Here is a 72,089-nt window from a genome sequence, read left to right on the forward strand (position 1 = left end):
GATCCTCCACCTCTGGCACAACATCAGCCAATCCTCCAAATGTGCCTAGCCCTGTGCCTAGTCCAGAGGCCACAACATCTGCCTCTGGACAGGCCAGCCCGATGGCATCCCGGACCCGGTCTGGTGCCCACCCTCACCCAGCCAAACGGGCGAGAAAACGGTGACAGCAATGGCGACTTTTCCCACACTCCTTCTGTGCTTGGCTCATATTCCTTTCTGGTCAAAACTTCCCTCTCCTTTCTTGTGAAATTTTTTAAATTTGGTATTTACGTTTATGTTACCAGTTATGGCTTTTTTTTTTTTAACAAATATCTTTGCCACAAAAAAAAGGTAACAAAATATTAGGCCAATTTGTTTGTGTTTAAACAATAAATTTAAAACAAAAAACTGACATTGTATTGTGACATTATTGTACAAATGGGTTACATTTAATCCTGGCCCTAAAGGCAAAAACTGACCCTCTTAAAAAAAAAAAAAGGCCTCTTTAAGGAACGTTTTAAAAATCACATAGCGATGCAAATTCCACAGTAAACCAAAAAAAAGGGGAGCTAATTAAAACATGATGACATTATTGTTACAATAGGCCATAACCAACAAATTGTGGCCAAAATAAAACACCAAAAATGTACGCTAATTGATTGTGTAATCATGACATTAGCAGCTCTGATTTCCACCTGCGTACGCTTTTGTGCTATCCCAATAAACTGCTTTCCAAACACATACCAAGCCGGTTTTCAATCCAACACTAATTACTTTACTGACCAGCCGCGATTAATCGCAGCACCATCCTTGAGTCCCGGGACGGAGGAGAAGGCCATCGCCAATGTGGTCGAGTAATCCTGACCCTAAGCTGTGCAAGCATTTTGAAGGGAAAGCGGATGTTCCAGTGACGTATGAGACGGTCCGAACACATTTGACGTTCGCATCTGCTAATGTATGTACGCCCCAAAAACGCCTCACCACGCCTGCGTTTTTTCATCTCCACCCCCGTCAACACCCAAAAACGCCCTGTTCTGTCAATCACATTTGACATGTCACTTCCTGTACGCTATTTTAGGAACGAGAGAAAAAAAACTCGCAATCTGCCGTACGCACATGCGCAGTGTAACACCGACGCATGCGCGGTTAGTCAACATCGGAACGCAACGAGCGTACTGTTGTTAACGTGCGGCTCTGAATGAGGGCCATTGATCCTAAGACATAGACACGGGATATTTACTCAAGTGCAAGTTTTTAGACATGCCCAACCAGATTCTAGCTATTATCTTCTAGAAGGTGCTAAGATAAATGATAAGTAGAATCTGATTGGTTGCTGTGGGCAACAACACTTCTAAAAACTCTCACTTTAGTAAATATAACCCTAAAGGTGCATGCACACACAACGATTTTTTGAATGATTATCGTTAAACGATATCGTTTAACGATAATCGTTTGAAAAAATCGTTCACTTTCTGAGTCAAACGATGAACGATTATTGTTCATGCGCGTTCACGTTTGTAGTTTGTAGTTCAGTCAGACTTGTCAACTCAACGATTTTCATTAAGTTAATATGCAAAAGTTGTTTGTAGTTCATAAAAATCGTTCATTACATATAGTAAATGAACAACTTTAGTAAACGATTTTAGTTAATTTTTTCAAGGGAAAAAATCGTTTACTAAAATCGTTCATTAACTAAATCGTTGTGTGTGTATGCAGCTTAATTGTTCAACTCAATCGCTCAGAGGCCTGCATATCCATGATTGCTTAGGCTCACAATGTAAACTGCTCGGGATCAAGGCTGGTAATAAAGATTTTCCAAACACACTTTTGCACACTTTATTTCCTCTGTGCTCTTTCAAATTCTGGAGGCTGATGGGATGGCGAAGTGCCAGTGAAATTCAGATCCTCCAAGTTGTGGGGCCTCAAGCTTGCATCCACTACAGTCTTGGCAGCTAGTTGTAAGAGAGTTTGTTGCACAAACTGGTATTTTTTCTTTTTATTTAAAAGGAGATCCGATCGATTTATCGAGTTTGCATAATTCTTAGCATTCTCCAGTAAGTGCTCGGGATAGCCCCTTCTTCTAAAGTGGGTGATCATTTCTTCCATTTGCACTTGGAAGTCTTCATCTATAGGGGGAGCTGGGGCTGTTTGGCAGCTGGGTTTAAAAGCACCAAGTGTTAAAGGCACAAGGTGAGTGTGATAACATAACAGTTAATCAAACAGTTATCCTGCATGAATATGGACTGATCATCTATTTAATTTCATCCCTCAGGTATGTGATATTTCCTCTCTCATCCTGCCTACTGCATATATACTCTGCATAGACCTTCATGCAATCATGTGCAGTTTTAAATGTATGTGATGTTTCCTCTCTCATCCTGCCTACTGCATATATACTCTGCATAGACCTTCATGCAATTGTGCAGATTTAAATGTTTGTGATATTTCATCTCTTGCACAGATTTGTTTTTACATGAATAGTCTATATTGTTCAGTGAAGCATAGTTTATGGTATATATCTGGCCTGGTTTTTGCTCCAACTCAGAGCAAGTTATCTCCTTTGATCAGCAGACCAATTGAGTCAGATGTAGCCTGTCTTAATCAAGGATACCACTCCTTTATTTTCAGTATAGGGGAAGCTGGGGCTGTTTGGCAGCTGGGTTTAAAAGCACCAAGTGTTAAAGGCACACAGTGTAATAACATAACAGTTGATCAAACAGTTGAACAAACATTGACCAACATCTAAGGTAATTTCAGATTAAAAAACTGATTTCCTTAAAATTTGTCTAGAAGTAACAAACCTAATACCCACCATGTACTAGACATTTCTTTTCAGCAAAACTATTCTTTATATTTTCTCTAAGGATATAACATCCTTGACTCTCCCTCTATCTCACCTCTCTGTGCTCATTGCAGCCGTATTGCTTCACTCCCCTCCTCTTAAAACTTGTGCTTTCTTTTCATCATACATTGACTATTACAACCTCATTGTGTCACTATAAAAAACTTTTACACACTTCCTACAACTATATCTACTTCTCTATCCTTCTGCTTTTATTATCTGGTGACATATCACTAAATCCAGCCCCCCCCCACACACACAGCGGTTTTACTATGGAATAAATATCCTGCAAACCCCACGTGTCCCCCATTACCCTTCAAATCAATAAATGTGCCTTATGGAATTCACACTCTATCACAACTTATCATTATCTTACATCTGAACATCACTTTACAACAACTACTTTCACCAATTTCTACATTTACCTGAGACTGCTGGTTCAGACCTTAACCATAAAGTCACAACCATGGCTTTCCACAGACACCTACAGTTACAACCATGGCTTTCCACAGACACCTACAGTCACAACCATGGCTTTCCACAGACACCTACAGTCACAACCATGGCTTTCCACAGACACCTACAGTAACAACCATGGCTTTCCACAGACACCTACAGTAACAACCATGGCTTTCCACAGACACCTACAGTAACAACCATGGTTTTCCACAGACACCTACAGTAACAACCGTGGCTTTCCACAGACACCTACAGTCACAACCGTGGCTTTCCACAGACACCTACAGTAACAACCATGGCTTTCCACAGACACCAACAGTAACAACCATGGCTTTCCACAGACACCTACAGTAACAACCGTGGCTTTCCACAGACACCTACAGTCACAACCATGGCTTTCCACAGACACCTACAGTCACAACCATGGTTTTCCACAGACACCTACAGTCACAACCATGGTTTTCCACAGACACCTACAGTAACAACCGTGGCTTTCCACAGACACCTACAGTAACAACCATAGCTTTCCACAGACATCTACAAAAACTGTCATGTAAAGTAGAATGTCAGAGGTGTAAATCTTACTCCATCTTACTTGCTCACATAATGTAAAACAGGAATCCACCCATCTATCATCCTAACCCTCTGTCCCATGCTCATTGTCTACCCCTTCTGTGTCACCCCTGTCTGTCTGCCCTTCCCCTTTAGAATGTAAGCTCTCATGAGCAGGGCCCTCTTCCCTCATGTGCTTTTCCTTCCTTTACTTGTATTGTTATCTACTCTATACTCCTTATAACAGCACCTAACCCTTGACTTTTGCCATCGTGCTACTGTTGCAGCAATGTTTATATACCATGTACTTGTCCTGCAATGTCTTATACTGTATGTCAGTGTTTTGTTGTTCTGTTCACCTGTTTATGTATTGTTTCTGTACTTGTTAGGCGCTGCGGAACCCTTGTGGTGCCATATAATTAAAGGATAATAATAATAATAATAATAATAATAATAATAATAATAATCTTTCGCACAATTGCACCTCAACCTAACAATTTGATTTTTAGGGATGTTATTCAACCAAGGCTTATAGTGTCCACTTGAGTAGTGTAAATAATTATTAACTCCCACAGGTTTAACATAATTTGAAGAAATGATGAGCTCCTTGTACTGAAAATGCAATATCCAATAAATTAACCACATAACTAAAAGTGTAAGTGAAAGAAAGGTTATACGTGTTCATGTTTAAATAATTAACAAATCCTGTGCTAGTGATAAACCCCCATTTCAAATAATAAATAAATCATCAATAAAATGGCCATAGAGGATCAGGTTGTCTCTATATGGGCCCTTCCATATAAGTTGTTCCTCCAAACGACCCATATAGAGATTCGTAAAACTTGGTGCAAACCTGGTCCCCATGGCTGTCCCCAGTGCTTGTAAATAGTACTTACCCTCAAATAAAAAATGATTGTGAGTGAGAATAAACATAATTGCCTTCAGAACAAACTGGTGTCCATGTCCAAGTAATATTTCACCGCATCTACTCCTGCATGGAATATTCGTATAGAGTGCTTGGACATCAAGGGTGATAAAACCAGATCCTTTTGTCCAGCATGTCTCAGAAGTCTTTTGTAATATATAGTGTATATAGGAAAGATTCCTGGACTGCACACCCTGAATATATATAAATGGGAGGTGCTACCTGATGAGACTAATTGCAGGCACAGAAACAGACAAATCTCAGGTGCACAACTCCAAATTACTGTTAATATATAAATGCAATAAAATTTTGCAATCAATATAGGTTTTTAGCATAATCATGGCCAAGGTTATGGAAATAAGTGCTTTATTGCACACCTGAGGGAAAGGAGATGCCTTCAGTCTTGATTAGCACCCGTTCCTTATTGGTTTAAAAGCATGGAGTCTTGTAATGTATATGCACACTAGTATTAGGCACATATATTTATAGAAGTTATATACTGTAGTGCAACTTTGGTTCAATTTTGGGGTGTGGGTCCCCCTGGATTGCTTTGGTTGATCTGTTTCAGGGCACCACATTATAACACATTTTTCTTTTATAACACATTTTATTTTTAACCCTTCACTGTTTGTTTATTATACATGTACTTCACTTTTTTATTTTCATTCTTTATATGCAGCTGTGGCTGCTCTTAACTATCTCTTTACACTGCACTTTTCTTACTATGGCGGTGCCCTGGGGCGGCTTAGCTGGGCCAGTTTGGGGGTGTCCTGCGCTCTGGATTTGAACCCTAGTATGTTAGGGACCTACCCTAAAGAGGTTACCTGGATATGGTGGGTAGGCCCATAAACTTGGCCATGATTATGCTAAAAACCTCTATTGATTGCAAAATTTTATTGCATTTATATATTAACAGTAATTTGGAGATGTGCACCTGACATTTGTCTTTTGTAATATATGTTTAGTATCTTTAACATGCAATTTTAAGTTTGCGACGTGACCTTGTAAATGTGCATCTATAAACTGTGATAAACTAGAAGTGAGAGTTATATTTTATTGCGGTCCTGAAATAGATGCTTATTGAAAATCAAGTTGTCTATTGCATCAAAATAGTTTATTTTTATGTGGCTTTGATTCATGTTATAAATAATTACAATTAGAAACAATTGTTTCACTTTTACTACCTTTGAAATGTCATTTGTTTATTGAAACATATGTCTCTTTTAAAAGTGCTAATTTTTTACTTAAATAAACCAGATTAATGATTTGTTAAACAAGCCTCGTGTGTTCCTATTAGGGAGCAGACCTATTTACAAAACAATTGTGTTTACAATTGTATATATTTCAAAACTCAGCGCAGTAATCATTATATATGTAATTTGTGTTTTCACCAGAGTCATTCTCTGTGGTCCTAACCCAACCGCCATTACTTGCAGCTGATTTTGATTATTAATATATCTATTAACCGCGCCAGGAATTGTAGCAGTTTTTTATGCTCAAAGTATTTAGTATGGCATAGTGTTAATAGTTTATTTTTATCAATAAACAAAATGCAAAGTGAATGAAAAGAAGAGAAGTCTAAATCAAATCAATATTTGGTGTGACCACCCTTTGTCTTCAAAACAGCATCAATTCTTCTAGGTACACTTGCACACAGTCAGGGATTTTGTAGGATTTTAGTCTGGTGTATGATTAACCAATCATACCAAACAGGTGATAATGATCATCATATTCATATGTAGGTCGAAACACTGGCCATTAACTGAAACAGAAACAGCTGTGTAGGAGGCATAAAACTGGGTGAGGAACAGCCAAACTCTACTTGAAAGGTGAGGTTGTGGAAGACATTTTCATGTCACAGGTCATACACCATGGCAAGATTGAGCACAGCAACAAGACACAAGGCAGTTATACTGCATCAGCAAGGTCTCTCCCAGGCAAATATTTCAAAGAAGATTGGGGTTTTCAATATGTGATGTTCAAGCTTTTTTGAAGAAGCACAAAGAAACGGGCAACGTTGAGGATCATAGGTGCAGTGGTGGCCAAGGAAACTTAGTGCATCCGATGAAAGACACATCATGCTTAATTCCCTTCGAAATTGGAAGATGTCCAGCAGTGCCATCACATCAGAACTGGCAGAAGCCAGTGGGACCCAGGTACACCCACCCATTTACTGCTTGGAGAAGTCTGACATGAAAAGGTTTTCATGGAAGAATTGCGGCCAAAAAGCCATACCTTCGACGTTCACCTCTCACATCAATGGCACGTGGTGATCCGCAGTTTCCACGTCGGTTGTTCACAATGGTGCCATTTGTCCAGTCACGATACACCTTCACCACAGCAGCACGCGAACAGTTCACAAACTGCACTGTTTCAGAAATACTGACACCCTTGGCCCGAAAACCAATAATCATCCCTTTTTGCAACTCAGATAACTTGCCCCTTTTACCCATGACAGCAACGAGTGATATGTGTACAGACGGCCTATCGCACACCTTATATACCCACCAGGCCAGCTCACGGCACGTGACGTACTTCATGGGCTACGCGCTGGTGATGTCAAATGTAGGAGGTGGTCATAATAATGTGACTTGACTGTGTGTGTGTGTGTGTGTGTATATATATATATATATATATATATGGGTTGGGTATGAGATCCCGACAGTCAGAATCCTGACACCCCTAAGGAAATAAGGTAAGATTAACCCTCACCCCTGCCCCTAACCCTTCCGCCCGGTGCATAACCCTAACCTCCCCCTCTCCACATCCTAAACCTAACCCTCCCCTCCTAGTCCTAAACCTAACCCTCCCCCCCTAGTGCCTAACCCTAACCCTCCCCCTAGTATCTAACCCTCCCCTTAACGCCTGATACTTACCTTCAGGATGCCGGCGGTCGGGATTCTGGTGCGTTTTGCCTGCATTTTCATCATGACGACATTTCATCAGTGTCAACCTGATAAATGTCAACGTGATCTATGTCAGCATGCCAACCATGCGGCAAAAGCAGCCCTTATAGATTTCTATAGGTGCTAATAAATTGTCATATATACCCAGCTCCAGATTGAGAAGCACTTAGCCATGATGATATGGCGTTAGCCACTGTAGTGTATGGGCTACTCATCGCAATGTTTTCCAGGAGAGGGATCCTCGGTAATCCCCTCTAGCACATGCACAGTAGCACCGCCGGAATCCGCACCTGGAAGTAAAGCAATCGCTTTACTTCTTACACATCGCAGGGACGTGTTCCATCGGAGCCCCTGTTCTGTCATGTGAATATTGGGAAATTCCAGTGAAACATCATTTCTTACAGCCACGATAATAAACGATAACTATCGGGACAATTCCTGATAAATGGTATATATGCATACGAATTACATTCCTAAAGGCTCGCCAACTCCAATACCACTGTAATAACACACAACTCTATATGCTGAGGTGTCCTAAACTCTGATATCTACAAAACACATTCAACTGAGCGATATTGTCTTTGTTCCCTTCTTGTACAAATATTTGCTTGTGTCATACTGGGAAATATATGTAGCTTGTCACACTGGCCATCTGCAGAGCTGAACTGGCCAACACCCAGTTCTGTCGGAGACGGATACTGGGATAGATCCTGTTCCGCCAGTTCAATCACTTATTTTTTTTTTGTCCACCGAGCTTGATGAGACAGATGAGGAATTCATACTGTAATTGACCAAGTTATTAGTCTGCACGACAATGACCTGTGTGCACTGAGGTAACCAAAATATACATAGAGTCAAGGGACATCGGGATTAGTATTACACGTGGCACCTTTTACATGTGACAGTGGGAACATGCATGTGACAGCTAAGCACGCCTCTTTAGATGCCTCCTATTTTAAGTTACACGTATCTTTAGCTCTACTCTATGTTGCATGTACTGTATGCACCTCAAAATACAGATATAAACACACGGGTGTTGTAAGTTAGGTTGCTATTTATCATGTTAACATGCATTATATCTACACGGAAGGTAAGTCGTCATGATACGATGTTGAACTAATGTCCCTGGTGGCCCAGTGGTCACTTACCTGGTCCCGTCACCTGCAGTGGCTCCCAGCATCTCCTTCTGGGTCCTAACGGTCATGTGAGCAGCAGACCCAGTGCAGACGTCTGACGAGAAATGGTTCTGGTATCATTCCCCCTATACCTGATCACTATCCCTAATCCCCCCACCCAAGTCTAAACCTAACTTCCCCCCGCCCCGCAGTCTAACCCTATCCCTCTGCATTCTGAGAATGTCGACATTCCACATGGTGACATTTCATAGTTCAACACTGACATTCTGAGGATGTCGACACAATGCTGGTCGACAAATTGAACCAGGTCATGATTCTAATATCGACATTATATCAACACGGTCACTGAGGACCATGGGACCAGATCCTAAACCCCCATAAAATTATATTTCTAAAATTAATTTAATCCCTCCACCCTCATGAAGTGCTGATGGCGAAACGTGTTGTGGGTGGGGCTTGGCGTGAGTTCTGCAGTGCCCTCCTGTAATTTGTTACACGGCACCGTGGCTTTGGACAGCACTGTCAGATGAACATTGTACAGGTCATGCTGTGCAGATAGCGCTGCTTCCATCTATTCCTGGTAGGTTTTAGCTGGAATGTGTGTCAGCATAATAAGGTGAATGTTACTGCACCAGGGAAGAGCCCACTTCTGTGTTTTATTTTAGAACTTTAAATAGTTCCAGGTGTCCCAGAACTACTCACACTTGATAAGTCACTAGACCTTGTTTTGATGGAGCATTAACCTAAAGCAACACCTTATCCCATCTAGCGCTGTGTCTTTACCATTATTTGGTTGTCCCCAGTACTTAACCTTTAGTAGTAACTTATCAAGTGCTGTTTCAGATAAAAGTGGAAGACTGATATTACTGCAGCAGGGCATGTGCAGGATGCAATTCCAATGATATGCACCAAATAATGTGCAGACAGCAAGTAGGGTCAGCCAGGTAACAAAGCAGGGGTCAGTCCAGGTGGCAATGAAAGAGTGGAGTGGAGGTACACAGACAGCAGATAGTCCAGGCAGCAGGCAATAAGCAGAGTCAGCATAGACAGGCAGTGGTCAGTCAAAGCAGCAGGCAATAAGCAGAGTCCGGGGACACAAGCAGCAATCAGTCCAGGCACCGACAAGAAGTATGGTCGGAGTACACAGGTAGTGGTCAGTCCAAGCAGCAGGCAGTGAGTGGGGTAGGGGTGCACAGGCAGTGGTAAGTCCAGAGGCAGGCAATAAGTAGAGTCGGGGTACACTGGCAGCACGCGGTCCAAACAGCAGGAAATAAGCTGAGTCGGGGAACACTGGCAGTGGTCGGTCCAAGCAGCAGGCAATAAGCGGCATTTGAGTACATTGGCAGGGGTCAGTCCAAGTAGCAGGCAACAAGTAGAGTCAGGGTACACTGACAGTGGTTGGTCCAAACAGCAGGCAATTAGCGGAGTTGGGGTACACCAGCAGTGGTTGGACCAAGCAGCAGGCAATTAGCGGAGTTGGGGTACACTGGCAGTGGTTGGACCAAGCAGCAGGCAATTAGCGGAGTTGGGGTACACTGGCAGTGGTTGGACCAAGCAGTAAGCAATTAGTGGAGTTGGGGTACACTGGCAGTGGTTGGACCAAGCAGCAGACAATAAGCAGAGTTGGGGTACACTGGCTGTGGTTGGTCCAAGCAGCAGGCAACTCACTGTAACTCTCCCCTCACTACACTAAGCTTTAGTGTCCATTGATTCTCCTACCTGCATCAGTGGTTCTTCTGTTGCTGCTGCTGACAGCTCCGATCTCTAAACACTGCAGTGCACTTCCTGATCACATGACACTCTCCTACATGCATCACTGTGTCTAGCTCCGATCTCTAAACACTGCACATTTCCTGGTCACATTTCACATCCAATATGTCCATCAGTGCTCAAGGCACGCCCCCATACTCAGAGGCATGCCTCTATTAGCTCTTTCTGTGCAGCTTACTGACCGTGGTGTGGCCCCTCCCCCAGCTCTGCAAGCAGTGACTGACTATACAGAAGCGAGGCTGAGCTGTTGCTGTGGAGGGGAGAGCATACAAAAACATGTGAGTCAAGAGAAGCCACACACTGCACACCAAGGCCCTCATTCAGAGCCGTACGCTCTGAGCAGAGCGCATGCTCTGAATGAGGGCCGCCCTCCATAATTATGGAGCGTCCTCCTGGACGCTCATATAGCTGTGGGTCATCACCCACAGCCTATACGAGCGTGTAGTTTGATGGCCGCGATGGTCTTGACCATCGCCACTGCGAGCCGGAGCCTGCGGTTGAGTTTTTCAACCGCAAGGCCCGGAGTGATTTTGGCTCTATCAGAGCCAAAATCACTCCCACTGACATCACTAGTGATGTCAGTGGGCCGGCTTCTGATGGTAGGCGTTCCCTTGGGAATGCCCCCATCAGGGAGGCACGCCCCCGGCACGCCCACCAAAGGGGGCGTGCTGTCAATCAACATCGACAGCACGCCCCCTTTGATCAGACACAACGAGCGAAGGAAAGTCCTTCACTCGTCGCGTCTGGCGCATGCGCACGACGGAGCTCCCGCCGTCGTGCGCATGCGCAGTGCACAACATCGACCCACTTGCGAGCAGACAGCCGCTTGCGAGTGGGTCTGAATCAGGCCCCAAGCCCTCATTGACTTTACTTACATTGTGGCTGCCAGCCATCAGAAGAAAGCATCAGAAAAATGCCAGCTGCGCCCTTTACACAGACATATTGTGCATATGCAGTAGACTCTGGCACAGTCTTATGGCAATGCGTCAGCAAATCCTCTTCTAGAGACGAGGCCACCATGGAGATTGCGCATAGGCCCCATCCCTGTATCAAACTAAGGATGACCATCAATGGTTTGATGATGATGTTAGATGCTTTTACCATTTATGGGGGACCACTGAAGATGCACATTGCTGGCTGTGGTTCAATGGGGTTTGCAGGGTCTCTGTGTGTTCATAGCTGGCTGTGAACCAACGCTGGTTCAATCATCAATGGTTTCCCTTGATGGTCAGAAACTATTGATGGACAAACCTACTGCAGATACTTTGGTTTTGCACCCGTGTGTCTGTCCAGTAAGCAGGAAGGTGCCTGTCCACTCTATATCTCGTAAAACAAATCTGTAAGCTAGACATGCGCTTAGGCATTTGTACAGGAATGCTGGACGATCTGTGGCGCATGTGTGATGGTTACATCAGAGTCTGAGGTCCGACCACTCTAGAACCCCCCTTTCATTCAATAAACAAATGTATCTTTCTTCCAAAATATGCCAGTGGTTGCCTCATGTATGGCTCAATCAGGAGAGTGAGCGGACATCCACGGACGCTGAGAAAGGGAGCGGGTTTGGATGACCTGGGCCCCGGTCTCTGTATGGGCTTGGGAATGCAGAGGAGACTTAACCAAACACCTTCCCCAGCAATACCACAACCAAACCCGGTGCACACACTGCCCCTTCCCCAGCACCCAGGCTTCAATTTGTGGTGGCACTAGGGACATCAGGACTGTTTTAAATTACCAGTGACACTTAATGTAAACCTTTTTATAGTCTTTGGTGTGCACCTAGAAATGTACTGAGGTTCCTCTAAAACAGGGATGGGGAACCTCAGGCCCGGGGGCTGTATAAGGCCCTTGGAATAATTTGGTCTGACCCTCTGAGCTTTTTTTCTGCTAGCCTCATCTGGCTAGCAGGGTGCCTAGAATGTTACCCTGCAGCCAGAATCTATGCAGCAGTGCCGCCTGAAGTGTCCTTAGGATGCTTCAAATGGTCACACCGCTGCCCTTACAGCTCCCCGGAGCATCCTCAGGATGCTACGGGCATTGCAGTAATCACCGGCGATTGTGGCCCTGCCCCTGTGTGACATCACACAGAGGGGACATGGCCTGCACCAGGCCCGCAAATAATATTATATATATCAAAATGGCCCTCGGCAGAAAAACGTTCCCCACCCCTGCTCTAAAAGTATAGGATAAAGCCCAAAGACTATCAGCTCTGAGCTGGTGTAAAATTCGAGTCATTCTGCAGAAAGTAAATGGTCTATCGTCCCCCCCCATATAAATATGCTCCCCCCATCCCTTTCTATCATATGGGTAAGTTTCATTTCTGCAATGCTCCACGCGGCTCTGCAAGACTAGGAGCATCAGTGCCTCTATTCCACATCTTGGTCAGAAAAATCTTCGCTCCTCGCCTCGGAATGTGTGACCCTCTGCTTCTCCGCCAATGCCGCCATCTTGCTTTACAACTTATGTGCTGTAGCGGAAATAAAGACGCACTTTTGCAAATCGTGGGTACAGCGCAGCCAAAGTTGCTTTTAAACTGTGCATCAGAATGTTCTGCACGTTGTAAATAACTGCTGTCATGTTTTTTGGACTATGTTTATCACCTTTTTTTTTCTAAGCATGTCATGATGGTAATAGCGGTGTACATACATTAGTGTATAAAAGCATAGTAAATACAGAGAATAAATGTACACAAAAACATATAGTCATTTTCTAGAAGATTGTTTTATAGTAATGCATGAGAATATAACATTGATTGAATGAACTTTTCCTAATTTGTTCAGGTTTTTTTTCCACTTATTTCCAGAGGGCACAGTGCAGAGAGGGAACGCTGGCACCAATGCAGGGAATCCTGGGAAATATTGCCACAAAGTCACCGGTGGTTAGCTATATGTTGGATATTCATTTTATAAGGACTGGAGTGAAAAGTCATATTAAAAAATAAAATAAAATATAAGGCTGGTGATGATGGAGCCCTCTGTCTTCAGGTCCCATCTTTGCTGCAATCTGGATAGTGCTGTAGATCAGAGCTCTGTTTGAACCAGATGCAAAGCTTTCTTCATGTTTTCTAGCACTGCATAAAAATATACATTCACCAATCATATTAGGCACCACTGTGCAGAGTATATGTCGTTATTCACAAACATTCCCTTCCCCACACTCTAAATTCCATGCTGTATACACAGACACGCACGCATGCACGCACACACGCACAATAAATCCATGAGTTCTTATTGCCTAAGGGGAATTAACCAACTGATTCAGAGGCACACGCTAACTGCAAGTAATGCTGATTGATGCAGTTGGACGATGTTGGAGGCACTGCGTATGCGTCCGAGTCGTACTCTGCACGTGCCACGAATTTGGACGCAGAGATAGGCAGTTTTGGTGGGAGTTTCAGGGTGTTAACAGGGGGGTGGCTAGCCAAATACGAACGTGTTGCGGGCGTGTGGCAGCCAGCGTCTAAAGCGCAGTTGCGCTATTACAGGGGGCCATGTTCAGGCAGATATTCTGCGCCTCCAGAGGGCTGCTGCAACCTCTAAAAGTGCGTCTTAATATGCACAGAGGCAGACTAGCGCCGCAGTTGGTGGGTGTTTCAGTAGAGACTCCACGGGATTTGGATACAGATGCAGTCACGGCGGTGTAAAAAGACGGAGCAGCGGCTGCAACTGCGTCCCCCTGTGATCAGGCCATGAATGTTTAGGAGAAAACCACAGCACCCAGGGAAAACCCACACGAAAACACGGGGAGAACAGGCAAACTTCACAATTTGGACAAGTTTTGTTTTATAACCAAGTTCTAGGCAGAGATGGCCCTTCCGGGAGGGGGCAGCCAGAGCGTCAAAATCGGGGGGCGTGGACGGCGGTTGTGCGCAGAACAGGGGGCGTGGCCACGCGTCATTTTGGCCCCTCCCCCGCTAAACAATGCCGATAATCCCGGCATTGTGAAGCAGGGTGCGGGGCGAAAATGATGCGATGTGGCGTGAATCGCGTCACAGGTCCTCCCCCTGCTGCCGGGGATTCTCATGTAATCGCCGGGTGGTGGCAGGAGGGGTCAGCAGCTGCCGGGAGGATTGCCTGCCTTCAAGGGAGGCCTGGAGCGGCACTTGATTTTCGGGAGGGTAGGCAAGTATGGTTCTAGGGCTGGATGTAAGAAGGGTAAAATGTGGTCAAAACTCAGAAAACTGGCATTATTGGAGGCTTGCCACAATACTCATATGTATTAAGCTCTGGAAAGGGAAAGATTCCAAAGCTTGACCCCGATAGGCAACACCATTAATAGATAGCATTGCCTATAAAAGCCCCGGGGCGTCTTTACATAGAATTCCACTGAGAGGGAACTAGAAGACAACGGTTATCAGAAGAGCTGTGATTTGCATTTATAATCGCAAGTATTCATGCATACAGCGTTTTTATATGCCATTATGCATTAGAAAAGCGCGTGTGTGTGTGTGTGTGTGGGGGGGATGTATTGCATGCAATATTTAATGTATGATACATCCAGCCCCTAGTGTTTTGGGGTGACACCTATCCTTTACATGCAGTCTTTAAGTCGGGGTCCCCCTGATCCCTCACATATTATTATCCTTAATTTATATGGTACCACCAGGTGTAATGCAGCTCTGTACAAAGAACATAAACAGAGATAGTGGAAAGAAAATAGATGCAGAGCATGGTATATAATCTATATAACCATTGCTGCACATGCAGTCATAATACCCATAAAAGCAGCGCTGACAGAACCCAAAGATTTTATGTCATTTTTGGCAGTGGGGCTGAGATGATGGTATTAGTGAGGAAGGGAAGAGGGCCCTGCTCGTGAGAGCTTACAGTCACACAGAGGGGAGAGACAGCGAGTGAGGAACATTGAGCGGTGTGACATGATGAGAGCTGGAAAGCCTTAATAAATACTGTAAGTGGGTTCTGAGAGCCCAATTGAATCTTTGAAAAGAGGTGGAGAGTGTGATGGGGAGAGGGAGAGAGTTCCAGTGGTGAGGCACAGCATGGGTGAAGTTTTCCAGGAGTGGAGGAGGTAATCAGTTGGTAGGACTTGTGGAAGTCATTTGCGGAGCTAAAATGCGTGGACGGGGACTGTATATTTGCATACGACAACTGTTCTGTATCATGTCACAGCAAACAGAGAAGAGCATTGTCTGATGCCACAGACTAAAGCTGGGCACACACTATACGATATGTGTACCCAGCAATATTACGGGCGACTCCCTCGCCGGCGGCCCGACATTAGATGATCCGGTGCCCGACCCCGCGATACGTCGGCCCCTGCAGCATCCCGCTGCATGGAGTCATCAGTCCAAACAGGAACGTGCAACAGCTGACATAGTGGGTACACATTACATGATTTTGGCGATGTCATTCCCATCCGTCAGAATCGGGCTTGTCAGCCGAGAAATCGTATAGTGTGTACCAGGCTTAAGACTGCCCTAACTATTCCTGCAGCTATGTGGCTGCGTAGTGTATGCATCAACAGATTGTATGTATATTTGCTAAATACAGTACATATATACAGTAAATAAGGAAGTTTTAATCTCTTGCCCAGTCACGTTACCAGCCATCTCCGCTACATGCTGGCTGTGGGGTTCAACCAAGTGCAAATGCAGTTAATGGCGGTGCCTGCAGAGTGGATACATGGGGGTAAAAACAGCTAAATGAGCTTTGTTGTTGTAATACACAGAATGGAAGTTTTAGTGTAATGTACTATGTTTATGCACCTAGAAATAGCAATAATTATTTTTATAGTCATTGAGTGTTTTAAGGAAACCTTTAATACCCTAAAGGTGTCCACAGTTTTATCGTGAAGTTGAGGAGTTGAGTGTTAGGTATGTGAGAGGATGTGGAAAAGTAGCATCAAACGCGTTTCGCCATCAGTATGTGGTTTCGGCAAGTGTTTTTTTATTTGTAAGAATAAATTGCAGCGTATAATCAATATTTATAACCGCTGACTGTTTTTGTTACAAAGTACTACTTTCTGATGGGTTAGTTAGGGCTAATGACTTGTGCTTGTGTATCACTTATCTGTGTCAGATGATATTTAGTTTACATTCAATCATTTTGGTGTTTGGTTTAGATACAAGGAGTAAGTGGTGTAAATAGTGACGCTGTACTTCTTAGAGTTAGAAGATTTCAAGGAGATTGAAAAGGGAAGCACCCTTCATGCCATGATGTACCAGAAGAGGAGGCCGGGAGCAGAAAGCTGGGGGTCAGGAGCGATCTATGGATGCACCCAGCTTCTAGCCATGCAGCATAGTGCTTCACTAGGCACCCCAGGTGCCGACAGGGAAGCAACCATGCTACCCCCTCTGACTTTTGGACATAAATAGTAATGTGTAAAGGACTATAATGTGGGTAAATTAATATTATGGTTTTAATATTCTGATATTAGGCACAATTGTCTTGTAGATGAACTGCTACTGCGAGTTGCAAAAGTGGGAATAATGATTACTATGAGGGTGTTTGCAACTGCGACTTTTACGAAGCAGGGTATGCGAAAATATGCAAATGTCACAGCTACGGGAGATGTATTGAGGCGCTCACCTGCGGCTTAGCAAATCCAAGTATCTGCGTATAAAGTTAGTGCCTCTGCATACAAAGACGGACATTGGGGTGCATGCAGAGGCATTGGGTTGCATGCGCCGTGCAATTTAGATGCATACGCTGTAATAAAAATATCAGTCAACTGTGTAAATATCGGCACAGCGTACTATTCTGAATCAGGCACTATAATCATAGAGGTTGGTACTGCTGGGAGTGTGACAACTCAATTGTGTCATTGTACCCCCCTCCACTCTATTCAATGCTGAAATTTTGAATGCGAATCGTGTCATCGGCCGCCTGTGCCCCATCCCCTGGGAGACTTGTCCACCTTTCCAGGTGTCTGAGAGTGCTACCCGATTTTCGGGAGCCATACGGACTCAGGCGCCAATTTTTAGTCCCATTGAATTCAATGAGTTTACCGCTGAATGGCTGAGAGAGCCGTCTGTCACGGCTCTCAGCCAATAAACGCTTGCCCATAGACTTCAATGGGCACAGGAAAGAAGGAAGGAATATACCGGTCATCCCCTCACACTGACACCACCAGCAAACTCCCGTTACTGACACAGCCGGCAACCCCCCGTTACCGACACCGACAGCACCCCGCGCTGCAGAAACCAACCGCTGCCAACGATGTCAACACCTCAGCACTGAGGACACCGCCAGCAATCTTCACTGAGGACACCGGCAGCACCCCTGCACTGTCACCCACTGCACTGAGGACACCGGCAGCACCCCCGCACTGCTGACACCACCGGCACCCAGCACTGCCGACACCAACGGCACCTCGCACTGCCGATACCAATGGCAACCCCACACTAAGGACACCGCTGGCACCCCCGCTCTGCCGGCAGCTCCGGACTGAGGACAATGCCATCACCCTCGCTCTGCCGACACCCATACACTGCGGCATCCCTGCATGGAGGAAACTGCCAGCACCCCCACACTGAGGACACTGCCGTCACAGTAAGTGCACTATTGGTGTATCTAACCCACACTGTATCCGACCTGCACTGTATCCAACCCACACTGTATATGTCCCACACTGTGTCCCACACAGTATCCCCCCGCTACTGACACAGCTGGCACCCCGCACTGCCAACACCCCCTGCTGCCAATGCCGTTGGCCCCTCCACACTGAGGACAGCACCGGCACCCCGCACTGAGGACACCGCCAGCACCCCCGCACTGGCGCCCCCTGCACTGAGGATGCCATCAGCACCACAGCACTGAGACACCGCTGACACCCCAAACCGCCGACACCACTGGCACCTTGCGCTGCCGACACGATTGGCAACCCCACACTGAGGACACCCTGGGCACCCCAGCTCTGCCAACACTTTGCACTGGCACTGCCAACACTCCCGCACTGAGGACATCGCTGGCTCCACGCACTGCCGACACTGCCGGCAGCTCCAGACTGAGGAAAATGCCGGCACCCTGCAGTCAGGACACCTCCAGCACCCCCGCACTGTCACCCCTTGCACTGAGGATGCCGTCAGGACCCCCGCACTGCCGACACCCTAGCACTGAGGACACCGCCCGCACCCCCACACCCGGCACCTCACACTGCTGACACCATTGCCAACCCCACACTGAGGACACCTCCAGCACCCCCACACTGAAGACACACCGCCGGCACTGCCAACACTGCCTTCAATGTGGATCAGTGTATACAACCCACACTGTATCCCACCCACACTGTCAATCAACATCGACAGCTCGCCCCCTTTGGAAAGAGACCCGCTACGACCAGCGCTGTCGGTCATAGCGGGTCTCACGCATGCGCACGAAGGAGCCGGCATGCGTCGATGCATGTCAAACATGTCAACGATATGAACGATGTAGAAAATCTGACCGTGTGTACCCTCCATTAGTTTGATTGGTTATTGCTAATACATTACTAGTTTTTAAAACATTTGCATGCAAACAGAGATAACTGGCGTGTGTTTGTGCCGCTGCTCTGTTGCTTAGTTTAGCCAGCCAGCCTTTGGCCTATGTTGGTGAACAATATTGTGAGCTGTGAGGTGGTCAAAAATGACTGGAAATGATTGGAAATTAATGTTATTGAGGTTAATAATACTGTAGGAACAAGGCCCAATTATGTGATTTTAGCAGTTTTTATAAATTAAAAAAAAAAAAAAATACAGATCCAAAACCAAAACACGTGAGGGTGGTTTTGCAAAACCAGAACCAAAACATGAAATTTTAATACAGACCCAAAACCAAATCACGGGAGTTGGAGCACATCTCTGCCCCAAACCACACATTAGTCTACACAACATCAATGGACTCCGCTCGCAAGCGGGTCGATGGCCGGGCAGTGCGCACGCACGAGCCCCGGAGCGAGTGAGAAATCACTCGCTCCGGGGCTCGCTACAGGACAGGGCGGCTGTCGATGCTGATCACCAGCTCGCCCCGTTTTGTAGGCGGGTCGGGGGGGTTGGCTGCACAAACGGAGGCGTTCCCGAAGGAACGCCTGCCATTTATGGGCGGCCCTACTGACATCACACGTGATGTCAGTAGTGAACTTCCTGCTCTATTAGAGCAGGAAGTTCACTGGGGCTTGCGGTGGACGAGACCCTACCACAAGGGTCTCATCGCAAGCCCGATGGTCGTGATAATCGCAACCATCGCCAGGCCGCCCGATAAAGCTGTGGGTGGTCACCCACAGCTTAGCGAGCGGCCTGGAGGCCTGGGGTAAAAAAGAAAAACGGCCCGCCATGATTCAGAGCGAGCGCTCGCAAATAGTGAGTGCCTCTGAATCAGGGCTTCTGCACAGAGCCCCACAGCTACAAATGGGTAAGCCCCATGAAAGGTCAGCATTGTCACAGGGGGGTCCTAAAAGTGGAAAATCCCCACCTAGATAGTTAGGAGCTTCCCCTAAATCACCCAGTTACAGATACCAGTATTACTTACAAATTGGGATGTCTTGTGGTTCATAAGTATAAAGACGATTAGAATAAGGTCCTGAGATGTCTGCTCTCACTGTGAGGGATGGATCTGTGCAAAAGATATAAAGTGGCATTTTATGCTTAGAGTACAGTACTGGGGTAAGGGAGAGTATATGTGAGATGGACAATGTTACCAGGCAGAGAACTTTCTATTGTCTCAATTTTCTTTTTTTTTATATTAAAATTTTTTTATTTGCATTTACAAATTAGCATTACATAAGCATTCAAAGATCAGAATAAATACAGGAATATGGATGAACGTTACATTGAAGATAAATAAAACAAACTCATCAGAATGTGGTAAAGCCCTGTAAGGGAACCATTCGGGGACTCCAATGACAAATAATAGTTGACAAAAACTCTCAGTTAGTTACAGCTTCAAGATGCTTTTTGTATTGCATCAATGTACATTGTAAGCTTGGTGAACTCTTCCGTCAGTCACAATTATTTAACATTACATTTAAATATCAGAAAATAAATACAAGGGTGGAGGAGGTAAGGAAGGAAGGAAGGGTGGGGGGGGATTTTGCCTCGTGTCAAAAGAGAAAAGTCGGATAACAAAGAGAAAGAAACTACAGAGCTCGAACCATCTACGTAGACATACAGTAAGTCAGGTCTATGAGATAGAGAAGTTTAAAGGGCAGACTAGATGGGTCAAGTGGTTCTTATCTGCCGTCAAATTCTATGTTTCTAAGTAATTAAACGAGAAGATCCACAATACTTCCAGAAGCAGCATTACTGGGGGAGGGGGTTGATTTAGAGTAAACCAAGGGTTACAAATTTGGATGATTTGTTATGAAGATCAGACGTTATCTTTTCCATAGCGGCTATATCCCATATGTTGCTAACGGCTTGTAGGGAAGGAGGATCAGGATGTTTCCAATAATAAGCTATAAGGCATCTGGCTGCATTAAGAATCTGGGATACTATTATATCTGATAATGTATCTAATGATGCCATAGGGAGCCCCAGAAGAAAGGACCACGGATCTCTGGTAATTATTTGGTTGATCACTTTACTCGCTAGGGCCACCACCGCATCCCTAAAAACTATATTTTTTGGGCAGGACCACCAGATATGAACAAAGGTTCCTGTCTCTACGCAACCTCTCCAACAAAGTGGAGATGTAGAACGGAACATCCTATTCAGTCTGGCGGGGACCATATACCAACGGTAATAAACCTTATAAGCATTTTCTTTAATTAGAGTAGAGATAGACGACTTAGAGACGCTTTCTCGGATTGTGGACCAAGAATCCTCTTCTGGAGAAACCTCCAAATCAACCTCCCATTGTAATACATTTTTTGGAATTGGGGGTTCATTAGAATGCAATAGCAGGGTGTATATAGGTGAAATCATGCCTGTCTTGAGAGGTTTATTTAAACAACACCGTTCCAATGAAGTCATAGTATGAGAATGTATTAAACAGTGTAAAGATGTAACAAATTGTCTCAGTTGGAGGTAAGTAAAAGCATTTACATCTGGGACTGAAAACTGACACTGCGCACTGGGCCTGATTCAGACCCGGTCGCAAGCGCTGAGCGCTCGCAATCGGGTCGATGGTGGCCCAGAGAACATGCGCACAACGGAACCGGTTCCGTCGTGCGCATGCGCGAGACCCGGATAGCGACGGGCAATCCGTCGCTCCGGGTCTCGTACCAAAGGGGGCGTGCGTCGATGTTGAGTGACAGCACGCCCCCTTTGGTGGGCGAGCCGGGGGAGTGGCTGCCCAAACGGAGGCGTTCCCATGTGAACGCCTCCGTCTGGGGCTGGCCCTACTGACATCACGAGTGATGTCAGTGGGAGAGATTTCGGCTCTGTTTGAGCCGAAATCTCTCTGGGGCTTGCGGCAACAAGACCCTACTACAAGGGTCTCATCGCAAGGCCGATGGTCGTGATAGTCGCGACCATCACCTGGCCGCTCGCAAAAGCGTCCGCCCTCATTGAGAGCAAGCGCTCGCTTTGTGCGAGCGGCTCTGAATGAGGTCCCGTGTGTATGCTTATGTGGGCGTAAAGGTCGCTAATATAGTTATGTTTATTATCCATGTCCTGTATTGTATTGTAAGTCACTGGTTACTTATTTGTCTATGTACTATGTAAGGCGCTGCGGAACACTTGTGGCGCCATATAAACAAATGATAATAATAATAATAATATGCAGCTTTAGTCTGTAAGTCACCTAGGCTAATGGACATGCCAGTTCCCACCACGTCTGACACATGTTTAATTCCTCTAGCAATACACTTTGCAGGGGGAGAATCATATAGACCAGGAGTAAACAATGGGTTGCCCCAAAGAGGAGTAAGAGGGGAAGGGGTGGAAGGAAGTTTAAACTTGTGAGTACATAGATCCCATATAGTGCAAGTAAAGTTTATTATTGGGTGAGAAGAGACAGACAATGGATGGAGTTTTGGCATTGCATTGGGAGAAATTAGTTATTGTCTCAGTGTTGTATAAAAAGTATTCTGCTTACCGACAAACATTATACGGGGAACGTATTTTCCATCAGGTGCCAGGTTTTTATCTGTAGTTTCATGCTGAAAGGAGAGGCAGATTGTGTAAGACCTGTGTGCAGCTGTTGTGTAATACAATTAGAAGAGATGACACAATTTATCAGGAATTTACACTTTATGTAACGCAGAGATACAATACCCTGTCTGTGTGGGAAATTTCCAAAATATAAAACATATATATAAGATTTACTTCCAATTGTACTTCTCTCTCTCTATTGCTGGGTACACACCTAAACGACGGACCTATCCGCGACCAAGTGACCTATTTAGTAAACTATACACACTTACCAATCGACTGCTTGATATGTGTGGCCATGCATATTCATATATTATTTATATATATATATATATATATATTTTTTTCCCTTCTCTCTCCCCTTAGGGATGGCCATAAGTGGGCTGTCCATCAATGGTCACCATCAGTGATTACAGTCGAAGGCACTAAACAATTTATGTTGAACTATTGATGTTTTGCACCCCACGATGGCCACCACTGCAGGGGGACATGGTGGCCCGCAGGCCGATCTGAATAAAGGGCAGGGCTTAGCGACCTACCAGGGGCATGGCTAAGCTCCGTGACGATGGGGGAAAAAAACCATTGAGTCCTAGTCTGCCACGGTTGGCAAAACCATTGTCCATCGCTAGTTGACCATCGTAGATTGTTAACTATCGATGCTTGAAGGCAACACCCCTAACCTTCCTCACCCTGGAAGCTACTAAAAGTCTCCTTCATGCGCTCATCATTTCCCACCTTGATTACTGAAATCAGCTGCTCTCTGGTCTTACTAACCTTTACCTCACCCTCTACCGTCTACCCTCAACACTGCTGCCCGTCTAATTTTCCTCTCTCATTACTCTACCTCTGCTGCCCCTCTCTGCCAGTCATCTCACTGGCTCCCTATACCACTCAAAATGTCAAACTCCTCTCTCTCATCTACAAAGCTCTCTCCGCTCCTCCCTACATCTCTCCACTCCTCCCTACATCTCTCCGCTCCTCCCTACATCTCTCCGCTCCTCCCTACATCTCTCCGCTCCTCCCTACATCTCTCTGCTCCTCCCTACATCTCTCTCTCCTCCCTACATCTCTCTCTCCTCCCTACATCTCTCTCTCTTCCCTACATCTCTCCACTCCTCAAAACAGAAATGAAATGCCTTTTGAGAAAATGAGACGTACCTCAAACTGCACACCCTCTACGCAGTAGCGTCTCTAGGAGGGTACGGACAACACCTCCAAAATGCCGATGCCTCCTCAGTGACCGGGAGCTGCACTGTGACTTATTGTGCAGTGCCCGGCTCCGATCACTGAGGAGGCACAGGAATTGTGGGGAGAGTCTCTGGGGTCAGCCAGCATCCCTGGAGTGATGGGTTAACCCCCAAAGTGATTTTGGGCACACTCATGGGGACAATTGCCCGCACTAATACTATAATAAATGTAAATGATGTTGCCTAATTCTAATTCCCAGCTTCCCGAAAAAACAGCGTTTTGTCAGAATCATTGTTAGGTTTGCTACAGACCTCCCGACTCAGCCTACAGGACAGCGGTTCTTATCATACGCTTGATATGAAGTAACGCCAACATAAATATATTTATAAATAGGTTTATCATAGATCCAAACAAAAGGCACAATAGACAGATGTGAGAAAACAACAACCACACTAATATTAGTACATATAGAGAGTAATATAGATCGGTCACCTACCATGAGATTCAGCATTATAAAACTTTCTTTGGCGAGTTCTTGGACTTCTTCACTTTCTGCAAAAACTGTTTTCAGCGCTGATGGGAAACGAGATCTGGGTTATGTTACGTGAATGTAAAGAGTTGGTATCTCATAATGGGGATGTAGTTAAATTGTCGACACTTATGCTGCTGACAATACAAATGTTGACGGGAGAATGCCGACGCGTTAGTACTGTTATTTAAAACATGTTATCCGTGTTGGCATAATAACTTTAAATATTATACTTTACTATTATTGTTTAAAATGATCACGCCAACATGGGTAACATGCTTTACGTAGCATTGACACTCTCCCATCAACATTATGCTGTACGCATTTTGACATCCTCTCTAGATATATACTATACTATACATATGAATTGTAATCAAATACAAATGGTAATCTAAAGCTAAGTAATGTATATAGGCCCTCATTCAGAGCCGTACGCTCTGAGCAGAGCGCTCGCTCTGAATGAGGGCCGTCCTCCATAAAAATGGAGCGTCCTCCTGGACGCTCGTATAGCTGTGGGTCACCACCCACAGCACATACGAGCGTGCAGGATGATGGTCGCGATGGTCTTGACCATCGCGACCATCGCCAGTGCGACCAGAAGCCTGTGGTCGGGGTTTTCGACCACAAGCCCTGGAGTGATTTTGGCTCTATCAGAGCCAAAATCACTCCCACTGAAATCACTAGTGATGTCAGTGGGGCCGGCTTCTGACGGTAGGCGTTCCCTTGGGAACGCCTCCGTCTGGCAGGCACGCCCCCGGCTGTCAATCAACATCGACGGCACGCCCCCTTTGATCAGACACAACGAGCGAAGGAAAGTCCTTCGCTCGTCGCGTCTGGCGCATGCGCACGACGGAGATCCCTCCGTCGTGCGCATGCGCAGTGCACACCATCGACCCACTTGCGAGCGGACAGCCGCTTGCGAGTGGGTCTGAATGAGGCCCATAGACAGCTGTGACTTAAGTTAACATAGTTGTGATGCTAATGAATAAATAACTATTAGCTGGAGGGGACAATACACAAGTAGCCAATCAGACACGACTAATCGCTGCTGGTCGTCCTCATCATCATTATTACTGCATATCGTTACACCAGACCTAAAGCACCCGCAAGACATACGCCTCCTAAACGGGGACGCATTTCCGTTTACTTGAGTCACAATCACATGAAGATGCCCTTACAGTGCCCGCCGTATGCTTGCCCACCCCTGCCAGCTCCCGTTCTGGATCAAGGCAACGATACACAAAGGGATAGATATAGACCTATCAATATGCATGTAGACCATGCATGTGCAGTACTGCATATCTCACACATGAAAAAAATTAGTGCTCGCCCAACTATTAACGAGTCCCAGGATAGTAAGACAGATAAATATGGTCATAATAAATATAGGAGACAGAAAATACGGGATTATATGCAATACAAGAAATGTTCCCCCTGATCAGTATGTATGTAGAGTCGTATAACATTTTTATATACCTTGACAGTACTGACAATCGTCCAAGTGATGGATTACCATTAGCGGTTTGTTGCTGGAAGAGAAGAGCACAGAGCAGTTAGATCAGGGAAGAAGACACTGATGCGGCATCCTCTATACTGGGCATTACATAATGCATGTATTACACCTAAATGCCTAATATATACCCCAGCAATCCGAGCACTGTGGAAGGTGTTTGTGACCTGGTCTAAAACTATATTAATGTCAAGGTAGTTTATCAATTCTGTAGGAACCAGGGACATGAGGTGATATCTGACAAATATTCATTAGGTTTAGGTGCTGGTTCCATATTAGATTGATATAAGTTACTTAGGGCCTGATTCAGTAAGGATCGTAACTAGGATCGCAGTTGCGATTACGCATGCAGTCTCACTGCGATAGTATGCTAATCCATTGTGATCGCTATGCCGTTGCAGCACTACACATGGACGCCCACTTTACCTTACACACATCCGTAATGTTTAGCAAGACTGCAAAACCATCGGTAACATCGAATACAATCGGAGCCACACGCACACTTGCACAAGGCCTGATCTTACTCAGAAATTGCTAATCTCAGCGCACGCAGTGAAAGGCAATGCTGTGTATGGCATCGCAGTGGATAATATATGCACACCCCTGCAACAGCGTTCAAACGCACTGGCATACCTGCGTTTTCGCCGACCGCCCCCCCATCACCTCTCACAAACAGCACTTCCTGTCAATCACTCTGCGATGGGTCTGCGTAGTCTCTGCGATCGCAGTCCCGATCACAGTGGCCGGTTCGCGCATGAGCAGAACGTAACAATCAGTCAATTGCGTGCGTAATGGCAGTTGCGATCCTTGCTGAAACAGGCCCTTAAACCACAAAATAGCTACTCCTTATTATACTAGACATTTTGGTTTAAATTGTGTTGCAGGTAACTGTGTAATAAAGGTGTCACTGCCCACATTAGCCAATTAGATGTCTGCTTTCATTTTCTTAACCTTACAAGGAAAATAACAGCTACCATCTAATTTGATGATATGGGCAACACTCCTTTCCTACAGTTACCTATAGAAGAATATAGATGCTCTCTGTTTGGGACAGTTGCTTGTATTGTGGTGGCAAATGCAATAGCAGCTATAGGCATCTGCGATATAATACGGCAACTCTGCCATTCCCAGGCCACTGTAGGAATGTTAGGATCATCAGTGTTCTGTTCAGCAATCTGGGCCTGATTCAGGGGGTCATTCAGACCCGCTCGCGAGGGAAGGTCGCTCGCAAGCGGGTCGATGTTGGGCGAATGCGCATGCGCACGACGGAGGGAGCTCCGTCGTGCGCATGCGCGAGACCCGGCGAGCGACGAGAAATACGTTGCTCGGGGTCTCGCACCAAAGGGGGCGTGCTGTCGATGGTGAGTGACAGCACGTCCCCTTTGGTGGGCGTGCCTGCCAGACAGAGGCGTTCCCATGGGAACGCCTACCGTCTGAGTCCGGCCCCACTGACATCAGTAATGATGTCAGTGGGAGTGATTTTGGGATAGAGCCAAAATCACTCCTGGGCTTGCGGAAGAGAGACCCTACCGCAGGGTCTCGTCGCAAGCCCGATGGTCGCGATGGTCTTTGACCATCCTGACCATCATCATGGCCGCTCGCATAAGCTGTGGGTGGTAACCCACAGCTATGCGAGCGTCCAAAAGGCCGCTCCACATTTAAATAGGACGGCCCTGATTCAGAGCGAGCGCTCTGGTCAGAGCGTTCAGCTCTGAATCAGGCCCTCAGACCCGGCCAGGTTTTTTTTTTTTTTAGAACGGCCTCCTGGCCGCTCGCATAGCTGTGGGTGACCACCCACAGCTATAGCGTGCGGCCATGATGATGGTTGCGATGGTCAAGACCATCGTGACCATCGGGCTTGCGACGAGACCCTTGTGGTAGGATCTCGTGGCCGCAAGCCCCAGAGAGATTTCGGCTCTAACAGAGCCGGAATCTCTCCACTGACATCATTCGTGATGTCAGTGAGGCCGCACCCAAACGACAGGCGTCCTCATGGGAACGCCTCCGTTTGGGCAGCCACCCCCCCCGGCCCGCCCACCAAAGGAGGCGAGGTGTCACTTAACATCGACAGCTCGCCCACTTTGTTGCGAGACCCGGAGCAACGGAGTGCCCGTCGCTAGCCAGGTCTCGCGCATGCGCACGACGGAGCCGGCTCCGTCGTGCGCATGCGCTGTGGGCCACCATCGACCCGGTTGCGAGCGCTCAGCGCTTGCGACCGGATCTGAATCTGGCCCTCTGTTGCAGATTATTACTAGATGCTCTTTCATGTAAAGCAACCAATATTCCAGGTCTTGTGGTACTTGTATTATTACTGTTACCTCCGCACCATCTCCAAAATCTAACTTTTCCTCACCCTTGTGGCTACCACATCTCTTATTCATGCCATTGTACTTTCCTGCCTGGAATACTACAACCTCCTATTATCTGGTCTTCCTCTTCCCCGCCTCTCCCGCATCACATCTATCCTGAATGCTGCTGCTCATCTTGTCTTCCTATATTGTCAGATTCATTCAAGCTCTCCTCTCCTCCAACTCCTTACAGAATGCAGTATAAGCTCCTCACCCTAACATACAAAGCACTACATCACTCCTCTCCTTCCTACATCTCTGACCTCATCTCCAGTCCACACTCACCCTCGCTCTCTCCAATCTTCCTCTGACTGTCACCTGGTCTCTGCACTGATTACCTCCTCCCACTGCCACATCCAAGATTTCTCCTGTCTCCTCCCCTCCTCTGGAACTCACTCCCCTGTCTTATCAGACTGTCTACCCGACTGTGTCTAAAAGCTGTGAACGTTGCCGTGATATCAACTGTGGGGTTTGGTTTGTTTTATGGATGGTGAGCATGTAGACATGGCCATAATACCAGCATGTAACATGTTCAGCATGTCGGTATTGATGAAATGTCGACATTCTAAAAATGTCGGCAATCTGCGGTGCAGTGATGCAGCTGTTCTGGCAGTTGTGGAGTTAAGTACCCTAACTCCTAAACCTAATTGTATCCCGGCGGTTGTGGCAATAAGTATGTCCCTATCCCTGACCCTAAACCTAAGCCTATCCCGGCGGTTGTGGCATTAAGTATGTCCCTAACCCTGACCCTAAACCTAAGCCTATCCGGCGGTTGTGGCATTAAGTATGCCCCTATCCCTAACCCTAAACCTAAGTCTATCCCGGCGGTTGTGGCATTAAGTATGTCCCTATCCCTAACCCTGACCCTAAACCTAACCCTATCCCAGCGGTTGTGGCGTTAAGTATGTCCCTATCCCTAACCCTGACCCTAAGCCTATCCCGGCGGTTGTGGCATTAAGTATGTCCCTAACCCTGACCCTAAACCTAAGCCTATCCGGCGGTTGTGGCATTAAGTATGCCCCTATCCCTAACCCTAAACCTAAGTCTATCCCGGCGGTTGTGGCATTAAGTATGTCCCTATCCCTAACCCTGACCCTAAACCTAACCCTATCCCAGCGGTTGTGGCGTTAAGTATGTCCCTATCCCTAACCCTGACCCTAAGCCTATCCCGGCGGTTGTGGCATTAAGTATGTCCCTAACCCGGACCCTAAACCTAAGCCTATCCCGGCGGTTGTGGCATTAAGTATGCCCCTATCCCTAACCCTAAACCTAAGTCTATCCCGGCGGTTGTGGCATTAAGTATGTCCCTATCCCTAACCCTATCCCAGCGGTTGTGGCGTTAAGTATGTCCCTATCCCTAACCCTGACCCTAAACCTAAGTCTATCCCGGCGGTTGTGGCATTAAGTATGTCCCTATCCCCAACCCTATCTCAGCGGTTGTGGCGTTAAGTATGTCCCTATCCCTAACCCTGACCCTAAACCTATCCCGGGGGTTGTGGCGATAAGTATGCCCCTATCCCTCCTTAACCCTAAACTAATGGCAGTATTTTGCATGTTAACATTTCCAATGTCGACACATGTTGTGAATATAATGTTATGTTAACATTTCTACAATGTCGACATCACAACTGCTGACATGCTGACCGCATCCCAAAATGTGCTTTAAAACTCATCTATAAGGGGGGGGGGGGGGGGAGATGTATCAAACCAAAGAGCGGGACGCATTTTCCATATCCACCAAGAAATTACAAGATAGGCAACGCCATCTACAGATGGGCTTCATTTCTGAGCTTTCCCCGAGAGGAACCCAACAGGCTCACACATGCACTGGCCGATGGCCTGGCAAACGCAGAAGGACTCCCAGGTCATAAACCCGGAAAAGTTCTTACAACGCAAAGGACAGCTCATATCTTTGCCTAACTGTACATGCATATGGCGTTACTAAATGCTGGTATACAGGCGATCATTGGCGGTATGCATCGCGTCCAAAATGCGATGCTTGATGTATCCCGCCCAAATAGAGATATAAAATGGAGAAGTTGTCCAATCAGCTTCTCTCATTTGTCAAACACAATCTTCGAAATGACAGTTAGAAGCTGATTGGTTGCTTCCGGCAACCTGTCCACTTTACCTTTCTTCAAGGCTCAGTACATCATGCTCAAGGATGGTGATCCCAGTATCAAACATTGCTGATAAATTTGTACTGACGGCCAGATGCAACTATGAATGGTCACAAAGTTCTAGCTTAGATGAGTCACAGATGTTTTCCTAAGGTAGACCCAGGCTGGAGGAGATTTTCTGCATTCATGTCAAAATGTGATAATAAACTAGGTAAATGTACTGTATTAGAAGCCTTCTTACTTGCCAAAGGCATTAGACTATGAGGGCGTGAAGGCCAACGGGACTTCTGAGAACTTTACACATCAGGACACTAAACATGAACTTGATTATCGGAGCGGATAAGCATAAATTCAATGCATTCACATAGGGTGACTGCAATTCAACGGTGCAGTGCAATCAGCAGATTGTCGCCATCTAGTGGAGCAACAAGGTTACACATGTATGTTATAATTCACAAACTTTTTTTTTTTCTTCAAAGGGAATCGTGCAGCAAATTTCCCTATTTTAATATGATGCTGCTGGCAAATGCTAATCAGATGTGTTTAGTGGGCACAATGCAGCTGTGAATACATTCCGTATTTCGGGTGGGATGCATCAAAGGCTATTTTGCAGTCAAGCTCCGGAACGTGTAACATTTTGGGGCTTGGATGCGGTGGGCAAAGACCACGTTTAGACGGCGTTGCCCGATAGAAACCTATGGGTTTCTATTGGCAACCCCCCTGAGAGGGATCCAATCGGATTCCTCCCAGCACCACGTGCAGTGCGTGTGTCACTCGATGCATGCATAGAAGGACTCCCGTGTCCTAAACCCGGAAGCCCTTCTATCGCAAAAGACAGCTCCTTTGTCATTTTTTTTCCGAGCATATGGCGTTAATAGACGCCGGCATGTTTGCGATGAGTGGTGGGATGCATCGCATTCAAAATGTGATGTGTCATGCATCCCACCCTTTATGACACTATATAACGGTCCCCAAAGCTAGCACCCATCCTACCTATCATACCTTTTTTTTGCATTGTACAATCCTTCTTCATAGGTCTGAACCCAGGAAATGTCATCGCCCCAACCTAAAAGGAAACATAATATTCAATGTGTGATTTGTGACAAATTTTACAAAATATTTATTGTGTCACTTTCACGTGTAGACACAAAACCTTTAAAGCCATACAAAAATGCTCCTCGCAGGAATGCTTTGGGCACTACAATACTGTGACTCCATATACTAATGTTCATGGGAATGTAGTCAATAAACTTACAGCCGGGATGTACTGTAGGTGGCCGGAATCCCGGTGCCGGAATCATGGCACAATTGAATATGACGGCGCCGGAATCCCAACAACCGGCATCCCGATCGGAAGTATAGCGGGCGGGTTAGCTGTTAGCCGCAAGGGGGGGGGGGGGTTAGGGTTAGACACCACGAGGGAAGTAAGGGTTAGGCTGCGGGAGGGGTGAGGTTAAGGTTAGGCTGCGGATGGGGGGGTTAGGGTAAGGCACTGAGGGGTGATGTTAGGGTTAGGCGCTAGGGGGGAGGGTTAGGGTAAGGCACTAAGGGGGGAGGTTAGGGTTAGGCACTAAGGGGGTGGGTTAGGGTAAGGCACTAAGGGGGGAGGTTAGGGTTAGGCACTAAGGGGTTAGGGTTAGGCACTAACCGGGAGGGTTAGGGTATGGGGTAGGGATGGTTAGTGTTAGGATACAGGAAAGGAGGGTTAGGGGGTGAACAGGGCAGGGTTACAGTACTACTGTAACCGGTCTATTGACAGCCGGCATCCCAAGTGCCGATATTTCATACCCAGCCCTGTTAATGATATGCAAGCACAGGTTTTTCAAGTTGTACATGCTGCTGGAATGTCAGTAAAGGTCTTTTATGCAGGTGCAAACACTGTTTTACAGTATCAGGTGATTATTTAGCTTAATTGAAGCCTTTTTAAAGGGACAAACAATGATATCTGCGCTTGTATATGTGGCACTAGGTACTAAGGACCTGATCCAGGGGTGGATGCAAATGTAACTGCCACTGCGACTGTCTACGCAGCGCAACCATGTCCTTATGCTAATGCCCCAGCCGATGGAATTCGTACAGAGATGTCACCGGCTGCAGCTCTAATCCGCCACTTTGCGTAACAAATTGAACTATCGGACTTTAGCGCAGTCCTTTGGTTGCTCAGAATGCCTATCGGAACATGGCCGCCGGTACCACTGCAATAGTGTATAAAAGACGCAATTACTGGCCGCAACGAGGAGTCTGGCTAGTCACCCTCTTGTTACCATCCAGGAACACCCAGTGAAATTCTACCCTCTCTGCACCCGAATTCGTTCTACGACATCCTGTAGTAACTATCGCGATGCATGCGCACTGCGACTCGGCCGCATGCACAAACTGAAAACATCGACCGCTTGCGAATAAAATCAACACTGCGTCCACCTCTGAATCAGGCTCTAAGTATTGACATCGACCATCAATATTTATTAAACACTGATGGTTTGCTTATAATGGTCGATATTTTCCCCCCATCGATGGCTGAGATCTGATGGCGACAGAGCGATATGTTCTTTTTCCCTGTTGCTTAGTCCCTCCCTCCTGTCGGCTGTCTCTTATCCCTGCCCTCCTTCTGATTGGCCAGCCGCAGTCAAATGTATGCACTTGTGCCACCCACCAGTGGTTCAAACCACCGATGGTTTTCTGTCTATAGTTTCCTGCCATTGATGGTAGGAACCAATTGTGCCATTGATGGAGACCATTGATGGTGAACCAATCGATGTCCATCCCTACTAGTCACCTGGATAGACTTATTATGCACACACATATATAAATGAGATTTCATATTTCAGGAAAAACTTTAAATAAGAGCAAGGTGTGAATAGCATGGGTGTGGGGATTTCTCAAATCATTCAAACACAAAGCTCCCTAGATTACTGGAAGAAAAAGAAAGCAAACAAGTATGACATAATCAAAACCCAGACAGACTTTGGGGGAGGTATATCTAATCTTGAAGATATATAATGACAGCTTCTCTCATGTTACAGGCTGTGATAGAAAAAAATTCCAGTTAGAAACTGATTGGTAACTATGAGCAACTTCTCTCCACTTTGGGCCTGATTCAGAGCCGGACGCTCTGAAAGAGCGCCCGCTCTGAATCAGGGCGTTTATTTTTTTTTGTGTGCGGCCTCTTGGACGCTCGCATAGCTGTGGGTTACCACCCACAGCTATAGCGAGTGGCCAAAGTGATGGTCGCGATGCTTGCGACGAGACCCTTGCGGTAGGGTCTCGTCTGCCGCAAGCCCTGGAGTGCTTTTGGCTCTATCAGAGCCAAAAGCACTCCCACTGACATCACTAGTGATGTCAGTGGGGCCGAACCCAGATGGTAGGCGTTCCCATGGGAACGCCTCTGTCTGGGCAGCCACGCCCCCGGCACGCCCACCAAAGGGGACGTGCTGTTACTCACCATCGACAGCACGCCCCCTTTGGTGCGAGACCCGGTGCGACGGCTTGGCCGTTGCTATCCGGGTCTCGCGCATGCGCACGACGGAGCAGCCTCCGTCATGAGCATGCGCACTTGCCCAATATCGACCCGCTTGCGAGTGCGTCTGAATCAGGCCCTTTATCTCCAAGATTTGATAACTCTCCCTATTTAAAATAAAATAAAAAAAAATGTTGAAAGCGATTTAGGGAGCGTTTCTAAAGTGGCAGGAAGATGGACTAGCAAATGCAATACCCAAACATTTATTTCCCAGAGAATAGAAACAGGCACTTTTAAATACGCTAGGTCAGGCCTTGCCAACTTGTGGCTCTCCAGCTGTTTTAAAACTACAAGTCCCAGCAAACCCTCCCACTGATCAGCTGGTAAAGCATGCTGGGACTTGTAGTTTCACAACAGCTGGAGAGCCACAGCTTGGGCTGGCCTGTGCTAGGTGGGCATTTAGGCCCATGAAAATGCGGAGCTTATGTATGTTTATAAATTGCATATATTGCCTACTACAGTATGTATTATTGCCTATGTGTTAACCAAAAAGTGCTATTAAAACAAACACGTTATTTTCAAAGCAGAGATAATTATTGTACTATGAAAGCAATTTAGATTTGTTATTATCAGTAGTGATAATAAAAAAACAACAACATATTTGCTGATTATGTTTTGTCCCTAATCACTAGCTCATTTATTTTTCTATCAGAGTTGGAATCTGGTGAAATAAGAAAAAAGATGCTAAACAGTCATCTGTTATCTACAGTATAAAACACAAACTAGTAATTAGTATTTACTATCAGACTGTTCTACTAATGGGAAAATCAGTGCAGTAAAGGATCAGCTACAAGACCTCTTGATAGCGTCTGTGGAGACCGGATTTCTTTCTTAACAGCCATGGCCAAGTTGGAAGAGAAGGTAACTAGGACGAGGGACATGGCCAGTGCAGGTAGAAACATCATGGCTGTTGTTGCGTCTTGACAGCGACCTTCTGTAGTAAAAAAAAAAAAAAAAAAAAAAAAAAAGATTACAAGACAATTAATTACAGGGTAAATGTCTCAGAAACAATGAGTAAGGATGTGACAGGGTCTTAAAATGAGGCCAATATTAGGAGGAATACTAGGTGATTGTGTGGATGAATGGTAAGATGTGTAGGCAAGGAAGAACAGTAGATGAATACATGGATGAATGGTGTGGTGCTAAGGAAAATAATAGACACTTACATGGATGTACTACTAGGAGGCCATAGAAACAAGTTGAATATGTGGATGAATGGTAGGGAGGCCAGGAGGAACAGTAGATCAATACATGGATCCATGGTGGGTAGGCCAGGAGGTACAGTAGATCAATACATGGATGAATCGTAGGGAGACCAGGAGGTACAGTAGATCAATACATGAATGAATCGTAGGGAGACCAGGAAGTACAGTACAGTAGATCAATACATGGATAAATGGTGGGGAGGTCAGGAGGTACAGTAGATCAATATTTGGATAAATCGTAGGGAGCCCAGATGGTACTGTAGATCAATACATGGATAAATGGTGGGGATGTCAGGAGGTACAGTAGATAAATACATAGATAAATGGTGGGGAGGCCAGGAGGAACAGTAGGTCAATACATGAATGCATGGATGAATGGTGGGGAGACCAGGAGGTACAGTAGATCAATACTTGGATGGATGGTGGGGAGGTCAGAAGGTACAGTAGATCAATACATGGATGAATGGTGTGGAGGTCAGGAGGTACAGAAAATCAATACATGGATGAATGGTGGGGAGGCCAGGACATCAACAAAATTATAAATGGTGGTGAGGTCAAGAGGAACAATAGATAAGTGCATGGATGAAAGGTGGGGAGGCCAGGAGGAACAGTAGATCAATACATGGATGAATGGTGGGGAGGCCAGGAGGTACAGTAGATTAATATATGGATGAATGGTTGAGAGACCAGGAGGAACAATTATTATTATTATTAGCTTGCATTTTTTAAGGCGCCACAAAGTTTCAACAGCATTGTACAGGGAAAATACAAAAACGTAACTTGACATAACAATGGCACCATGACTGTAAAGTTGACATAACCGTGACACAGTACTGAGTAAAAACCAATGAACTAGGTATGGGGTGACTTCCTGTATCTTGGCGGCCAGTGTCAGAGAGGGGGCAGGTAGTTTAGCAAACAGTGAGCCTGTACCCAGTGAAGGGCGAGCATGCAGAGACAGTGTTCCTGAAAGGGAGTAGGATACAAGCGGCACTAGAAGACAGTGGCAAACGCAGGATTTCCAGAGGGGGCGAGTGTGGCCTGTCAATGAAGAGGGCAGAATTAGTACTTAACCAGTTTTAATAAGCGTCATACAAAGTGTATTGTGTGTATTAATTAATTCCAGCATATACAGGACCAGTGATCACAGTAAGCCATTAGATGCGCCAGTAGGCCATCCTGCCTGAGCTGAACAGATTTATTTTAGATGTGGGCACCATTCCGGGAGCCTGGAGGAGCAGCAGAAGAACCTAACACTGCCCTGGACATACTGTATATGTACATATTGGGCTCTATAGCAGTGCATCTCTAACAGTGCATGTTTTCCAGATCTTCTAGTTGGTGCACAGGTTATTTATTACTGGTTGACACATGTTAAAAGATCCACAGGTGGTGCTAATTATTATATTTGCGATACTGAGAAGAATATGCAGCACTATTAACAACCTATTATATTACTATTTCTATTGTGGTCATGGTGTGTGCTGGGGAGGGGGGTTTCCAGGCAGACGGAACCCCCCCTGCGTTTGCCTATGGAAGAAAGGGTAGTGCTAGGGATAAAACATGAGGAATGAGGGAATGGGTATGAAATACCGCCGGCAGCATGGCCGGCGGTTCGATTCCCGTCAGCGGCAGCCCGACAGGAGCAGAGTGCGAAGCAGCGGAAGCCCGACAGCGCTGGAAATCCCGATCGTGGATAGGTAAGTATCCACTAACCTAACCCCCCTAACCCTAACCCTCCTTAGGGGTGCCTAACCCTAACTTCACCCCCAAGTGCCTAACCCTAATCCCCCCTCTAAGTGCCTAACCCTAACCACCCCCTTCCCCGCTACCTAAACCTAAGTCCCCCGGGGGGTGCTTAACCCTAAGGCCCCCCCTGGGGGTACCTAACCCTAACCCTCCCTCCCCCTAGCCTAACCCTAACCCTCCCGGGGGGGTGCCTGACCTTAAGTCCCCCCTGGGAGCCCTAAACCTAACCCTCCCCCCTCGCGGCTGTCCGCTCGCGGCGCCCGGCATCACTGTGATCGTGATGCCGGGCACCGGACTCCCGGCGTCGGGGAAATGCGGGCGTCTAGATCTAGACGCCCGGCACTTCACCCTTGCCGGGATAAGACAGTCGGGAAGCCGGCTGCCGGTATATAGGCAGTCGGCTTCCCGATTGCTTCCCGGAAGGAGGGCCCAGCATGCATCAATGCATGGATAAATGGTTGGGAGGCCAGGAGATACAGTAGATCAAAACATGGATGAATGGTGGGGATGTCAGGAGGTGCAGAAGATCTTACAAGCTAAGTGGAGGGGAGAACAGTTGGAGGGTGAACTGGGGGAGAAGCGTAGGAGATGGAGGAAAAGAATGGTAGATAATTATAAGGGAAGGGAGACTCTAATAAGAAAGGTGTGTTTTTATTGCCCGTTTGAAGCTGGCGAGATTGAGAGAAAGCCTGACTTGGCGAGGTAGTGAGTTCCTGAGAACTCAACAATAAGAGTAGCTGTGCAATTTTATTGAGTTTTACAGCTGATTAGCTTCCAATAAAAATCTTTAAATATCTATAAAACTAAAAAGTAAAAAGGTATTCTAAATATACAAATTTTATAAAATTGGTAGCATTGAACACACCATAAACCCGAGCGCCATATGACTTACATACTGGGATGATCTAACACATTGCATTTATCACACAACATGGGCTTTATAGAAGTGGTGATATTGCCCATAGCAACCAATCAGATTCTGCTTAACATTTATCTAGCACCTTCTAGAAGATAATAGCTAGAATCTGATTGGTTGCTATGGGCAACATCTCCACTTCTATAAACCCGCACTTTAGTAAATATACCCCCATGTCTGAGGAATTTCCTGGTAACGGCAATCAGGGCTGAGGGGCTACACATAATTCTAACCCATATGGACCATTCAATCACAGCCAAGCTTTACTGTGCGAAACTGTGGATTCCCTTGTTGTTGCGGTTAAAGTCATAACATTGTATTGCCTTGTTGTTTATTTATTTATCACAGCATATTCCGTTGTGCTTTACATTTTGAAACACACATTAATAGAACCAAACTGGGTAATAACAGACAGACATACAGGTAAGAGGGCCCTGCTCGCAAGCTTACATTCTAGGAAATAGGCATTGATACACAAGGATAGGTGCTACCAGGGCCGCAACTAGGGGGGGGGGGGCTAGAGGTGCACGTGCACCGGGTGCCGGAATGCAGGGGGTGAAAAAGGGCTGACTCACGGTGGCTTGGGAGCTGCAGATTCAGAAAACGCCCATCCAAAAATTACCACTGCCTAGGAGGAGACAGATGCTAGAGGTCCTTACTGGACCTCTAGTGCCTGTCTCCTTGGCGGCAGCCATTTTTGGTTGCCCATTTTCAGCAGATTCCATGCGTACTAGCCGTCCGCATTGACTCTGCTGAAAACGGTCATCTAAAAATGGCCACCATCAAGGAGGAGACAGACACTAGAGGTCCTACTGGACCTCTAGTGTCTGTTAGGCCAGCGCAGGTGCCGGGAGAAGATGCTGAAAGCTGCATCTTCTCCCGTGAAATCTCCTGGCAATGAGCATGTAACCCCTGGCAACGAGCATAAACCCCATAGCAATGAGCATGAAACCCCCTGGCAACGAGCATGGAACCCCTGACAACGAGCAGGTAATTTTAAAGCAATTAGAAGCCTTACTGTGTGCATAAAATAGTGTTGGGCAAATATGTAAGTGGCACTTTTGTAATAGGCATTACAGTGTGTGGAATAATGTGTAATAGGCATTACAGTGTGTGGAATAATGTAAGTCACTATACCAGGGACGTTTGACTAGTGCACTGCCTTATGGAGGAGCAAGGACAAAATCCAGGTACGGGAAGGGAGGGGGCGCAAAATTGCTGCCTTGCACCGGGTGACAGATATCCTAGTTTCGGCCCTGGTGCTACCTACAGTATTGCAGAGGTTCTTGGTGGGCTGTATGCTCCAGTCACACAGGAATGTTGGCCTGGGGTCAGGAGGATGTGGAATTGTGGAAAGAGAAAATCTGTGGGGTTATGTGTGGACTGTAAGAAGGGATGTAATTAGAAAGGGAAGCTATGAAGGTTATGTGGGCGGTTCTGGAATCTGTCTGAAGAAGTGAGTTTTCAGGGAACGCTTGAAGGTTATGAGACTGTTGTTGACCTTTTCCTTCAACTGTTCTACATTCTATTCTCTGTAGACAGAGGCGCCGAGGGGGGGGGGGGGTAGGCAGGTACTAATTACCCGGGCTTGCTTACATCACAACAGCCCAGTACACGCTGCTGATTGTATACCATACTTGCCAACTCTCCCTCATTGTCAGGGAGACTCCCTGAAATAGTAGCAATCTCCCTGTCTCCCTGAAGAGTCTAACAATCTCCCTCATTTCATCCTTACCCCCATTTTGAAGCTGTTATATTAAAAAACAGAGATATATACATTCCAATGGGATCATTAGTGTCATTTCCTTGCATTGGTTATTTTAAGGCACAATGATCCCTATGAATTTCTGGAAAGTATTAGTGTGTTTTCATCAACAAACAGATCTTACTAACTGCTTTTGGGCTGGTTTACATTTGGATGTAAGTCAGGTTTAGGACACGCCTCTCAGATTTATCAGTACACGCCCATCACATGTATGACACGCCTCTCAGATGTATCAGTACACGCCCACTGTAACACGCGCTCATAGGTGCTGCTTTCACAAACTCCCTGAAATGCTTTTTCAAAAGTAGGCAAGTATGTTGTATACCTGCAAATATTAAGTATCCCCCAGATGTATTATCGAGGGATCACAGCAGTCCATTTCCAGTGCAATGGAAGCCGCACATGTGTAGTCAGTAGATCACGCATGCACAGAAGTCCCGGCACAGGAGTGAAGAGAACTCTGACGCGGTCACTTCACTCGCAGCACATTGCAGAGACGAGAGGAAAGGAGCCCCTGTGCCTGCGGATGCTTTTTGTTACATCCGGGTGGTATGATCGCATTGATCACGGACGCTAATAACGCGCCTCGGGCCCGATTCAGCTTTGGAAATAGAGTAAGAAATAACTGTGAATCTGGACAAACCATGTTGCAATGCAAGGGGTGCAAATACATACATTGTTTTTTGAATGCAGGGTAAATACTGGCTGCTGTTGCATGTAGCCCACATATACTGCACAGCTTTAGTATTACACTGCAATTCAGATTACAGTTAGGACATACCCCTCCCAAATCTAAATCTCCCTGCACATATCATATCTGCCCACCCCCACAGTGCAGGATGGTCTTACCATGCTGCACACTTATTTGTGATATCTTAGTCTATTCCCAAAGCTGAATCAGGCCCCTAGATCGCACTGCAAATGCAATCATTGATAAATGGGCCCCATGAGTATTTTGTTTGTGATATCTTTTGCCGTTTCCAGGGACATCGCACATACACAGCCAATCAATGGATAATACAACAATTTAAATATTCACTGTCACTCAACGTTCCCAGGGTCTTCATTCCCGTCTCTTATTGCAAGATTCTAACAATCTATTCACTATTCCCAGTACTGAGGACACATTTCTCATTGTAAAGGACTATTTCATGGTACTGAAACCTGAGCTAAGGCAGGAAATGAATCCTGGATGAATGTGAATAGATAATTATTAAACTAAGCTTTTAAAGTAAAAGGAAAAAACATTCCTTTAGGTAGACCTGTATTATGTTGTGTAGACTTCATCTAATTCAACTTCGTATTTCAAATTACATTTTTTTTTTAAATTGTTTTGTTTCGCTGATCGTGTGCTTGATTTATTTATTTATTTTTTAATCTACTTTTTTGGAACATAATAATAGCGCGAAGCCAACCAATTATTCCACCATATTACAGTAAAATATTTCCGGTGTTCAGAGGACATTCTCATTTTACATAAATAAAACAGTAAGATAACTTCTATGTGCCTTTATGCTAATGCCGCAGCCAATGGGCCTCCTACTGAGATGGCCACCGCCTGTGGTGATAATTAAGACGCACTACCGGACACATCGGTCGCACTATCGGGGGTGGCACCTACCCTGTATGGCAGGTGCGATTTCTTTGCCTGAACATGGCTGCTGGGGTCAGCTTAATGAACGCGACACGCCTGTGTCGGGACACACACTTCTCACCTGGACTCACCTGGCCATCCAGGCAGTGTCGGACTGGGGCATGAAGGGCCCACTGGGTGAATGCAGTGGTAAGGGCCCATGCTTAAGGGGAGTGGTCATCCACCAGAGGGGGTGGCCAGCCACCACAGACACTTGGCTAACCATTGAGCAAATCTTGGTGTAGTTTCTATAGAAGGGAACCAAACCCCCAAGTTGGTCAGTGGCCCTGCACCATAAAATAACTGACCGTCTAATACAGTATCAATCTATAATTTGAGTTCTGGAACCTGACATCTAGAAGACAAGGGTTGGGCCCACAGGTAGTGGGGCCCACCGGGGATTTCCCCTGTACCCCTGCGTCCAGGTGAGTAGTCTATGTCCCATTGGGAGGTGTGGACAGGGTTGACCATGACCCGGCGGAGGGGGAAGTGCCGAAGCGGCACCTCCTGTGCCGAAGCGGCACCTCCTGTGCCGGCGTCTGCGCACACCTAAATTCGGAATGCTACATTTTCTAAAACTTGGCCCTGGTATGGAACACCCTCTTCAGATGGCATTGGCCGCCCATAATAGCCTATGGGCTAGTGTAGCACATTTTTCTTCATAGAACCTATACACTGCGTTAGCCTGTACTGGTGCATGTGCAGCTGGACCGCAGCGCATACCCATTAGGCTCGCCGGCTCCATACCCAGAAGTAGAGTGATAGTGTCAGCTGCCCTCACATAGTTGCACACAATTATCGTAAGCTATCACTTTGCTTCCAACTCTTCGCAGGGACAAGTTTTTATTGGAGCCCGTGTCCCCAGCAAGAGACAATTGGAAAATTCAATATTTTTGTTAATTCTTGTTGGGCAAAATTCGGAATATTACTAAATATGCCCCCTAGCGTACACACAACAAACGGAAGGGATCATGAATGATATACATGTGCAGCGCTGCATAATTTAATACCACTTTACACATGGATAACAGCAGCAGCAACAATAATAATAATACATTATACATTCTTACTAGAATTTCACCTAGTGTATAACTGAATTTACATTGCGCTTAGAACAGTCATGTGAACACAGAAAAAAGGGATTTGCCCTCTAGCACACTGTAGCAAAATCAACAAGAAATACTTAAATCTTACATGATAATAGAGATTCAGAGGTATTAGTTACACACATTAGCAAATATATGAATAAGCGCCAGGCCATCGTCAAGGCTCCTCTATACTGGCGTGTATATAAACCAGTGTCTATATAACTCAGCAGAAAATAGCAGACAAGCTACATTCACTCTAAAATATCAGCACGCTATGGATAACACCCACAATATACAGTAATACACAATATTCAGGTCACCTGTGGCTCTTCAAAGTTGTGAAACTACAAGTCCCAACATGCTGGGACTTGTAGTTCCACACAAGCTGCAGAACCGCAAGATTTCTTGAGCATTACACTGTCAGCAGTACATCTTATGAATGCGTGGGCACAATATATAGGTACAATTTCATTAATTTCCTTTGGAAAAACAGAGACTGAATTAGAAAACAGAAGAGATTGACTTACATTGGGCGAGTCTGTGATTATAAAGTCTCTCTCTGCTTTAACCAGCAAAGATAAGAGAGTTTTACAGGCGTACATTGGACAGGTAAACCGCACCTTTCTGCAACTATGGCAACAAGGAAATAGTTACCTGTTAAAGAAAAAAAAAAAAAAAGTGGGTGAAGCTTAAATGCGCTTTTAACTTTTTTTTTTTTGTCGACTCATTTGTTCTTGTTAGTTCTCAGGGCAGAACATTGGCTCTACTCTTCCGTAGCCTAGATCACATATCACTAAATTAGAAAGCAAGAAAAAGGCCCCTGTGTGTGTGGCTCGGACAGTCAGGGGTTGGGATAGTATTAGTGAAAAGTGAGACCAGCAAGGAAAGATGGAATTCTATGTGGCTATTGTCTAGCGTCAGTTGTCCCTGCATCACTGGAGCCTAGAGATTAAATGATACCTACATGTTATCTTGTATTAAGAGACATAAATTTGAAAATACATATATTTTCACACAACAGATTATCGGAGTGATGACATGGAACCCGATGTGAGCCAGGAGAATTCTGTGGAGAGGCCTACAGATACTACAATTCTGATCATGCTTGTTTTATAATCCCATGTTCCCTAGTTCAACTATAAGGCTGCGCACTTGTGGCGCTACTTAGCATGCGTGTTGCGTCACATTTGACCGGCGTTCAGTGGCTGATCACACCTTATTTGGGACATTGAATAGGTGGAATTGTCTTCTGTGGAGATGTGTCCTTGTCACGCTGGACACAAGGGTATCTGATAATTAGTAATCCAATGAAAGTATCCCACAGGAATTATAAGGATGGACCAACCGCATTAACGATATGAGATAAGAAGGTCTAGTAGAGGGGTTCCGTAGCTAAAGGTACTATATGTTTGTAAAATATGTTTGAATTCCTTAAATGACTGCAAGTGTCTAGTGCTCCTCTCACCACAAGAGACCAGCTTCCCGCTGCTGGCTACCCAGCCTGTGCCTCAGGCAATAGAGAGTGATCTAACCAGCTCAGTTGGTGTGAGTCCTGCCCTTGGGAGTATTTTAAAAGATAATCTAATAGTCACATACATGGTGCCGCCAAAATGCGGGACTGTCAATGGGCTAATGGGCCCATTTATGAATTATCCGATTTTTGACCCAATAATTAAAAATTCTTATCACTGTTATTCGCAGCAATACGAAATTATCTGCTGCCCGGATGTATTATTGGACACACACAGGGACAGGGGATGCCGACGGTCTTAATACCGGCGCCGAAATCCCGACAGCTCGAGATCCCGGCACCAGTATCCCGAAGGTAAGTATCGGGGTGCAGGGGGAGGGCAGCGTTAGCTAGTGGGGTTAGGCACTAGGGGGAAGGTTATGCACCGGTGAGGGAGGGTTAGTATTAGGGTGCGGGGAGGGGGAGGTTAGGTTTAGGCACTAGGGGGGGAGGGTTAGGCACTGGTGAGGGAGGGTTAGTATTAGGGTGCGGGGAGGTGGAGGTTACGTTTAGGCACTAGGGGGGGAGGGTTAGGCACTGGTGAGGGAGGGTTAGTATTAGGGTGTGGGGAGGGGGAGGTTAGGTTTAGGCATTAGGGGGGGAGGGTTAGGCACTGGTGAGGGAGGGTTAGTATTAGGGTGCGGGGAGGTGGAGGTTAGGTTTAGGCACTAGGGGGGGAGGGTTAAGCACTGGTGAGGGAGGGTTAGTATTAGGGTGCGGGGAGGGGGAGGTTAGGTTTAGGCACTGGGGGGAGGGTTAGGCACTGGTGAGGGAGGGTTAGTATTAGGGTGCGGGGAGGGGGAGGTTAGGTTTAGGCACTAGGGGGGGAGGGTTAGGCACTGGTGAGGGAGGGTTAGTATTAGGGTGCGGGGAGGAGGAGGTTAGGTTTAGGCACTAGGGGTGGAGGTTAGGTTTAGGGTGCAGTGAGGGGGAGGTTAGGTTTAGGCACTAGGGGGGGAGGGTTAGGCACTGGGAAGGGTGGGTTAAGGTTAGGCACCGGGGAGGGAGTGTTAGGTTGCGGGGAAGGGGAGGTTAGGTTTAGGCACTAGGGGGGAGGTTAGGTTTAGGCACGGGAAGGGAGGGTTAATATTTGGGTGCGGGGAGGGGGAGGTTAGGTTTAGGCACTAGGGGGGAGGGCTAGGCACTGGGAAGGGTAGGTTAAGGTTAGAAAGTTACTCACCATTCACTGCTATGGGTGTCGGGATTCTGGCTGTCGGGATGCCGCTGATGGTATTCTGACTAGCGGCATCCCGAAAGCCGGGATATCATACCCAACCCAGGGACAGGGCTTCCATCGGAAAGCATCCCTGCAATGTGTAATAGTACTTTGCTTTTACGTTCCGGTGGCCGCTGCACTGCTGTGTATGTGCGGTCTGCTGACTGCATATGTGCAAGTGGCGAGTGCTGGGGAGGGATCCTATGATCCCTGTCCCTATACACTGTATGAAAACGTCAGGTTTACCGCATTACATATGGCTCTACTTTAAAACGGTCTGCTGCGGACCTGCCACACAACAGTCCCCATAGGATTTTATGGGGCAGTGAAGTGCCCGTATGCAGCAAGATCTGGAGCTTGAAAGCTTCTGCACGATAGGCAACGCCATCCATACCACCCTGCCTTCTTAAATCCCAACTTCTCAGTGGAAAAAGGCCAGTGCGGAAGCTGCCTCTAGCACATAGGATTATCCGGTTTGTTCCAGCAGACATTCTCAGATTTTGAGAATTATGTTAAAAACGTTTTAATTTCACCATTAATATCAGGCCATTTCCTACATAACTTCAGCTATCGACTCTGTTCTTTCAGGATGTATACTAAGGCTGTTCCAATCTAAGGTTATACAAGCCTGAGGGATATACACTGTATATAGAAAAGGGATGACCATCGATTGTTATAAACCATGGATGGTTAACCGCCGATGCCAAATGGTTTTGAATCAATGGTTCTCCACCATCGATGGCAGATAGCCCTGCAATGGCTTATTTTTTTTCAGCCTGGCGTTGGGACACGGAGATTAGCTCTGCCCCCTGATGTGACCCAAGAAGCCTCACCTCTGTCTCTGATTGGCTTGCTGCCCAGTGACTAATAGAGCAGGGATGACCACCAGTGGGGCGAAACAATCAATGGTTCCCCGCTGACGGCTTCATACCATAGAGCAGAGGTTCCCAAACGCGGTCCTCAAGGCTCCCCAACAGTTCAGGTTTTAGAGATATCCGTGGTTGAGCACAGGTGACTTAATTAGTACATCAGTCAATTTGATTTAACCACCTGTGCTCAACCATGGATATCTCTAAAACTTGAACTGTTGGCAAGCCTTGAGGACTGCAGTTGGGAACCTCTGCCATAGAGGTTAACCCACAGCTGGCCATTCTTAATAATGCTCCCATTGCGTGGATCTGCGGAACAATGTGAAGCAACAGCGATCATTCTCTTGCACTTCCAGCAGCTGACGCCAGGTGGCACCCCCCCTCCCAAATTATGTCACCCCCACACCCTCGGCTTCAAGTTGCACAGAGATGCCAATGCCTTACGGCTGTCAAGGTGGCGCGGGGCATTAGTCACCAAATGACACGGCCGCGCCCACAGGTCCGAGTCCTGCCCCCTCTCTGTACACATCACCATATTGGCTACAGACAAAAGGCTCTAGGGCAGTTAGGGCACAGAAAGGATATGGAACATTTACTTGTGGTAATGAGGGGGATTATTTTCTAATTTAATGAGTATTAAGTAGTTAATTTTTTTTATCTATTCTGCGCTACACTACAATGTGGCATAATGTGACCTACTGGGAGCTCTACAGCGTGGCATAATGTAACCTATTGGGGGCTCTACAGTGTGGCATAATGTAACCTATTGTGGGCTCTACAGTGTGGCATAATGTAACCTATTGGGGGCTCTACAGCGTGGCATAATGTAACCTATTGGGGGCTCTACAGTGTGGCATAATGTAACCTATTGGGGGCTCTACAGCATGGCATAATGTAACCTATTGGGGGCTCTACAGTGTGGCATAATGTAACCTATTGGGGGCTCTACAGCATGGCATAATGTAACCTATTGGGGGCTCTACAGTGTGGCATAATGTAACCTATTGGGGGCTCTACAGTGTGGCATAATGTAACCTATTGGGGCTCTACAGTGTGGCATAATGTAACCTACTAGGGGAACTACTGTAGTATCGGGCAGGGAGAAAGAGGAGACCGCTGCTACTCAGTGGCAGCAGTCTCTCTCCCCAATCGGCCGATTGCGTGCGTAATCGCAGTTGCGAACGGTAGTGAATCAGACCCTAAATACACAGAAGAAGCCAGGTCCATTTTTTTTCTCTGGCTTTAAGTGAGAGATTAGTGTGGATCTGGCTTTTCCTTTAGTGTGGATCCATTTTTTTTTTAACATTTTTTATGGATGTTTAAAGTTACATTTAAGAACAAGTTGTAACCCCTTTAGTATTAGTCATCGACGCTAAATGGAGTTATGACCTCGTTTAGTTTTTACCAAACAGCAGTAAGCTTAGCTCACTGCTATTCTGACTGCACTGTCTGCACCACTTACCCATTGCCGGCATTGGGGACCCAGCGAAGCCTTCCAGACTTTACCGAGTCCCCGCTGAGTTACTCACAATACGCATATGCAGGCAGCCATCGTGCATTAGTCAGCTGCCGGACACTCAGCAAAAGACAGCGATGGACCTCACCAGACAGGAAGAGTCAGTCATGTTACTATCCAGCGGTATATTCGGAAGTATCACAGTGATACTAAATGTTAAATGGAGCCCTTTGTGTGGAACATACTTATATCCTCTTCTGATAACTAGCAAGCAACTTTTCAACTATACTACATGTCTGCCCAAGCGCCGCGGTCACTGTGAATGCGCCTGCTCCTCTGCCGTTTTCCCCACACGCGGGACACTGCGCCCCATGGGTGGAGGACAGAACTCACAGGCTGTTTCAGCGGGGCACTGCGCTGGAGGGCAGGGTGCTTTCTGCTCTTCAGAAATAGGGTAGAGCGCGGCACCCCGCTGAAACAACCTAGCGGGAACGCTAACACAGGGTGCCTGCCCACATACAGCAACATAGAAAGTATACACGGCATGCCAGCCCACGTATGGCAACATAGAAAGTATACACGGCATGCCAGCCCACGTACGGCAACATAGAAAGTATACACGGCATGTCAGCCCACGTACGGCAACATAGAAAGTATGAATGCCTAAACATGTGTAGAAACATACACTCCATGCTTGCACATGATGCTAAGTTATATAGGATGCCGTAGACGCCTAAAAGCTGTGGTTGGGAGGGGGATTTTTTTTTCATAGTGTAATGATCATTATTTATTTATATTGTATATGTTCATTTTAGTTATTTTATTGTATTGCCCCCTGTGCTCAGTAGGAAACTAGTGCAGTTTTTTTTATTATTGTTATTATTTAATTTATTACAAATTATGTCAGTATTATTTTATATTATTATTTTCTTTATTTTATTGCTGCTAGTTTTATGCTTATTCCTGCTTCACGTTATGAGTGGGTAACAGCTGCTCAGCACCAAAACAATAGGATAGCAAATGTTGGTGTTTATTGGCTATAGGGTTCTCCAGGAACTTTCACCGTGGGTCACTGATGTGGCCGCCTGGCGGCCGTGTAATTCATTTTATTTTTTATTTTTTTTATGTATTTATTTGTCCTGTTGGGGGGCACTACAGCATGGGCATAATGTAATTTACTTAGGGGTGTACAATGTGTCATAATGTGACTTTCTTGGGGACAACAGTGTGGCATAACGTTAATTACTGGGGGCATGGCAGTGTGGCAGTATCAGGGGCGTATCTATAAGGGGTGCAGGGTGTGCGGGGAATGCGGTCCCCTGGGTCCAGGGGGGTCCCGCACCGCACACCCTGCACCCATAATGTTACTTACCTATCCGGAGTCCCACGTCGGCGCGGGGGTCCGGCGCTGTAAACCGACTGGAAAAAGGCCGCGGTGGCCATTTTCCCGTTGTTTGCGCATGCACAGTACAGGGAAAATGGCCGCCGCGGACATTTTCCCGGTGACCTGTGCATACACTATAGACTCTGGGCACACTCTAGTGCCTAGAGTCTATAACTCTGGCGCTGGCCGCGCACAGCTCAGTGCGCTGCCGGCCGCTGGGTGGAGAGGAGGGGGCCTGTGTCGGAGACTGCACACGGGCCCCCTCCTCTCTAGAAACGCCCCTGGGCAGTATGCTACCTACTGTCGGCTCTACATTGCGCCATCATGTGAAATACTTTATTATCGTTTATATATATGGCGCCACAAGTGTTCCGCAGCGCCTTACAAAGTACATAACCAAAAAGTACAATACAATACAATGCAGGACAAGGACATGGATAATATACATTGATACATTGGTGGCCATAACACCCACATAAGCAACAGAGCATAAGCAACCAAGTGTTAGGTGCCCTAGTGGTGGGTAAGAAGAAGCTGAAAATAAAGTAAGGAGAAGCACAAGAGGGTAGAGGGCCCTGCTCGTAAGAGCTTATATTCTCAAGGAGAGGGGCAGACAGACAGGCATGATACAGATGGGGAAGGAGGGGGGGGTGGTAGCCAAAACTGTGGTATTAATGTGGACCACTGGATGCTCTACAGTGTGGCAAGATGGAACCTACTGGGGGCACTACAGTGTGGCATACTGTGACCCACTGGCATAATGTCATCTTCTGTGGGCATAGTGTGAAATTCTGTGTCGGCACTACATAATGGCTTAATGTGACATACTGGGCGCACTACAATATGGTATAGTGTGAATAATGTGACCAATGGAGGCTAAAATATGCCTGCCTCGTCCTGCTCCCAACATGGGACAGTTCTCCAGGGGTTCCCCTTACTACTGGAGTGTAATTACTGGGTGGGTGCACCACATTGGGTACAGCAGCACTGGAGATAATATGTGATTCTCATGGGTGATTGACGTTGCTTTTGTTAGGGGCAGACTGGATATGACACACAAGGCACATATAGAGCCGTATTCAATTAGGAGCGAAAAGTCCATTATCGGCGATAACGCCATTTTCACTTATCCCCATATTCAATTTCAAGTGCGAAGTCTTCGTAAAAAACGGGGATAACTTTTCACCATTGAATAGGTGGACGAAAAAAAGTGCAGAATTGGGGTTTAGGGATGCACACTTTAAAAAAGTATCCTGCAGCCCTTGGAATGTCCCTTAAAAGTGATGTGTCAATGTAAAAAAAAAATTCAATAGGACACCCCAAAAAAAGTGGTTTTATTTTGGGCGCAAAAAAAAAAAAAAAAGTTGGGAAACAACTTAAAAACTAACGAAATAGCCTCAGGTGGGGTCCCCATGTATGCGGCAGGTGATTTCTAGAATGTGCCTTGTGTGTCATATCCAGTCTGCCCCTAACAAAACCAACGTCAATCGCCCATGAGAATCACATAACCATTTATTATCTCCAGCGCTGCTGTACCCAATGTGGTGCACCCAGTAATTACACTCCAGTAGTGAGGGGAACCCCTGGGTGGTTGCAGAAGGCGCATTTTTGAAGAATTTAAAAAAATCAGTTTCAGGACTTAAAAATATGCTTGCACCCATTTTCATGTACCCCAAATTTGATGGGACTAGTTATTTTTTCAAAAAATAAAGCTAATGCTATTCTTCACCACTTCTTCAAAGACGCATTAATGCACCTTCCGTGGCCGTTTAAAAACCCCAATTACCTTTAGGAGGCCAATTCAGGGGTACCCATAGTTATCCTCCATGTCAGACCATCTTTTGGGGGCTGACAGGCTGATTTCCCCAAAAGTGACAGGACTTTTCGATACTTACCGTTCCGCCGGGTCCCGTTTTCGGCGATTCCTAATTAAATACGGGAATAAGCGGGCACGTGCCCAAAACTTTATCCCCACAAAAACCTGAGATGATGGCGAAAAGTCCAACCTCTGACTTTTTGCCTCAAATTGAATATGGCCCATAGGCTGGTTAGCGCCCGTCCCCTGGGGATGGAAGTTGTGCTGTGCCTAGCTTCAGCGGATGGTGCAATCCTGAAGCAGAATAGTATCTCCTCCTTGGCAGGTTTTAGGCCCTGATTCAGAGCCGGACGCTCTGACAGAGCGCTCGCTCTGAATCAGGGCGTCTTTTTTTTTTTTTATGGAGCGGCCATATTGTAGCCTTTTTCTAAAAAGTCATTTTTCATTTGTGTCATTTGTTCTATACAGTCCTCATTCTTACTGCAATTCTTTCTGACCCGAAGGAATTGACTCTTTGGGACACTCCTGAGCCATTGGAGATTATGTTGGCTGTTTGTAGGTATGAATGTATTGACGTCTGTGGGTTTACGGAAAGTTTTTGTTTGAATGGTTCCTTCTTCAATGTAAATTGTAAGGTCAAGGAAATTAATTTGTTCACTGCTATGAGTCAAAGTAAAATTGATGTTCATCTCATTATTGTTAAGTGACGAAAAAAATTCTTCCAGACTTTCTCCTGTTCCATTCCATATCAGTAGCACGTCATCTATGTCCTGGTACCATTCTACAAGGTTTGTGCCCCAAGCTATACCCCCATAGACATGAGTCTCCTCCCAATAGCTCATGAAAAGGATGGCGTAGCTTGGGGCAAACTTCGTACCCATTGTGGTACCGGTGCGCTGTAGGAAAAACTCGCCATTAGATAAATTGGATGGCTTCTAATAGAAAATCTTTCCTTTCATGGGGTAATTCTGTTTTATTCAAAGCCCAAGATATTGGCTTCAAGGCCTTTGGAGTGAAGAATACAGGTATAAAGTGAGGTAACGTCAGCAGATGCTAATCTAGTGTTCTCGGTCCATATAAAGTCCTTGATTTTTACCAGGATGTCTCCTGTATCCTTTAAATAGGATGGACTTTTTAATACCAACGGTTGTAGAGCTCCATCTATTAATGATGATGAATTAGAGGTAAGGCTATCTGTACCTGCAATGATACGGTAGGTCTACCTGGCGGGTTGGTCTCATTCTTGTGCACTTTCGGCAGTATATATAATGTTGGTATGATGGGATTATCCACAATTATATATTCGCTTTCTCCTTTTGATATTCCACCTTTTAATAGATGTTGCTGCACTAGTTGGTATAATTCTTCTTTTATATGATTGGTGGGATCATTTTAGTTTTGTATAAGTCGTGGTATCGGATAACTGTCTGTATATTTCCTTAGTGTAGTCATCTTTGTTGAGGATTGCTATACCTCCTCCCTTGTCACATGGTTTAATGACAATGCTCTCATCTTTACCAAGGTCTTCTATTATTTCTCTCTCTTTCTTTGTCAGATTGAATTTCAGTTTTGTTTTTTTAAATTTTTCCAGTGCATCTGTGACTACTTTTGAGAACGTTTCAATAAAATTGCCTTTTACATGGGTTGGGTAAAAAGTGGACTTTTTTTTTCTTATCTGTTGACAACTCGGTTCCTCAGATGATGGTTCAATTGTCACTTCTGTATTAGTCAAACAGCTTCTTCTTTTTCTATATCTTTTAAAGCAAACAATTTCTTTAAAGTAATTTTCCTTATAAATTTATGAACATCTATGAATTTCTCAAAGTGGTTCATATGGGCCATAGGAGCGTATTTAAGTCCTTTACTTAGGATGTTAATTTCATCCTTAGATAGAACACGGTTGCTCAAATTAAAAATGTGTTTACTGGTGACATGGTTAGTGTCTCCTTTTGAGGTTTTCTTTTTTGAAGTTCTTTTGTTCACTCCTGCCCTGCAACCTCTTTTAGCTTTTTCGTTTTTTAATTTTTCTTTTCTTTTTCTTGTTCCTATTTCCTACATTCAATATCTCTTGTTCCGGAGTCTTTCCCTTATACTCCAAATTCTCTTTCGCCGTATGTTCTTTCTCGCCCTCCTTTCTCCTAAAAAAGGAGGTTCCTGAAGATCTATTGGTTCCGGGGTAACTGGTAAGTTGATTGGACTCTTTGTTTCTCTCTCTCTCTTTTACGTCATTTCTTCTCAGATTTTCTATTGAACCAGAAGGACCGTGGAGGGGATGTCTCATACCAAAGAGTCTCTGATTACATACATAGATCCTTTTTCTTTGTAAATATGAAACCGGAAGTGACGTCATCATGAAGCCATTGACGGACACTATATAACAGAACATCAGGTAGCAGCACCTCCACACCTTGATAAAGGGAGCTTAATCCCGAAACGCGTTGGTCCTGGAGGTTTGAGATAGGTATTTTGACACTGGAATAGAGGTATGTGCTTTTGTTTTTTTTCTCAATACCGCTGTGATTGTGCTGGAGCCGGTGCCTGCATAAATCACCTCTTTTTTTGCACATATCTCTTACCACTGTCTCTTAAGTACATATCTTGTTGCACAGCGTTGCAAACTTTTTGGGGGGAGTGTTCACCCCTACCCTCTTTTTACTCATATATATATTTTTAATTTTACATTGTGTTTCAAATGGAATAAAAACCACCTACTTTTTTGATCTGAGGCTTTTAATAGTGTTTGGTGGAAAGTTTAAAGATACCTTGATGTGATTTACTACGCATCGCAAAGTGTGAGTACGGGTACGCAGTTACCATGTTTATGATTGATGTTTAAACATCCCTGCCTATCGATAAGCTGTTTGAAAAGAAACCTTTATATGCTTTTTATAACATCACGCACGTGTGTTAGGTGTGTGAACTGGGAGAACTTGAATATATGACTAACATCCCTAAAGATACCTTTATGTGCGTTGAATTACATTTTGCATATGTAAGTGAGGTGCGTCAGACATACCTCACAATAGTGTAATAATACATATATTTTTCCTCTGGATAGACATGATCAGGTATTGATGTATTTTACACATATTCACCCGTATTGGGGAGTGCATTTCAATCCAGATATATAATACTTTATGACCTATTGGAAGAATCGACACATCTTTCTTTCTTTATATGATTCATCCCCATATAAATGAAGACATCTGGATGGACGAAAACTAAGTGAGAAGATCAGCAACTACGCCTGTGACAGAAGGGAGAAACTATCTTATATCTTTTAGATAAGTATTTTCCTTGTGTATTCTGTCGGCTCCACACACAGACAGCGCCCCCACTCACACCCGCGCACGCAGGGGGGGTTTCCGAGTACCTAGAAACCCCCTCTGCCCGACCCAGCGAGCAGAGCTGAACGAAATAAATATATATATTTTTTTGCACGCTCGCTGAGACTGTCTGGGCTGGCTGTAGGGTGAGCTGCAGCGCACAAGCCCCTCCCAGTCAGTTCCCATAGGCCAGGCGGATCATGAGAGCGCTGCTGCTGCCGGGACACTGCCAGCGCTGTGTAGTTCTGGAGGTGAGCCGCAAGAACTATTGACGTAGGTGGCCAGGTGCCGCCCGGGGGGATAATACTGTATGACTCAGACTGCTCTATGCCGGGAGTCTTGCGGGCGGTGGCGGGGGGTGATTTCTTAAATTATGCCATTCTGCTTTGTGTGTATGGGGTGGGGGAGGGGCGGGTGGCAGGGCAGGGGAATAATATGTATTAAAATGATACCATTGCAGTTCGACTATGTATTTGCGGTGGGGGGGTGAAGGGGGGGGGGAGATCATTTTTATTACATTATGCCAACTCAGCTGTCTGCTGTATGTTATTCCTGGGGGGGGGGAGGATAATATTTATTAGATGATGCCAGCTGCTGTCTGCTGTATGTTATTCCTGGGGGGGGGGGGGGGGATGGGGGATGGGAGGATAATGTTTATTAGATGATGCCAGCTGCTGTCTGCTGTATGTTATTCCCGGAGGGGGGGGGGGGATGGGAGGATAATATTTATTAGATGATGCCAGCTGCTGTCTGCTGTATGTTATTCCCGGAGGGTGGGGGGATAATATTTAATAAATTATGCCAATTATTATCCCATCCCCCAACCCTCCGGGAGTAACATACAGCAGACAGTTGAGCTGGCATAATCTAATAAATATTATCACTGCTGTATGTATTTTGACTCTGCATTCATGTTTTTTAGGTGAGCGCTGCGGTGTGTGTGTATCAGGCTTGCCTACCCTCCCGATTTGGCCGGGAGCCTCCCGATTTTCGGGTGCCGCTCCCGGCCCCCCGGAAAGGCAGGCAAGCCTCCCGGAAGTCCCTGACCCTCCCTACCTCCCTCCTGAAACAACTAAAAACCCCCGCAGCGGGGGGGGCCGGTGACGCGATTCGCGCTGAATCGCGTCATCGTGGCCCCGCCCCCTGCTTCACAACACTGAAAATAACGGCATTGTGAAGAGGGGGCGGAGCCACGATGACGCGATCATGCGGCCCCGCCCCCGGCTCCACCCCAATGGAAAAAACCTGACCAGCCGCGCCCCCAGCTCCGCCCCCAATGGCCGGCCCCGCCCCCCGCTGTTAGCCGACAATCAGCTCCCTCCCGGAAGGCTGGAGCTGATTGTCGGCAAGTATGGTGTGTATCTGTGTGTGTATCTCTCAATGTGTGTGTTTATGTGTATCTGTCTGTGTCAGTATTGTGTAGTGTGCAAGCTAAGGGAGAGGAGTTATTTTGATTGTGCAGTATTAATGCTGAGGTTATTGTTGCTTGTCTCAGACAACGATCAGAAGATCGTTGTCTGACCATTCTGCATGTGCTGGATCGAGCATCCAGCACATGCAGTAACCCCCCCACTACTGTTGATCGCTGGTCCCTATAGTAAACAGGTTAACATGGTCGATATCGACTATGTTAGCCTGCATGCATGGGCGATGGTAGGTGTATGTTGCAGGCTTATTCTGGTTAGACGTTTTTGTCATTGGGTCTGTAACCAATTATTTGGAAACCCCCCTTTCAAAATCCTACGTTTGCCACTGACTCACCTCCATTTTTGTTTTTGTGTATATTCCAAACCTAGTGGGATAGGTTTTTGAGGCGAGTAGGCAGAGGTCTGTTTGCAGTGCCATCCCCTTCACTTACCTTTATCTACAGTGGTATGAGATATTGTATATATAAACGTGACCTCATTTAGTTTAAAAAAAGACAAACGCATTAAGGTGGATTTGGACTACGACAATAATACAGTGTACCAATGGGGACATAGTGGGCAAACTCTGACAAATAAGGTACCATTATTCTGTAGCGGTCATAGACGGGAGCAGGATAATGAATCTTCTAATGAGTTTTTATCCTCTGCTCGTGACTCAGATAGAAAGGATTCTAACAAACACCCCAAAAACAGAATGCTCCCTTTAGGGGTTATCAGAGCCGTAACTAGACTTTTTTGGTGCCCTGTGCCAGAAAGAGCATTGACACCCCCCTCATTTTTCAAAGGGACATAATGCACCCAAAAAAGGGCCATGGCTTCATGGGGAAGGGCCAGGGAAGAGATAGGGGAGGCCAGGAGATGCTGGGGATGAAATAAGAGGAAGCCACAAGCAAGAATGATACTAAACAGACATTTGACAGGCCCAACAGCGCCCCCTGACCTGTGGTGCCCTGTGCGATGGCACCGGCCGCACTACCCTAGCTACGGCCCTGGGGGTTATGACCCAAGCGGCGATACTGACACCATACAAGACGCGGCAGGCAGTGGCAGAGGAACGGAACGTGGAACTACACCCCACGGGCAACGCAAGATTTAATTATAATTCTGTCATCTTTTGAATTATCCAAGGTGGAAATGAATGTCCTTAATAAAGGTTTATCCTTTGTGCCCTCTAACTCATTTAATCCATTTAAGTGGCAGGTAGAACAGCATCGCTTATCCCATCAATTGAAATTAAAATTATTTTTTGGAAAACAAGATACTGTAAGAACTATGCCATGCGTTATACCAGAGACATTGAAGAAAATATTATCTAAATCAGGTTTTGAACCACAATCGACAAATTCTTCCATTCGCACTTTTACACGGCTGCTAGACCAACAAACATCTGCATAGATTAACGTATTACCAGCCCAAAGATCTAACTTAAACGAGGAAGAACGATACTCCATCAAAGAGTTAGCAAATAATAACAAATTAATATTTCGCCCGGCCGATAAAGGATGGGCTCTAGTAATCCAAGACCTGGATACATATAAGCAAGAAATTATTAATCAATTAGCGGATAACATTACCTATCAACCTTTGGATAGAGATCCGACCTCTATTTTCAATAATGAGCTGCGTGAGATACTTCAGGGAGCTGTGCAACAAGGGATCAGTACAAAAAAACTTAGAGGATGCACTAATGCCTGAATTTCCAGTTGTACCAGTATTTTGTACCACGCCCAAAGTACACAAATCTTTGAATAACCCCCCGGGCCGCCCCATAATTGCAGCTGTGAATTTCCTATTCCAATCGTACATCTATTTAACTTGATTAGTTGTTCCAACAGTGTGTCCAGGCTCATCCAACATTTCTATTGGACAGTACTACTTTGCTTAACAAATTAAAAGAACTGTCTATATTAGAGGGTGATATATGGCTGTGTAGCATAGACGTAAACAGCCTATACACCGTCATACCCCATGACAAGGGTATGGCAGCAGTAAAGCGCTTTTTAACGGGACATCGCCTTACACAGGACCTGATTTGGAATTACTCCATATGTTACTTACTAAAAATGTCTTCCTATTTGACAGGAAATTCTATTTACAACATGTTGGATGTGCGATGGGGTCAAGTGTGGCCCCATCGTACGCCAACATGTTGGAAGTTGAACAGGATGTTTTTTTTTCTGACTAGAGTATTGCTGACAGTATTATCATGTATTACCGCTATATCGATGATGATCTCCTTATAGTTTGGAGGGGCCCTAAGGAAGCATTGGCGTCTATCATTGAAAAACATAATGATCAAACACATCTTGAGAAATTTACTTATAACATTAATGGGCGAATTCAATTAGAGGCGAAAAGCCACGATCGGCAAAAAGTTTTCGCCGCTTTGCACTTTTCGTCTGTATTCAAAGTATCTCCGTATTCAGGGGGTGATTCAGACCCGGACGCAACGCAGCGCACTTTCGCAGCCATCAAGGGCCGGGTATGCAAATTCCGCAATCGCACGGCAAGGCTTAAGGATGCCTGCTATGTCTTAGAGAGCGACGGCAGAGTGAACGCACGCTAACTAAAGACGCCCCCTTTTCCTTCGCAGCACACGTCATCTCCAGGAAGTATATGTAATATCAGTAACATCGAGAGCCATCGGAGCTGCTCATAGCCCTTGAGGTAGACCCTACCCTGCCGCAAGCACTGCAATCACTGTAGGTTGAAACACAACCAGGTGACGTGTACAATGGCTCCTCCATGCTAATTCTGCACGCCCATGAAACACTGTTAGAACACATGCACATATCCACACCCCCCGTTTACATAGACCTTCCCCTGACACCACCCACAAACGGCACTAGCTGTCACTCAAAGTAACGCTCAGTCTGTGTACTTCGAGCGCCCGATTCCCGATCGCTAACACTGTCTTGCGCACTTGCACTGCGGCTTATACGCATACACAGAAAGCAAAAATCGGCCAGCTATGAGCAAACGCTGCGTAGCGTCCGGGTCTGAATTAGCTCCTCAGTTCCTGGGATTTTTCACCTAGCCATAGGCAAAAACAGGCGAAAAAGTTTCTCCAGCAGAAGGAAGGAGAGAAGAAGTGCAAAATCCATATTTCGGGGTACTAATGTGGGGACTTGGGGCCTGATTCAGACCCACTCGCGAGCGGCTGTCCGCTCGCAAGTGGGTCGATGGTCTGCACTGAGCATGCGCACGACGGAGGGAGCTCCGTCGTGCGCATGCGCCAGACACGACGAGCGAAGGACTTTCCTTCGCTCGTTGTGTCCGATCAAAGGGGGCGTGCTGTCAATGTTGATTGACAGCACGCCCCCTTTGGTGGGCGTGCCGGGGGCTTGCCTCCCTGACGGGGGCGTTCCCACGGGAACGCCTCCCGTCAGAAGCCGGCCCACTGACATCACTAGTGATGTCAGTGGGAGTGATTTTGGCTCTGATAGAGCCAAAATCACTCCGGAGCTTGCGGTTGAAAACCTCAACCGCAGGCTCCGGCTCGCAATTTCGATGGTCGCGATGGTCACGACCATCGCGGCCATCAAAATGCACGCTCGTATAGCCTGTGGGTGGTGACCCACAGCTATACGAGCGTCCAGGAGGACGCTCCATGAAAATGGAGCCCGGCCCTCATGCAGAGCGTGCGCTCTGCTCAGAGCGTACGGCTCTGAATGAGGGCCTTGGTTCAGAACCCTTTGAACACCATAATGACTAATTAGTAAAAAAAAAAAAAAAAAATTAACTCAATTCACCCCCAAAAAAGACATGTCATTTTTGGGGCAAAAATGTAAAAAGTGTTGGAAAATGGGTAAAAAGTGAGGCGCTTGGTACTTTGAGGGGCTATAAGGTTGAAACAGGTGTTTTTAGGATTGCAGGAGGCTGCAACAGGTGTATTTTTGAGATTGTTTAAATCTTCACTTTAGAGATACCAAAATATACTACAGTAGTACCCATGTACCCTAAATTTATCTGCGGTACTTATTTTTCTTAAAAAACATTGGCCCTCATTCAGAGCCGTACGCTCTGAGCAGAGCGCACGCTCTGAATGAGGGCCGGGCTCCATTTTCATGGAGCGTCCTCCTGGACGCTCGTATAGCTGTGGGTCACCACCCACAGGCTATACGAGCGTGCTTTGTGATGGCCGCGATGGTCGAGACCATCGCGACCATCGAAATTGCGAGCCGGAGCCTGCGGTTGAGGTTTTCAACCGCAAGCTCCGGAGTGATTTTGGCTCTATCAGAGCCAAAATCACTCCCACTGACATCACTAGTGATGTCAGTGGGCCGGCTTCTGACGGGAGGCGTTCCCGTGGGAACGCCCCCGTCAGGGAGGCACGCCCCCGGCACGCCCACCAAAGGGGGCGTGCTGTCAATCACCATTGACAGCACGCCCCCTTTGATCGGACACAACGAGCGAAGGACTTTCCTTCGCTCGTCGCGTCTGGCGCATGCGCACGACGGAGCTCCCTCCATCGTGCGCATGCTCAGTCCATAACATCGACCCACTTGCGAGCGGACAGCCGCTCGCGAGTGGGTCTGAATCAGGCCCATTGCTTTATATAGTTTTTTTTCACACTTATGCAAATATGCTTATAACATATGTCCTTTGACGCAATGTAATATCACTAAATACTTGTATTAGGGCTATTAATACTCTTCTATATTGATTTCCAGAGTCAGTGATGTTTTTTATGGGGTACAGACTGATTTCCCAAAAATATGCTGTCCTCTTTGCTAGTGTCATTATTAAATACATTAGCCTATCTGCGTTATCGCCTATTTTGGAATTGAATACGGAGATAAGCGGGGGCGCGCATGGCGAAAACATCGTGTCCAAACAGGCGAATGAGGCAAAATCATGAGGGTAGAATAGAAACATCCGTATATACTAAATCTACGTATCGGAATAACCATAATACACATTAAGCGTATTACATCTGACTCATTAGTAGGGGCACAACAAATGAATAACCTGATTGAGAGATTTATGGCTAGAGGATATAGCTTGCAATCATTACTACAAGCCAAGACTAAAGTCTAATGGTGCATACACACACAACGATTTTTTGAACGATAATCGTTAACGATATCGTTTATCGTTCAAAAAAATCGTTCACTTTCTGAGTGAAAACGCTGAATGATTATCGTTCATGCGCGTTCACGTTTGTAGTTTGTAGTTCAGTTAGACTGACCAACTCAACGATTTTCATTAAGCTAATATGCAAAAATCGTCTGTAGGTCAAAAAAATCGTTCATTACACTTTAAAAAATCTGACAGATAATCGTTCAGAAAATCGTTGGTAACAAAATCGTTGTGTGTGTATGCAGTTACAGTTAGATAGGAGAATCTTTTTTAGCCTGTTCCATTTGAACAAGAAAATGGAACAGGCTAAAAAACCGTTCCTACCTTGAGTAACTGAATTTAGCTCTGCGAGTAATACTATTAATCGTATTGCAAAAAAACTATGGCCTATCGTACAGACTGAGGGCCTGATTCAGCAAGGATCGCAGTTGCGAAGACGCACGCAATAGGTCGATTCATTTGCAGTGCGCAAATTAGCATATACGATGGAAAATATGAATGACAGGAAGTGCCGTTTGTGGGTGGTGACTGGGGGGGTGGTCGGGCGAACGTAGGCGTGCCAGTGCATTGGGATGGTGTTGCAGGGGCGTGCATAAATTATCCACTGCAATTCCATTCGCAGCCTGAGGCCTTATAGCGTGACCTTAAGTTAGCAATTCCTGAGTGAGGTCTAACCTGCCTTAACTGTGTGTATGGGTCCGATGTTACTCAATGTTACCGATTATTTTGCTATGTTGCCCAAGTATACGGATAAGGGGAAGTGGGCGTCATTATGGTAAGCTGTGATCACAATGCGATTGCAAACATTTGCATTTCACCGCTAATATTAGCAACTGCGGTGCATGCGTTCTAACAGAATAGCGATCCTTGCTGAATTACGCCCTGACAGCAAACTAAAGATTCGGGATACTAAGTTGATGCCATGTTACACACGTAGCTGAAACCTCAGGGATATATTGGTCAAGACGGATATTAGCAATGGAATCGGTATACAGCCGGTCCCCTGGCCGGCGTTTGGAATACCAACACGAGGAGGCCGGCAGAGGAGGAAATCCCGATCGTCTATTATATATTATTCACAGAAAGAGCCGGGCCGTATATAATTATTTATATATATATACACACTAGGGGTGAGCGGGTTCGGATTTCTGAAATCCGAACCCCCCCGAGCCCCCCCGATCCGAGTCTGATCCGAGTCAGGCTCGACTTTTCCCGCCTGACTCGGATCTGAAATCGAGGCAAAACGTAATCATCCCGCCTTCCGAGTCTCGCGGGTTTTGGATCCTATATAAGGTACCCGCGTCGGCGCCATTTTCTCACTCGGCTGTGGACAGTGAAGAGGGAGGGTGGGAGTTAGGGCTGTGTAGTGTAGTGTAGTGTAGTGCTGCTGTTGTCCACTACTTCAAAGTCCATAGGGGCTGGCTGTGTTGTGCTGTGCTGCTGTTGTTAATAGGGGCTGTGTCCACTACTTCAAAGTCCATAGGGGCTGGCTGGACTGTGTTGTGCAGTCAGTTCTCCATAGGGGCTGTGTCCACTCTAAAGTCCTGTGCAGTGTCCCAGTCCTAAAGGAGTGCTGCAGTGTTGTCCAGGGGGTGCTCTGTCCATCAGGGGTGCTCCCCCCAAGTGCTAAAAAAATAATACATTTTCTGTGTTTGTGAATTGTGTGCGCAGTAGCCGCACGTGCATCAACAAAGTAGTGCCAAGCGTGCGCCTGTGTCATAAGTAAAGGGCCGGCTGGCTTGACCGTTAAAGGGTGCTGTAACCCCCGAAAGTACACTCCAGTCCAAACCAAAAAAAAATTATTTTCTGTGTTTGTGAATTGTGTGCGCGGTAGCCGCACGTGCATCAACAAAGTAGTGCCAAGCGTGCGCCTGTGTCATAAGTAAAGGGCCGGCTGGCTTGACCGTTAAGGGTGCTGTAACCCCCGAAAGTACACTCCAGTCCAAACCAAAAAAAAAATTATTTTCTGTGTTTGTGAATTGTGTGCGCAGTAGCCGCACGTGCATCAACAAAGTAGTGCCAAGCGTGCGCCTGTGTCATAAGTAAAGGGCCGGCTGGATTGACCGTTAAGGGTGCTGTAACCCCCGAAAGTACACTCCAGTCCAAACCAAAAAAAAAATTATTTTCTGTGTTTGTGAATTGTGTGCGCAGTAGCCGCACGTGCATCAACAAAGTAGTGCCAAGCGTGCGCCTGTGTCATAAGTAAAGGGCCGGCTGGCTTGACCGTTAAGGGTGCTGTAACCCCCGAAAGTACACTCCAGTCCAAACCAAAAAAAAAATTATTTTCTGTGTTTGTGAATTGTGTGCGCAGTAGCCGCACGTGCATCAACAAAGTAGTGCCAAGCGTGCGCCTGTGTCATAAGTAAAGGGCCGGCTGGCTTGACCGTTAAAGGGTGCTGTAACCCCCAAAGTACACTCCAGTCCAAACCAAAAAAAAATTATTTTCTGTGTTTGTGAATTGTGTGCGCAGTAGCCGCACGTGCATCAACAAAGTAGTGCCAAGCGTGCGCCTGTGTCATAAGTAAAGGGCCGGCTGGCTTGACCGTTAAGGGTGCTGTAACCCCCGAAAGTACACTCCAGTCCAAACCAAAAAAAAAATTATTTTCTGTGTTTGTGAATTGTGTGCGCAGTAGCCGCACGTGCATCAACAAAGTAGTGCCAAGCGTGCGCCTGTGTCATAAGTAAAGGGCCGGCTGGCTTGACCGTTAAAGGGTGCTGTAACCCCCGAAAGTACACTCCAGTCCAAACCAAAAAAAAATTATTTTCTGTGTTTGTGAATTGTGTGCGCAGTAGCCGCACGTGCATCAACAAAGTAGTGCCAAGAGTGCGCCTGTGTCATAAGTAAAGGGCCGGCTGGCTTGACCGTTAAAGGGTGCTGTAACCCCCAAAGTACACTCCAGTGCAAACCAAAAAAAAAATTATTTTCTGTGTTTAGCCGCACGTATATATCAAATCGATATAACATAAATGGAGGACCAAACTTTCTCCGATAAAAATAAAATAGAGAAAGATCAAGAACCACTTCCTCCTAGTGCTGAAGCTGCTGCCACTAGTCATGACATAGACGATAACATGCCATCAACGTCGTCTGCCAAGGCCGATGCCCAATGTCATAGTAGAGGGCACATACAATCCCAAATGGCAAAGTTCAGGAAAATGACCTTGAAAAAGACATTTAAATCAGCTGAAGAGAAACGTAAACTTGCCAATATGCCATTTACGACACGGAGTGGCAAGGAACGGCTAAGGTCGATCCCTAGTATGTTCATGACTAGTGGTTCAGCTTCACATGACGATGGAAGCCCTCCTCCCACTAAAAAAATCAAAAGAGTTAAGCTGGCAAAAGCACAGCGAAGAACTGTGCTTTCTAAGAAGATATCACAAATCCCCAAGGAGAGTCCAAGTGTGGTGGTGGTTGCGATGCCTGACCTTCCCAGCACTGGACGGGAAGAGGTGGCTCTTTCCACCATTTGCACGCCCCCTGCAAGTGCTGAAAGGAGCACCCACAGTCCACTTGCTGATATGCAAATTGAAGATGTCACTGTTGAAGTACAACAGGATGAGGATACTGGTGTAGCTGGCGCTGAGGAGGAAGTTGGCGAGGAGGATTCTGATGGTGATGTGGTTTGTTTAAATCAGGCTCCGGGGGAGACAGTTGTTGTCCGTGGGATGAAAAAGCCCATCACGGTCATGCCTGGGCAGAAGACCAAACATTCCACCTCTTTGGTCTGGCAATATTTCTATCCAAATCCGGACAACAACTGTCTTGCCATATGTACCATATGTAAAGGTGAAATAAGTAGGGGTAGGGACGTCAACCACCTAGGAACATCCTCCCTTATACGGCACCTGCAGCGCGTTCATAAAAAGTTACTGTCAAGTTCAGAAACTTTGGCTAAGACCGTAAGCAGTCCAGGGACACCTAAATCCCGTTGTCCTGTTGTATCCAAGCGCCTGCAAACCACACCGTCAACTCCCTCCTCGTCAATTTCCTCCTTAGTCAGGATCGGAAGTAGTCCTGCAGGCCATGTCACTGGCATGACTGACTCTCCTATCCGGGATTCCTCTGGAGGATCCTGCATTGCTACGCCTACTGCTGCCGCTGCTGCTGTTGCTGCTGCTGGGAGTCGTTCATCATCCCAGAGAGGAAGTAGGAACACCACTACTTTTACTAAACAATTGACCCTCCAACAGTCCTTAGCGAGGAGGATGAAGTACGACAGCAGTCATCCTGAAGCAAAACGTATAACTGAGGCCTTGACTGCTATGTTGGTGTTAGACGTGCGTCCGGTATCCGCCATTAGTGCAGTGGGATTTAGACAATTGATGGAGGTAGTGTGTCCCCGGTTCCAAATCCCGTCTAGATTCCACTTCACTAGGCAGGCGATACCGAGACTGTACAGAAACGTCAGAAAAAGTGTCCTCAGTGTCCTGAAAAATGCCGTTGTACACAATGTCCACTTAACCACGGACATGTGGACAAGTGGAACAGGGCAGACTAAGGACTATATGACTGTGACAGCCCACTGGGTAGATGTATCACCTTACGCAGCAACAGCAGCAGCGTCACCAGTAGCAGCATCTCAGAAACGCCAGCTCGTTACAAGGCAGGCTACGCTGTGTATCACCGATTTCAGTAAGAGGCACACCGCCGACAACCTCTTAGAGAAACTGAGGGAAATCATCGCCCAGTGGCTTACCCCACTTAGACTCTCCTGGGGATTTGTGATATCTGACAACGCCACCAATATTGTGCGGGCATTACATCTGGGCAAATTCCAGCACGTCCCATGTTTTGCTCACACAATAAACTTGGTGGTGCAGAATTTTCTGAAAAGCGACAGGGGCGTGAAGGAGACGCTTTGGGTGGCCCGAAAAATTTCTGGCCACTTTCGCCATTCAGCGACTGCGTGCCGAAGACTGGAGCGCCAGCAAACACTCTTGAACCTGCCCCGCCATCACCTGAAGCAAGAGGTTGTGACGCGGTGGAACTCAACCCTCTATATGCTTCAGAGGATGGAGGAGCAGCAAAAGGCCATACAAGCCTATACATCCACCTATGACATAGGCAAAGGAGGGGGTATGCACCTGACTCAAGCGCAGTGGAGAATGATTTCCGTGTTGTGCAAGGTTCTCCAGCCCTTCGAACTTGCCACACGTGAAGTCAGTTCAGACACAGCCAGCTTGAGTCAGGTCATTCCCCTCATCAGGCTTTTGCAGAAGCAGCTGGAGAAAGTGAAGGAGGAGCTAAGACGGAGCGATTCCGCTCGGCATGTGGGACTTGTGGATGAAGCCCTTCATTCACTTTGCCAGGATTCCAGGGTGGTCAATCTGTTGAAATCAGACCACTACATTTTGGCCACCGTGCTTGATCCTAGGTTTAAAGCCTATGTGGTGTCTCTCTTTCCGGCCGACACAAGCCTGCAGAGGTGCAAAGACCTGCTGGTGAACACACTGTCAGCTGAAGTGGAACGTGACACGTCAACGGCTCCTTCTTCATTTTCTCCCGCAACTGGGGCTGCCAGGAAAAAACTTAGGTATCCTAAGCAACCCGCTGGCGGTGATGCAGGGCAGGCAGGACCAAGTTTGGACATCTGGTCCGGACTGAAGGACCTGGCAACAATTTCTGACATGTCTACTGTCACTGCATATGATACTGTCACCATTGACAGAATGGTGGAGGATTACATCGGTGACAGCATCCAAGTAGGCATGTCAGACAGTCCATACCTGTACTGGCAGGAAAAAGAGGCAATTTGGAGGCCCCAGTTTGTGCAGGGACACATTAATTGCCAGCTTGTTTTGTGGGGGCCCAAACGAACCAATCATTTCAGCCACAGTTGTGTGGCAGACCCTGGCGCTGAAATGATTGATTTGTTAAAGTGTGCATGTCCTGTTTATACAACATAAGGGTGGGTGGGAGGGCCCAAGGACAATTCCATCTTGCACTTCTTTTTTTTCTTTGCATTATGTACAGTTTGGGGCCTAGTTTTTCTAACTGCCATCCTGTCTGCCACTGCAGTGTCACTCCTAGATGGGTCACGTGTTTGTGCCGCCCACTCGTGTCGCTTAGCATAGTCATCCAGCTACCTCGGTGCAACCTTTTGGACATGAAAACACTATTGTGAGGTGTGAGGTGTTCAGAATAGACTGGAAATGAGTGGAAATTAAGGTTATTGAGGTTAATAATAGCATAGGAGCAGAGAAACCAACAAATTCTGTGATTTTAGCTGTTTTTATGCTTTTTTAAAAAAAAATACAGATCCAAAACACAAAACCCAGAACCCAAAACACGGAAGGGTGGTTTTGGCAAAACCAATCCAGATCCAAAACACGAAGAAAGATCCAGATCCAAAACCAAAACACAAAACACGAAAAGTGGCCGGTGCACACCCCTAATACACACACACACACACACACACACACACACACAGGTGCAGAGCGCAAGCTCCGGGCGCTGAAGTTGCCAGAGGGCGCTGCGCCTGCTAGCTCAAGTCGGACTCTGGAAGCAGCTGTCAAATACCTGACAACCTGCCGTGTCCTGTGTTCGTGCGTGTGACGTCATGATATATGTTTCCAAAGTAACATTGCATTAAGGGCACCGCACTTCCGCCCTCACTCCACATCACATCCAGGTACATTAACTGAAGGGGATCTATATACAACCCTGGTGTGACGAGGCAGAAGAGAAAGAGGGCTAGTGTGACAGGGGGCTGGCGGGATGGGGACTGGTGTGACATGGGGCAGGAGGATGGACTGACAGGGCAGGAGGCTGAGGAGACAGAAGGCTGTAGGGGACACAGGCCAGGTGACGACACAGGGGGCACAAGTCTGGTTGAACCTCTGTTGTATGATGATGACACTGGTTACATTCCTACACAAACAGGCATCTTCTGGACCAAGTGATCTCCTACATCAGTGTTGGCTAACCTTGACACTCCAGCTGTTGTAGAACTATATATCCCAGCATGCCCTGCCACAGTTTTAGCATGCCCTAATAGCAAAACTGTAGCAGTGCATGCTGGGTTATGTAGTTCCATAACAGCTGGAGTGTCAAGGTTAGCCAACACTGTCCTACATGAAGAGTGACTACTGACAGAAGACACTGGACCTCATTCAGAGCCGGACGCTATTTGCGCTCGCTCGTCCAGAAAAAGGGGCTGGCTATTTAAATTGACCATTCGCTCTTTGCGGTCTGTTGACGCCTCTAGGTCTGAACGAGCGAACAAAACATGCGGACGTTTTTTTCTAAAAAACGCCCCCTGGCCGCTCGCATCATACGTCATCTCCGCTATTTATTAGATTAATCGAGTACATCGAAAGGCGTATGAACTGCTCGCTATTCTTGTGGTAGCATTTTCCTACCGCAATCATGCGAGCAGTTCAGGCTAAAAGACAACCAAGTGACGTGGTCAATGACGCTGCTTTGTTAATTATGCACACCCTTAAAACGCCCGTTTTGACCGTTTGGCACGCCTGCGTTCTGATTTCCACTCCCCGTTTTCAAGCACCTTCCCCTGTTACCACCCACAAACGCCTCATCCTGTCACTCAAATTAGCAGGCATTCGCTATATTGCGAGCACAAGATTTCCGACCACACTGACTGGTTGGCGCATGCGCATTACGACCCATACGCATGCGCAGATGTGCGAACATCGCTCGGAGCGAACGAGCGGCCGCTTACGAGCGGCTCTGAATCAGGCCCTCTGTTGTCCTGATTTTTACACCTATCCATATCTCCATCCTTGATATGTATGCTTTGAAGGAAAGGGCTAGTTTTCTATTATATTATCTATATGCCTAGAAAGTGTATACTATTATATTGTGGTTTGGCTGCTTCGCAGGTTTTTTTACCACTTATCAAACATAGCACAGATTATCTTTTGTTAATTGACTAAGCGCTAAAAAACCATAGAATCTCCCTCCACCAGACAGGTGCGGCTCCGCCATGCTTTCTTGCAAACTCTAAGCAAGTTGGCCAAATAGTATTAGTTCCCCCAGCACAAGTTACGCTGTACTTTGCTGCATGCAGCATAGATTACATTAAAAATAAAACCTATAATTAAGAGCAGGAACGGACACTCTGACTTAGGAAGATCTTCTCTTGTGGGAAAGCCCATCAGAGGCAGATTCTCAAATCAGCACATAAATTACCTCCTTGTCCCCTTATGACCCTTGTTGATACTTAGGTGTTGGGCTACAGAATGTGACTGCAACAGCACAGCATCTGACTGCAACAGAATCTGACTGCAACAGCACAGCAATCAGGCATTGCGGCCAAACTGTATTATTGCCCCCAGGGCATTCAGTCCGGCACTCTGGATAAATTCACTGGTAATCTCGAGGGTGCCCTCCTAAGTAAGGCACAATAAACAAATTCCCATACCGAGCTGAACAGCCCCTTAGGAAAAAACAGGCACCACTCCTCAGTAATTGTAAAAAAGTGAGATGTTGTCACACAATCACATAGGTGCTGCTGACGTTTCAAGACCCATCGCTCTTTTCATCAGAACATGTCCTAATGAGAAGACCAATGGGTCTTCAAACGTCGACAGCACCTACTGAGAAGTGCCGCCTGTTTTTTTCCTGAGGGGCTTGGTATGGAAATTTGTTTAATACATATATATATATATATATATATATATATATATATATATATTATATATATGTATATGTATATATAAGATTGGTGGTGGGATTAATCTGCTAGGGGGCATCAGACAAAATTTTGCCTAGGGCACCAAATTGTCTAGGGGCGGCTCTGATTGAGTACACACAATACTGGATTTTATTAGTGGAATTACTTAGTGGGTTGGAATATATAAATAGCCCTCTATGCCCCAGTTTGATGCTGCCCCTAATGTTTATTTCCCTTTAAATTAACCCCACATGTTGGACACGCCTCCTCCCTGGCACACTTGGGGGAGGGGCATACTTGCCTACTTTTGAAAAAGCATTTCAGGGAGATTGTGAAAGCAGCACCTATGAGCACGTGTTACAGTGGGCGTGTACTGCTACATCTGAGAGGCGTGTCATACATGTGATGGGCGTGTACTGATAAATCTGAGAGGCGTGTCCTAAACCTGACTTATATCCAAATGTAAACCAGCCCTAAGCAGTTAGTAAGATCTGTTTGTTGATGAAAACACACTAATACTTTGCAGAAATTCATAGGGATCATTGTGCCTTATAATAACCAATGCAAGGAAATGACGCTAATGATCCCATTGGAATGTATATATCTCTGTTTTTTAATATAACAGCTTCAAAATGGGGGTAAGGATGAAATGAGGGAGATTGCTAGACTCTTCAGTGAGACAGGGAGATTGCTACATATTTCAGGGAGTCTCCCTGACAATGAGGGAGAGTTGGCAAGTATGGGGAGGGGGCGCTGTAGTAAGCACGTGCTCCGGACGCCCTGGCCACATGCTACACCTCTGCTGACTATGGCCTCCTATGCCTGCGGATGTGCGGTGGTAGCCACTTAAATGGACCATGCTTGTGCGCATTTCTAGTCACCTCCCAGGAATCACCACCAGCTTCCACAACCCTTCTAATACTGCGCCTTTGTGCGTACATGCTGTGTAACGTATGCGCCATACAAGTCTTTAGGAATTTTTGCGCATGCACAGTTGCAAAAAAAAATAAATCACTGAACTACGTGATCATCGCCATTTGCCTACGTCTGTGCATCAGGCCCCATCTCTCATGTCTGAGATACTGAGCAGCTCCAGGAACACGAGTGAAGAGGCTTCAGCAGTATATTATCCTAAGGTGACAGCGCCTGATTCAGCAAGGATCGCAAATCTGCTGATACGCACGCAGCGCAGTTGCTAATATCAGCGGTGATATGTCAATGTTTGCATTGCGATCGCAGCCTGACATAAGGACGCCCACTTCCCCTTACTCACATCCGCATAGTTTGAAAACATAGCAAAATAATCGGTATCATCGAGTAACATCGGACCCATACGCAGAGATAGGGCAGGTCAGACCTCACTCAGGAATTGCTAACTTCAGCGCACGCTATGAGGCCTCAGGCTGTGTATGGTATCGCTGAGGACAATTTATGCACGCCACTGCAACGGCATTAAAACTCACTGGCATGCCTGCGTTTGCCCGACCACCCCCTCCGTCTCCACCCGCAAACGGCATTTGTTGTCAATCTGCGATGGTTCGGAGCAGTCCTGATCGCAGTGGTCGGTTTGTGCGATGCATATGCATGGGCAGTACGCAACGGCCGATTGCGTGCGTATAAGCAACTACGATCCTTGCTGAATCAGGCTCACAGTGGTTAGCCATGCTGTTTAACAGCTCTGGGGTCATTAGTTTGATTCCCACCATGCTCTTGTGTGGAGTTTGTATGTTCTATTCATCTTTGCATGGGTTTCCCATGGGTACTCCAAAAAAATACTGGTAAATTTTTGACTTCTGACTGTAAATGTGCCCAATTGTTCTTCATCTTTGATCAGGGTCTGTATTGATCAGGGTCTTTATCAGGGATGGCCATCGGTATGGTTACCGTTGATGGCAAAACAACAAGTGTCCATCGATGGTTACCAACTTTGCAATGGATTACCATCGATGGTTTCACCAACCAATGGCAAGCCCTGTTCTATGACCGACCCACCCGTGGGCCAATGAGAACCAGGGACGTGGCTTCGCAAGTGTCGGGGGGCAGAGCTATGAACTGTCTCCCTCCACCTTGATAAAATAAAAAAAAACATAAACCTGTTTGCGTATGCTTTTCCATCAATGAAGGGAAACCATCTGGTTCTCCCCCATCGATGGGAAAAACACTAGACATCGGCCATAAATCATCGATGATTATGAATCGTCGATGGCCATCCCTAGTCTGTATTTCCCAGCAGAAGCCGGGATTCTGATCTGTGTCCTATAATTAAGAGCAGGAACGGACGCTCTGACTTAGGAAGATCTTCTCTTGTGGGAAAGCCCATCAGAGGCAGATTCTCAAATCAGCACATAAATTACCTCCTTGTCCCCTTATGACCCTTGTTTATACTTAGGAGTTGGGGTACAGAATGTTGGCGTTCAGGATGCCGGTGGGCAGAATTCCGATGCTGGCATCCCGACAGGGTTAGAATACCGACACCTGCAGGTAAGTACCATTACCCTACCCCTCCCTCCCCGCAGTCTAAACCTAACCCCAGTACTTACCGTCGGGGTGTCAGTGCCGGGATTCTGACAGGTGTCTGAACGCCGGCGGGGGGGGGGGGTTAGTAGTCGGGGGTGGGGACGGGGGCAGGCTGCAGCCGGGAGGCTTGCCTGCTTTTCCGGGTTCCGGGGGTCGGGAGTGGCACCCAATATTTGGGAGGTTCCTTAGCAAATCGGGAGGGTACCATGGGACCCATATGCACAGTTAGGGCAGGTCAGAGCATACTCAGGAATTGCTTACTTCAGCGCACGCTATGAGTCCTCAGGCTGCGTATGGTATTGCAGTGGATAATTTATGAACGCCCATGCTATGGCGTTGAAACGCACTGGCACGCCTGCGTTCAGCCAACCATCCCATCCCTTCACCACCCACAAACGTCACTTCCTGTCAATCACTCTGCGATGGGTCTGCGTAGTCACTGCGATCGCAGTTCCAATCGCATTGACTGGTTCGCGCACTGTGATGCATGCGCAGAATGCAATAATCGTCCGATTGCGTGCGTATAAGCAACTGCGTTCCCTGCTGAATCAGGCCCTAAATACACAGAAATAGCCAGGGCCATTTTTGTTCTCTGGGTGTATGTGAGAGCTTAGTGTGGATCTGGCTGTTTCTTTAGTGTGGATCCATTTTTCATAGATGTCTATGTCATAACCCCTATAGTATT

At 46.3% G+C, this 72,089-nt stretch overlaps 1 protein-coding gene across 2 annotated transcripts; it reads right to left on the minus strand.

Moving 5' to 3' along the window:
* Window positions 1–13,268: 13,268 nt before the first annotated feature.
* On the minus strand, window positions 13,269–56,825 carry LOC148481623 (anterior gradient protein 3-like). Of its 2 annotated transcripts, XM_088453092.1 has the most exons (9): window positions 56,741–56,825; window positions 42,690–42,816; window positions 34,603–34,740; window positions 31,292–31,355; window positions 25,788–25,840; window positions 24,279–24,355; window positions 22,539–22,602; window positions 20,031–20,114; window positions 13,269–13,636 (listed from the first exon to the last, which is right to left on the minus strand). In XM_088453092.1, the coding sequence occupies exons 3-9, from the start codon at window positions 34,709–34,711 to the stop codon at window positions 13,587–13,589; spliced, it is 501 nt and encodes a 166-aa protein (XP_088309218.1). In that variant the 5' UTR covers window positions 34,712–34,740; window positions 42,690–42,816; window positions 56,741–56,825; the 3' UTR covers window positions 13,269–13,586. The 2 variants fall into 2 exon arrangements, with proteins under 2 accessions (XP_088309218.1, XP_088309219.1); XM_088453093.1 differs by lacking the exon at window positions 42,690–42,816 and having other exon boundaries at window positions 56,741–56,820.
* Between the last annotated feature and the right edge of the window lie 15,264 nt (window positions 56,826–72,089).

This window comes from Taudactylus pleione, unplaced genomic scaffold (genome assembly GCF_031769625.1).
Source record: "Taudactylus pleione unplaced genomic scaffold, aTauple2 ptg000571l, whole genome shotgun sequence".
In the NCBI taxonomy this organism is placed as follows: domain Eukaryota; kingdom Metazoa; phylum Chordata; class Amphibia; order Anura; family Myobatrachidae; genus Taudactylus; species Taudactylus pleione.

Coding starts and splice junctions, on each gene's coding strand:
- LOC148481623 (XM_088453092.1), bottom strand. CDS start 34,711: ATGATGTTTCTACCTGCACTGGCCATGTCCCTCGTCCTAGTTACCTTC. Junction 24,356..25,787: donor CGATTGTCAGTACTGTCAAG/GTATATAAAAAT, acceptor GTTTCCCATCAG/CGCTGAAAACAGTTTTTGCA. Junction 20,115..22,538: donor TCCCCGTATAATGTTTGTCG/GTAAGCAGAATA, acceptor TCTTTTGCACAG/ATCCATCCCTCACAGTGAGA.